General features: G+C 50.2%; 19 protein-coding genes across 19 annotated transcripts in view; 8 read left to right on the forward strand and 11 right to left on the reverse strand.

The window, feature by feature from the left end:
• Positions 1 to 2,549: 2,549 nt before the first annotated feature.
• On the reverse strand, positions 2,550 to 4,288 carry F5J12DRAFT_855031 (uncharacterized protein). The gene is made up of 6 exons (XM_051746664.1): positions 4,249 to 4,288; positions 3,521 to 4,193; positions 3,288 to 3,463; positions 2,848 to 3,192; positions 2,696 to 2,774; positions 2,550 to 2,605 (listed from the first exon to the last, which is right to left on the reverse strand). Exons 2-5 carry the CDS (start codon positions 3,993 to 3,995, stop codon positions 2,751 to 2,753), a joined length of 1,020 nt encoding a protein of 339 aa, XP_051596429.1. The 5' UTR covers positions 3,996 to 4,193; positions 4,249 to 4,288; the 3' UTR covers positions 2,550 to 2,605; positions 2,696 to 2,750.
• An 864-nt stretch (positions 4,289 to 5,152) lies between these two features.
• F5J12DRAFT_855032 (uncharacterized protein) lies at positions 5,153 to 6,391 on the reverse strand (the record flags this gene model as incomplete). Its single annotated transcript, XM_051746665.1, has 7 exons — positions 5,153 to 5,425; positions 5,473 to 5,589; positions 5,643 to 5,734; positions 5,789 to 5,826; positions 5,856 to 5,905; positions 5,961 to 5,992; positions 6,062 to 6,391. Coding segments are annotated over 7 exons (723 nt in total), but the record flags the coding sequence as incomplete, so codon positions are not given.
• Positions 6,392 to 6,723: 332 nt separating this feature from the next.
• Positions 6,724 to 10,273, forward strand: F5J12DRAFT_855037 (P-loop containing nucleoside triphosphate hydrolase protein). Its single transcript, XM_051746666.1, has 6 exons — positions 6,724 to 7,053; positions 7,105 to 7,609; positions 7,678 to 9,224; positions 9,278 to 9,477; positions 9,529 to 9,657; positions 9,723 to 10,273. The coding sequence occupies exons 1-6, from the start codon at positions 6,741 to 6,743 to the stop codon at positions 9,816 to 9,818; spliced, it is 2,790 nt and encodes a 929-aa protein (XP_051596431.1). The 5' UTR covers positions 6,724 to 6,740; the 3' UTR covers positions 9,819 to 10,273.
• A 285-nt stretch (positions 10,274 to 10,558) lies between these two features.
• F5J12DRAFT_367572 (uncharacterized protein) lies at positions 10,559 to 11,601 on the reverse strand. The gene is made up of 2 exons (XM_051739072.1): positions 11,107 to 11,601; positions 10,559 to 11,043 (listed from the first exon to the last, which is right to left on the reverse strand). The coding sequence occupies exons 1-2, from the start codon at positions 11,423 to 11,425 to the stop codon at positions 10,664 to 10,666; spliced, it is 699 nt and encodes a 232-aa protein (XP_051596432.1). The 5' UTR covers positions 11,426 to 11,601; the 3' UTR covers positions 10,559 to 10,663.
• Positions 11,602 to 13,826: 2,225 nt separating this feature from the next.
• F5J12DRAFT_855051 (uncharacterized protein) lies at positions 13,827 to 17,025 on the forward strand. Its single transcript, XM_051746667.1, has 11 exons — positions 13,827 to 14,399; positions 14,458 to 14,865; positions 14,912 to 14,955; positions 15,004 to 15,163; positions 15,223 to 15,460; positions 15,515 to 15,718; positions 15,772 to 15,897; positions 15,945 to 16,097; positions 16,149 to 16,268; positions 16,324 to 16,459; positions 16,511 to 17,025. The coding sequence occupies exons 1-11, from the start codon at positions 13,976 to 13,978 to the stop codon at positions 16,727 to 16,729; spliced, it is 2,232 nt and encodes a 743-aa protein (XP_051596433.1). The 5' UTR covers positions 13,827 to 13,975; the 3' UTR covers positions 16,730 to 17,025.
• Positions 17,026 to 17,034: 9 nt separating this feature from the next.
• On the forward strand, positions 17,035 to 21,623 carry F5J12DRAFT_855077 (glycosyl transferase family 41-domain-containing protein). Its single transcript, XM_051746668.1, has 15 exons — positions 17,035 to 17,224; positions 17,275 to 18,019; positions 18,084 to 18,270; positions 18,330 to 18,408; positions 18,462 to 18,582; positions 18,634 to 19,052; positions 19,101 to 19,270; positions 19,323 to 19,531; positions 19,585 to 19,692; positions 19,747 to 19,925; positions 20,061 to 20,209; positions 20,262 to 20,316; positions 20,481 to 20,699; positions 20,762 to 20,787; positions 20,850 to 21,623. Exons 1-15 carry the CDS (start codon positions 17,126 to 17,128, stop codon positions 21,322 to 21,324), a joined length of 3,240 nt encoding a protein of 1,079 aa, XP_051596434.1. The 5' UTR covers positions 17,035 to 17,125; the 3' UTR covers positions 21,325 to 21,623.
• A 1,954-nt stretch (positions 21,624 to 23,577) lies between these two features.
• F5J12DRAFT_725979 (Maf1 regulator-domain-containing protein) lies at positions 23,578 to 24,882 on the reverse strand (the record flags this gene model as incomplete). The annotated part of the gene is made up of 3 exons (XM_051741683.1): positions 23,578 to 23,653; positions 23,717 to 24,002; positions 24,066 to 24,882. The coding sequence occupies 3 exons, from the start codon at positions 24,880 to 24,882 to the stop codon at positions 23,578 to 23,580; spliced, it is 1,179 nt and encodes a 392-aa protein (XP_051596435.1).
• Positions 24,883 to 25,391: 509 nt separating this feature from the next.
• Positions 25,392 to 26,111, forward strand: F5J12DRAFT_907150 (SCP2 sterol-binding domain-containing protein; the record flags this gene model as incomplete). The annotated part of the gene is made up of 5 exons (XM_051748883.1): positions 25,392 to 25,421; positions 25,485 to 25,562; positions 25,632 to 25,804; positions 25,919 to 26,006; positions 26,085 to 26,111. The coding sequence occupies 5 exons, from the start codon at positions 25,392 to 25,394 to the stop codon at positions 26,109 to 26,111; spliced, it is 396 nt and encodes a 131-aa protein (XP_051596436.1).
• A 5,387-nt stretch (positions 26,112 to 31,498) lies between these two features.
• Positions 31,499 to 35,404, reverse strand: F5J12DRAFT_785577 (uncharacterized protein; the record flags this gene model as incomplete). Its single annotated transcript, XM_051743266.1, has 15 exons — positions 31,499 to 31,598; positions 31,647 to 31,939; positions 32,011 to 32,161; positions 32,327 to 32,529; positions 32,617 to 32,636; positions 32,665 to 32,899; positions 32,992 to 33,304; positions 33,342 to 33,521; positions 33,568 to 33,908; positions 33,958 to 34,111; positions 34,178 to 34,278; positions 34,331 to 34,396; positions 34,784 to 34,794; positions 34,892 to 35,117; positions 35,273 to 35,404. 15 exons carry the CDS (start codon positions 35,402 to 35,404, stop codon positions 31,499 to 31,501), a joined length of 2,526 nt encoding a protein of 841 aa, XP_051596437.1.
• A 676-nt stretch (positions 35,405 to 36,080) lies between these two features.
• Positions 36,081 to 39,493, forward strand: F5J12DRAFT_785578 (uncharacterized protein; the record flags this gene model as incomplete). Its single annotated transcript, XM_051743267.1, has 9 exons — positions 36,081 to 36,185; positions 36,517 to 36,546; positions 36,615 to 36,998; positions 37,052 to 37,326; positions 37,355 to 38,252; positions 38,306 to 38,742; positions 38,783 to 39,036; positions 39,165 to 39,197; positions 39,393 to 39,493. 9 exons carry the CDS (start codon positions 36,081 to 36,083, stop codon positions 39,491 to 39,493), a joined length of 2,517 nt encoding a protein of 838 aa, XP_051596438.1.
• Positions 39,494 to 39,815: 322 nt separating this feature from the next.
• Positions 39,816 to 41,976, reverse strand: F5J12DRAFT_855150 (endoplasmic reticulum vesicle transporter-domain-containing protein). The gene is made up of 9 exons (XM_051746669.1): positions 41,942 to 41,976; positions 41,588 to 41,890; positions 41,464 to 41,534; positions 41,373 to 41,407; positions 41,145 to 41,317; positions 41,027 to 41,089; positions 40,865 to 40,963; positions 40,590 to 40,806; positions 39,816 to 40,530 (listed from the first exon to the last, which is right to left on the reverse strand). The coding sequence occupies exons 2-9, from the start codon at positions 41,835 to 41,837 to the stop codon at positions 39,936 to 39,938; spliced, it is 1,503 nt and encodes a 500-aa protein (XP_051596439.1). The 5' UTR covers positions 41,838 to 41,890; positions 41,942 to 41,976; the 3' UTR covers positions 39,816 to 39,935.
• A 176-nt stretch (positions 41,977 to 42,152) lies between these two features.
• On the forward strand, positions 42,153 to 42,482 carry F5J12DRAFT_701987 (uncharacterized protein; the record flags this gene model as incomplete). Its single annotated transcript, XM_051740515.1, has 2 exons — positions 42,153 to 42,343; positions 42,392 to 42,482. Coding segments are annotated over 2 exons (282 nt in total), but the record flags the coding sequence as incomplete, so codon positions are not given.
• A 1,191-nt stretch (positions 42,483 to 43,673) lies between these two features.
• Positions 43,674 to 44,730, reverse strand: F5J12DRAFT_855158 (uncharacterized protein). The gene is made up of 4 exons (XM_051746670.1): positions 44,642 to 44,730; positions 44,500 to 44,595; positions 44,347 to 44,470; positions 43,674 to 44,285 (listed from the first exon to the last, which is right to left on the reverse strand). The coding sequence occupies exons 2-4, from the start codon at positions 44,584 to 44,586 to the stop codon at positions 44,155 to 44,157; spliced, it is 342 nt and encodes a 113-aa protein (XP_051596441.1). The 5' UTR covers positions 44,587 to 44,595; positions 44,642 to 44,730; the 3' UTR covers positions 43,674 to 44,154.
• Positions 44,731 to 48,846: 4,116 nt separating this feature from the next.
• On the forward strand, positions 48,847 to 50,537 carry F5J12DRAFT_368258 (uncharacterized protein). The gene is made up of 4 exons (XM_051739074.1): positions 48,847 to 49,522; positions 49,575 to 49,687; positions 49,755 to 49,822; positions 49,949 to 50,537. Exons 1-4 carry the CDS (start codon positions 49,079 to 49,081, stop codon positions 50,419 to 50,421), a joined length of 1,098 nt encoding a protein of 365 aa, XP_051596442.1. The 5' UTR covers positions 48,847 to 49,078; the 3' UTR covers positions 50,422 to 50,537.
• Positions 50,538 to 51,375: 838 nt separating this feature from the next.
• Positions 51,376 to 52,623, forward strand: F5J12DRAFT_785583 (uncharacterized protein; the record flags this gene model as incomplete). Its single annotated transcript, XM_051743268.1, has 5 exons — positions 51,376 to 51,819; positions 51,842 to 51,984; positions 52,036 to 52,103; positions 52,222 to 52,373; positions 52,483 to 52,623. 5 exons carry the CDS (start codon positions 51,376 to 51,378, stop codon positions 52,621 to 52,623), a joined length of 948 nt encoding a protein of 315 aa, XP_051596443.1.
• Positions 52,624 to 54,026: 1,403 nt separating this feature from the next.
• On the reverse strand, positions 54,027 to 56,709 carry F5J12DRAFT_772921 (glycoside hydrolase family 79 protein; the record flags this gene model as incomplete). The annotated part of the gene is made up of 10 exons (XM_051742275.1): positions 56,337 to 56,709; positions 56,264 to 56,276; positions 56,045 to 56,210; positions 55,846 to 55,933; positions 55,676 to 55,782; positions 55,076 to 55,618; positions 54,994 to 55,003; positions 54,628 to 54,943; positions 54,504 to 54,558; positions 54,027 to 54,425 (listed from the first exon to the last, which is right to left on the reverse strand). The coding sequence occupies exons 1-10, from the start codon at positions 56,647 to 56,649 to the stop codon at positions 54,027 to 54,029; spliced, it is 2,010 nt and encodes a 669-aa protein (XP_051596444.1). The 5' UTR covers positions 56,650 to 56,709.
• Positions 56,710 to 57,592: 883 nt separating this feature from the next.
• On the reverse strand, positions 57,593 to 58,096 carry F5J12DRAFT_855199 (uncharacterized protein). The gene is made up of 3 exons (XM_051746671.1): positions 57,960 to 58,096; positions 57,829 to 57,890; positions 57,593 to 57,766 (listed from the first exon to the last, which is right to left on the reverse strand). The coding sequence occupies exons 1-3, from the start codon at positions 58,020 to 58,022 to the stop codon at positions 57,646 to 57,648; spliced, it is 246 nt and encodes an 81-aa protein (XP_051596445.1). The 5' UTR covers positions 58,023 to 58,096; the 3' UTR covers positions 57,593 to 57,645.
• A 786-nt stretch (positions 58,097 to 58,882) lies between these two features.
• F5J12DRAFT_855210 (uncharacterized protein) lies at positions 58,883 to 60,893 on the reverse strand. Its single transcript, XM_051746672.1, has 2 exons — positions 58,951 to 60,893; positions 58,883 to 58,905 (listed from the first exon to the last, which is right to left on the reverse strand). The coding sequence occupies exon 1, from the start codon at positions 60,608 to 60,610 to the stop codon at positions 59,153 to 59,155; it is 1,458 nt and encodes a 485-aa protein (XP_051596446.1). The 5' UTR covers positions 60,611 to 60,893; the 3' UTR covers positions 58,883 to 58,905; positions 58,951 to 59,152.
• Positions 60,894 to 61,559: 666 nt separating this feature from the next.
• Positions 61,560 to 63,966, reverse strand: part of F5J12DRAFT_855215 (uncharacterized protein) — a 4,810-nt gene continuing 2,403 nt past the window's right edge. Inside the window, 9 exon segments of the mRNA XM_051746673.1 lie at positions 61,560 to 61,921; positions 61,941 to 62,060; positions 62,130 to 62,263; positions 62,311 to 62,396; positions 62,445 to 62,541; positions 62,592 to 62,606; positions 62,638 to 62,754; positions 62,783 to 63,837; positions 63,860 to 63,966. The exon segment at positions 63,860 to 63,966 is cut by the window's right edge and continues 266 nt beyond it. Of these exon segments, the coding sequence (XP_051596447.1) occupies positions 61,795 to 61,921; positions 61,941 to 62,060; positions 62,130 to 62,263; positions 62,311 to 62,396; positions 62,445 to 62,541; positions 62,592 to 62,606; positions 62,638 to 62,754; positions 62,783 to 63,837; positions 63,860 to 63,966 (1,858 nt within the window). The 3' untranslated portion in view covers positions 61,560 to 61,794.

A 63,966-nucleotide genomic window follows, 5' to 3' on the forward strand; every position in this document is an offset into this window, starting at 1 on the left:
GTGCGCAAATCCTTTCCAATCCTGGAAGGTAGGATCATGTGGCTGAGCACTACAAGCGAGTGTGGGAATGGTTTCAGTGTCTGCAGAATTGGTGGAGATACATCGAAAACCGGAATGCCATACATGGGTGCTTAAGAACTTTATTGGCGCTTAACCTGCCTCCTCCTTTTTCTTTGCTATTGACAACTTGTTCTTGTGCGAGGGATGACTGCCGACATTGCTGGCTGTCCTTCTTTGCATGAGGGCTATGGTCTTCACCTCCATTCATCAGCTACATCCATGTCCACCTCACTAAACACCTTTGGTGTGTGACAATGCCTGACATTAAATTCCCTACCTCCATTGGGTGGGCAGCAATCATATGTGTCATCAAGGTTGGCTGGGGCCTTACCCTTACTGGACCCTCCAAGGGGGACCTCTGGGGGAATTACCTTTCCAAAGTTCCTTTGATACCATTCACATAATGCTGAGTCCATAGGCATTCCTGCTGGAAAGGGATCACCACTTCTGGCATGCATCACTTTGCATAGTTCTTCTGCCATGGCGAGCCATTGATCTTCCAGCCTTTGTCTCAGCTCCTCTTCTGAGAAGGTCCTTGTAGGCATCTCAGGAGCAGACTCTCCATGACCAATTGTCATGGACATAGGGGGTGATTTGTGAGCTTCCTGTTCTTCTTTGAGGACTGATCTGAACAAAGTGTCAGACTTCTGATCGTCTTCTTCTTCCAAACTAAGCGTGACTTCTGAATCCCTAAACCAGGATAGGTAAGATAAATGGGGATTGGTGGTGGTGTTCAAGGGACCTAGTCTTCCAAAGGGGATGGGCGGTAAAGGTGGGTTCCTTCTGAGCCCAAGAGGGTTTGGTTGAGGAGGGACTGGTGGTCTCGACTTCTGAGGTTTAGACACTTTAACGAAAAGTGATAACGAAGACTGAGAGGGGATTTATTTCTCGAAAGAAACTTGTCAGTGTAGAGAGGGTGGTGTGCGAGTCGCTTTACACGTAGGGAGACACAAGTGCTGGCTCTAGGGAGGCAATCTATTAAAGCCTAGTGGCTGCCTGTAGAGCGGTGGATTTGATTGAGGGTAGAGGGGTGCTTCTCAATTTTGTTATGCTTGTTTTAAGCAGTTGAGGAGCGGAGTACGGGCAAGTTAGGCTTTACTCTGAGGGAGACTAACAAGCCTTTATGGTGATAGATGGCTTGGTTTGTTGAAGTTCAGTAACCAGGGACGAGTAGACTTTCACAAAGAGGTCGACAAGTCCCGAAAGCTGTGCTGAGTTTTTCAATTTTATTATGCCCAAGTGCAGTGACTTCTTCAAATGGAATAGGCATGGAGCACACAAGGGGGTGTCTACAGGCTGAACTTGTCATAACCCCTATGGCTCAGTTATCCCGAAGGTCTGACAAGGGTTCTGTCTGCTGGCAAGTCCCTTAGGTTGTTCACGTGGAGAAAGAACAAGGACAAGCAAGAAGGAAGTTAGCTGAGTTGCAAGCTATCAAAAAACTGAGGATACAAGGTAGAGTACGTGGGTCTATATACCTCTAAGTACGAGTACTGTACCAGTTGCAATGCATATCTGCAGCAGTCAACAGAACAATCAGTCAAATAAGTAAGAGTCATACAGTGTCAAAGACAGGGGTGGTCAAAGAAGCAAAGGCTATACCAGCTGGCACAATCAATGCACAGTGAGGAGCCAGACACTGGAGCTATAGTACAACATGCAAGCAATATAAACAAGTCAGTCGCGAGTCATCAGAGTAAGACAGGAACAAGTCATCCATCAGAGAGGGTGGTGGGACACCAGATCAAAAGGGAGACATGGTCTCAACAGGTATTGGAAATACCATGACAGCAGGAGATCCAAGTGACCCATGCAGCATACGAACCCCTAGGATGGCAATGATTATGAGAGATGCAACGAGGCACATGATGCACATGACCATACAGAGTCAAAAAAGGAAGGACCCCTGACAGAAGTGTAACACTTGGATGACATCCAAGTGACAGCTCAACCAACACTGCAGTTCTCAAGGAAGAAGGGGTGGGACGTTTCTAAAGGCAACCTAATACAAGTCATATGTGGTCCTGCTGTAGATGTCAAAGGGGTCATTTGCAGCATCAACTTGTTTTGAAGGATGCTGTAGGTATCCTCAGTAGTGCAACAAGCTACTGATGTATTAGACCAACCTGTAGGTATCTACAGGATATCAGTAAGTATAATACTGGTAGTGAAAGTGAGCTTACCCTCAGTAGTGCAACAAGCTACTGAGGGAACAGTGAATAAACTACTGTAAAATGTGCGCTCTAAGGTGATTATGTAAGCACCCAAACATCGCACCAAAGTGAGCAGAACACAGGGGAGAATATATCTCCAACAACTTGATCACTGCAACCCTTACACTTGGTGTGGCAGTGGTGGGGTGGATAATAGCCATCATACCAATCGCTCCCCAGACGAAGAGGGCAGAAATTGCAGGCGCTCCCCTGAAGCTTCGGTGCTATTGGGATATTCACCATTGTTTGCTATCACATTACTAAGTTCTATGGTTAAGCTGGACTGCTCAAAACCGATCGCCGCATGGCTATGCCACAAGATGTAATGTACGGTACGCTCCGTCTCTTAAAGTGTATATCTCCTCGTATTAACAAGTTTGCAACCTCATCTCATCCGCACACATGTCAATGTGTTTGTCAAGACCCGAACATCATCATCCTTGGTAAGCTTCAGATCTGTGCTGTGTCGTCCAGCAGTTAGGTCAATGTTAAGCGGACCTTCTGGGTAAGATACCTCCCCCTGTTTTCCACCAAAGTCAAAGTCGACCAACATTGCCCTATTTCCATCGCAGACGACGATGTTCGGGCACCGCAAGTCCCCATGAACAAGGTTTTCGGCATGGAAAGAATTAACAAGCTCCCACAGCTCTTTAGCCCATTGACTGTGTTTTTCAACATGTCGAAATAACAAAATCGGTGTAGCGGTCTTCAGATACTCCATTGCGATGCCGAAATAGCCTCCAGGAAGCCTCTGGAAGCCCAAAAGAGCGGGCGCATGTTTACGATCCGCACAAAACTTGTGCAATTCATACGAGTAACGGCGTGTAAATTTGACCAAGATTTGCTGGCCCTCAGTTGTCTCTGCGACGTACAGGTGGCAGTCAGGAACCCGGTCGTAAAAAAAATCGACAATTTTGGACTCGATTTGGGAGCCGGAGTCAGGATTGCGCAGGCTAGTAATGGGAGGTAGTTTGCGGCGGCTTTCTTCAATCGCAGGGGGGGATTGTCAATCACCTGCATGGCCTCTTGGCTGATGCGAACAAGGAGGACAGAGGCCGCTGTGAATGCGTTGTAGAGTGCGATCCGGTCGTCACCGTCACTCGAAGCCCAAAGGCACGACAGTCCCGGCGTCAGGTTAACCACCCGCCATCGACCGAGGAAAATCATAGCATAAAACGTGACAGTGTAACCTGGTGCAATGCATGATTTCAGCTGTGGATGAAATGCAAACATAAGATACAACATACCGATAATGGTTAGCCCAAGACATGGTAAACCCCAACCACTCATCACTAACGGAGAAAGACCATTCTCCACTGCTGTCTTGATTGTCTGAGCGAAATAGCCAGCCATTTCTACGCTCGGGATAGCTGAGACACTGGCCTCATTTTTGAACTCGGTGATGCAGTACCCTGCTCCGTGTGGTCCGAGGATACATGCACCTGAGTGGCTGTTCTTGTCAACGTTGGTGGCCATTAACGTAAAAGAGAAACCATCGGTACGCGCAGAAAATATCTTATTCAAAGCAAGTAAGCCTTCCTCCATTCTGGCTTGTTCATCCTCGTAGACAAGCGACATGAACTCCGCGAATTTGTCGACAGCCGATCGTAACTTTTGGGATGACACGCTCTCCGTGCCCAGAACACCCTTGTACCCACGGAAGATGTCAAGGAAGCAACCGAATCCTTTATACTGAAATGAGATCGGAGGGGAGTCGTCCATGAAGTGAGAAAGCTCGCGATCAAGAGGTTCCTTGGAGTTATAGACACGACGGTGTTCGATGGCGCATTCCTCCGGGTCTTTGTTCAAGGATCTGTAATATTTTGGGTCTGCCAGCTGCGATGGTGACACCTGCGTGATTTTGGCACGCTTCACGGCATCCACTATGTTATCTTCAGCATGAGTACGTTTTTCCCCTTTCAAGTCATCAGTCGAGGAAGAGGGCGTTAGCAGGGAAAGAGTGAAGCTGACCTTTGGGCGCAGGAAAAGTCCATTCTATGGCTAACTTGACCAAGCTCTCATCAAGAGAAATGTATGAGTCAGCTGATTCGCCGGTGTCTAACACCATTTCAGCGATATCCTCCAGGCGAACACTGGGGGGCAAAATCGTGCGTGGTCGAGGCTCGCGAAGCTGCAGTGTGAATGCGTGAGCCTTCGCGGGCCAGTATCCGAGACTAAGCTAACCTTCCAAAAATTAACGCTACTTGGCGTGATTGATCTGGTGAGTAATGTCGACAGGCGGGCAGTGATTGAGACCGAGAGCTCCTCCAAACAACTGGCAGATTGAACCTGTTCGTCATTCGGGATGAACGTACATTTCAGCTGTGTATTATTATGATAAAAAAACCAAATCTTGGGGAGAGGACCCATTGGTGTACCAGGGAGCATGCTGGATCACATCGAAATTCGTCGCTCCTATTTCGACGTCTGCAATCATCCCTAAAACTTCACCAATACAATGTCCGATTTAAAGATGGGGTCGTCGGGGACGACGGGCACCTTGTTTACGGATGCAACGTAGATCCCCATTTGGCGTCGTTGTCGCCGAGGCACGATACAGATCTAGACAGACCAACAGCATCATCACTTGATAGACTCCGTAACTAATCATCTCAACTACATACGTTGGGCCCATGGGGGAACACTGGGAAACAAGGGACTGGAGTCTAGAGAAGAACCTCTTATTATACTCCGGCCGCTCGACAACCCTAGCTGTCGTATAAGCCCCTCGTGAGACTGACCTTGGCCGCCTAAAATCCTGGATTTTCCGTGGTATCGTCGCCGAGAACAGCAAGGTCTGCCGTTGATGCTGTGAAAGAAAGGGTTCTGGTGATGTACTTACTCGACAAGGAGCCGAACGCTCTCACCTTGAAGAAGCTCATGATGTTCCGCGCGTCGTCTTCGAATCCCAGGTCAATCATACAGTCAGCCTCGTCCATGCACAGCAATTTGCAGTTATTGAATGTAAACCGTTTCTTTTCCAGCATATCAATCAACCGACCTAGGGTAGCAACGACGATATGTAGACTCTTATTGAGGACATGACTTTGATCGCCCATGGATATACCGCCGATACAAAGCAACGCATTCAGTCGGAGATATTTGCCATCCTTTGCAAGCGCGGCTGTCCAGGCAAGCACATTTTCATACGTCTGCGTTGCGAGTTCCCGAGAGGGACATAGAACAACACCTACAGGACCCTCGCCGTGGGTGAATGACTTCCTCTTCCAAGGTCATCATAATAAGTGGCAAACAAAATGCATGCGTTTTCCCAGAAGCCCTGAATGGGATTCCTATCATGTCACGTCCTAAAAACCTTGAGCGGGTGTCAGTATGGAGTCACGATGGAAAAGGACTGGCAGTGCTAACGCTGTGGGTATACCCTGCAACTGGATTGGAGTGGGAGTAAATATCTTTTTGGACCTTAGAAAATGTAGCATTCGCTGCGGTGTTTTCATATCCTGGACTGGCATGAGCATGCAAAGGTTTCTCCCAAAAATAAAGATAGAGCATACTTCGAAGTGCTCGATTAGGGGTGGAATGTCTTCTCCGTCTACAATAATATGATACTTCTCCGAAGACGCCGGTGCTGCTCCTCTGTCCAGTCACGTATATACTGTGGAGGTCGCCAACTGTGCTTGTTGGCCGAAATCAGCCTGTAGAAACACTGTGTAACTGGGAACTTACGAAGTCTTCAGTGACTCGGAATAAGAGATACCCTTTGCAAGTTAGAGATCTGATGCTAATCTCCGTCTGCTAGCGATAGCAGCAAGAATCTCTGCATCAACCTCCTCCGCTTTTTCAATTTCTGTCTTCTTGACATCCTCGCCAGCCTTGCGAGAGTGCATTTCTTGTGCCTCCAGGAGAAGTGTCCTCTCTTTCCAAGCTCTTTCCCTCCAACTATCTTCCTCCTGCTCAGCACCTTCCTTTGCCAATAGCTCCTCCAATTGCATCTTGGCCTTCTCCCGTGCAGAACTGCTGGTCAACGAGGAAAGCATTGATGCGCGGCTTTGGGCAACAGGGACGCAATGTTCATACGAGTCGTCTTCATTATCGAGTTTATACGTTGGGGATGGCGAGCGTTGAATGCGACGTCGCTTTAGAGGGGCTTCGCTTGTCTTTATATTGGCAAGGCGTAGTGATGATGACGGAGCGATGATTGAAAGTGGCAGTCTGACACCACGCTGGACCGCAGGCAGACCTCACGAACCGAACTTGCTGGTCCCCTAATTTCGAAAGCTCGCTGCCGTGCAATTGGGACCTGCTCAAGTTACTACGACTCAATACGAAAATGGGTTTCGATCAACCAACCCCCAACATGTCATGTGACATTGCCGGCGGCATTTTTTTCCAAGTCGCTCACATTTCCATGTAGGGAAGCCGCCGGTATGTCACGTGATGTGTCGGGGGCTGGTTGAGCTGAGTTTGCTCTCGCTCTGAGTGTATTATTATTATTGGTAGGTCGACATGTACGCTCCGGTGCGACGCCGTCTCCTGTCGCCAAGAAAGACCATCGCATATCGCCTCACGTCGGCGCCAGCCCAACCCGCTCGCCGCGCAGCGCACAGACACTATGGAACGTTGTTCACATCTTCGACGGGCACGGTTCGCTTCCGACATAGAATTGCGTCCTCGGCTGCCGCTGCGTTCCGGAATCTACATGTTCGCGCATTGTCATACTCGTCTATACCCAAGTTTGTCGCCAGGGCGTTGAGGGTGCCCGCCGCAGGTGTTGCTATGGGGGCCGGTGGGCTTGGTTATGCAAATTATAAGTTCGAAGGTGTGTCCTTTCTCTCGATTATGGATGTGGAGTTTCACTTATGCCGTGCAGAGATACGCCAGAAGACGAATGGATGGATAACAACGTTCCAAGATACAGCAGCAGATTTGTTCGACTCTGCATCGGACGGACTCAAATCGGTCCAAGCCCGCCTTGCCGAAGTCGAACTACCAGATATCGATACACCACAATTCCTCAAGGATTTCTTCTCGGATGGCAGTGGCAGCGGTGGGGCGGATAATAGCCGTCACACCAATAGCTCAGACGAAGAAGGCAAAAATCGGAAGCGCTCCCCTGAAGAAGAAGCTTTGATAGCCTCGCTTGTCGCCACAACTATGTCGGCGCCGTCAGATTCTTCGAACAGTAACGACGGTTTAGATGCGCGCCAGAATGGCCTTATGAATTTGACGAAGAAACTGATCGAGATCAGGAGCATGCTTCTTAGCATCGACCAGAGCGACTCCTTGAAATTGCCTAGCATCGTCGTAATTGGGAGCCAAAGTTCAGGAAAAAGCTCCGTGCTGGAGGCTATCGTCGGCCACGAATTTCTTCCGAAGTAGGTCTTCCTTTCATTGGTCGAACAAACTTGTATAACTATGCTATCCAATATACTGCCGTACCCAGGGGCAATAATATGGTAACACGCCGCCCAATCGAACTGACTCTCATACACACACCTCCAACAGCCGACGCACCCACCCCCACCGAGTACGGCGAATTCCCTTCCCTGGGCCTTGGCAAGATCACCAACTTCTCTTCCATTCAAAAAATCTTGACCGACCTCAACCTCGCCGTGCCTAGTACCGAAGCTGTCTCTTCAGAACCCATAGATCTCCGGATTTACAGCCCACACATACCCGACCTCACACTAATCGATCTGCCTGGATACGTCCAGATCTCATCTATGGATCAGCCAGAAGAGCTCCGCGAGAAGATCTCCTCTTTGTGTGATAAATATATTCGCGAACCGAATATTATTCTTGCAGTATGCGCAGCGGACGTCGATCTCGCCAACTCTCCCGCGTTGAGAGCGAGTAGGAAAGTCGATCCGCTGGGCCTGAGAACCATTGGCGTAGTAACAAAGATGGATCTGGTAACACCCGACGAAGGTGTGGGTATATTGACGAACAATCGATACCCACTGCATCTAGGCTACGTGGGCGTCGTGGCCAAATCTGGAGGGAAACAGACTTCGTCTTTGTCGGAGAGGGCAGTTTCCAAGCAGACTGAAGAAGATTACTTCAACGTGCATAAAGCGCTCTTCGGTCCTTCCTCGTCTTTGTCAGGCATCATGGTCGGGACAGATACCTTACGCCGGCGTCTGATGGAGGTCCTCGAATCCTCGATGGCTTCATCCTTACACAGCATAACCAACGCCGTACAGCTCGAGCTCGAAGAAGCAACCTACCAATTCAAAGTCCAGTACAACGACCGACGTATCTCGTCCGAATCATACGTTGCCGAAACTGTCGATGCTCTCAAAGCCCGATTCAGAGAGTATGCGACACAGTTCCGGAAACCTGCGGTGAGGCAACGACTGAAGGAGATGCTAGACGAGCGGGTGATGGATATCCTTGAGCAGCTGTATTGGATGGACAAGCGAGTCGAGGAGCTCGGTGTGTCGGGTGCGGATACGAAAGTGAAGACAGCGAGGGACGTCGATGCATACTGGAGGCACAAGCTCGACGCAGCATCGTCGTTGTTGACGAAGTCGGGTGTCGGGAGAGACGCGACGGTGCTCGTCGCGGATGGTTTGCGGACTTTGATTGATTCGATTGCGAGCGGAGAACCGTTTAACCATCATCCACGTGCCGCGGAGAGACTCGTGCAGTTCTCCCATATCATATTGAGGGACCGGATAGGAATGACATCAGATCAGGTCGAGAATTGTATCAAACCTTACAAGTACGAAGTCGATGTGGACAAGGGAGAGTGGGAGATCGGACGGCAACGGGCAGTGGAGTTATTCGAGAAGGAGGCGGCGATGTGTGAAGGGAAGTTGAGCGAGATACGGAAGAAGATAGGAGGAAGGAGGCGGCTGAACGGGTTAATTGGTTATGTGAAAGAATTGGAAGAGAAGGAGAGGGAACGGAAGGCCAGAAGGTTGAAGGGGGAGGACGTCGAAGAGGACGTCGAAGAGTACAAGTACCCCCAGGCACAGGTTTTGGACGGTGAGCGGACGTTGGACCTTTGGCCTCACTTTTCTGACTGCTGTGGTTTGTAGCGCGCCACGCTGTGCTGTACAATGACAGACTCGCGATACTGAAGCTGCGCCTCGCAGCGCTCAAGTCGAAGCGGTGCAAAACTGGTCCGGAGAATGACGTTTTCTGCCCAGAAGTTTTCCTCAACGTTGTGGCCGACAAGCTCGCGCACACATCAACGATGTTCATCAACATCGAGCTCCTAGACCATTTCTTCTATCAGGTAAGTCAGATATATCATCGCAGTCCATATCATATCTAATTCCACGTAAAGTTCCCCCGCGAAATTGACTCTCGGCTGATATATGATCTCGACCGCAAAGAGATCGTGGAGTTTGCGAGGGAGAATCCGAGCATACGACGACATCTTGACCTTCAGGAGCGAAAGGACAAGCTCGAAGAGGTAAATTACCAACGCTCCCTTGGTCAACGTTGTCTGACAGGATGTGTCAACATTTATTTTTATAGGTGATGAAGCAGCTCAACAGCTTGTCAACGCTTCGTGCAGACACCGCTCCCACCCCACGACGACAGAGAGGGCTCTTTGGCGGGAGCATCTTTTGATCCTTTACCCTCGACGCTTCGTTTGTTGTGTCATGCATACAGTTTCCACACATTTGAGATCGTCGTATCACCCAGCAACACTCCCACCTTCGTTTTTTTATATGTTGATTTACGTGTTGACCTCACTCATGAAGTGATCCCAAATTCATGTCTATTGGTGGTAACTGAATGCGAGTAAATTACTATCGCTCACATTTCAAGTACAGCAATGCTTGAGCCGTACTGCTTCTTGTACCGTCTGGATACCTCCAATCGGGGAGCACCACTTGGTCCATGGAACCATCTGCAAGCCAGTTCAAGACTTTGATGGTCGATCGGCGTCTGGGGGAGATGTTATCCAACACAGATGTGCAAACTCGCCAAGTACTCATGTCGCCCATACAATGGTCGGCTAATTATGTATGTCTTTATGTGTTACTTCGGAGGAAACGATGTGTAGTTGCGGGGCACAAACAGATGGTATATTATTTTCTGAATTCTGTGATGCGAATGTGTTTCTTCGGTACCGAAATCGGAGCTGTGTCTCTCAGGCACTCGCCCGATGATCACGAATTCTGTAACCACGTACGCGTGTGCGTACCCTTTCACTCACGGATAGGTGCTTCGTTCTTCCTTGATCGCCCAGATTACAATTGAGACTCTTTGGTGAAGGTGCATCTAGTTGATCCCCGTCTTAACAAGTGGCGGTATACACATGACATGGGCTTGGAAAGGGTTTGTAGTGTAAACCGTGTCATCGCTAACGGAATAGTCTACCACCAACCAAGTGCGACCTCACATGATGTGGGGCATGTAGGCACTTTCCGCTGACTTTGCGTTGAGATACTACGTCAATCCGGAGGAGATCAGTTTGACATTTCCTCAAACGCATATGCGAGAAAGACTACCTCAACGCAACCCTTCATATGCGCTTTGAGATCCCCTCGCCTTTTGTACGTTTTTCCGCAATATTCGCATTCCATCTTCACGCCAAGATGACTTTCTATAATGTGACGAGCGACGTTGCCCCAACGCGATACCTTGGAACATCCAGGCCACGGGCAAGGAGCACGGTCCCGATGCTTGTAGTTATGACCGTGTAGGGGAAGATGAGTGTAGAGCGACTTCGTCGTCGCCTCCAGGGGGAACGTGCATCCAGTTCCCAATGGACATGTGTATGTCACCGACAGGTTAACGGCAGGTAAGGCAGGTGAGGCTGAATGGAACGTGTTTTCGGTCGCGTTGCCTGCGGGTACAAAGTGTTGCTGTTAAGTATTCAAGAATTAACAATACAGCTCTGAACGTGCACCTTGATCGCAGATGTGCAGCACACCACAGGTACACGAGCCAATCATGTGGGGGGTCTGGTATGTAGTCTGAGCAGGCTGCGTCAAAAGGCCATCATTCAACACGGAAGGGAGAGGAGCGTCGCTGTTAACGAGGTAGGGGTTAAAATCGCTTCCTTGCGGTCTGAACATGATTCGCAAAACACTGCAGAATGACAGCGTCCTCGAATAATATTTATACAGGTCATACCAATCCGACGCGAGTTGGCCTCCTTGATGCAAAATGCGGGTACGCAGGATTAGAGGCAGTACGTGACCAAGCAAGTCAGGGGCCGGAAACATAATCACGGCTCGGAAGCAGTAGTGACTCCGAGGTTGTCGTTGCTCCGTCACAATCAGTACTTGCTGTTCCGATGAAAATTCTTCAGCCCATATACGGATCCATTCCCAAGGTATATTGGGACGAGGAATCCGCGAAGGTTGCTCGTCGACTGCAGGAGCAGGTATGGATGTTACGCGAACCTGTAATATCACCGCCTTTACCACCTTTATCGGGGTAAGCTGGTGAGTGCGAATATTAAAAATCGTTCGAACGGGAAGGGCTTGGAATGCGGGTGGGAGCGGTCGTTCAGAGCAGTATCCGCATGTGTATGGTAACAACCATGGCAACAACGGACCTGCGGTGAATACAGTAATCAAGGGGGCAGTGTGTCAAGGAGTGAAATTTTCATCCTGTACCAACTTATAGGTCCGGTCATCCTGAAAACTGCACGGAAGCAACCATAACGAGTGATACACATACCCACAGCACTCCAACCCCTTGGAAGCACTGAAGTGACCAGATTCAGCGAGCTGTGGAATGATGGATACGCTTCGCAAGACAACCTGTAATTAAAACGCTCAGGAACGCTTAGGGTGGCTATTCTACAGTGCCAGAACAACTCTCACATGTAATTGGAAGCAAAGATAGCTAGTGAAGACCATCCTTGAGGGTCGTGATTTCCGGACGTTGGAGCTAGGGTATTAGAAAAACACCTTGTCCGCCAATCGTTTAGACTTGGAGTCTTGTGCTAATGTTACGCACGATCTGCATGATCATCGTCTCTTTCGCTCGCGGAGAAAGCGCAGGGTGATACGAATCTAAGATAGTTCTGGTTTACTATCTTCTGAGTTCATCACGAATACGCAGTAGAGACGAACCAAACTCGGAGCCAAGTCGGAGTAGGAGACAGCCAAGTGCTAGGTTGTTCTCCCAAGAAGGCTTTTTTAGGCACCGGCGCGTATAATTTATTTATGTACAGCACTCCCCCTGTCAACCTGCAATGTGGTCCGAAGGTAACATCAATTTTCTGAAAGTTTTTTGGGCACTGGCGTATCTATTTTGTTAATGTCCTTATCAACCTGCAACATAATCTGAAGGTCACTTACTAACATCTATTTTCTTAGGACCTTTTTGGGCACTAGCGTACGTATTATGAGTGCAGCAATGATCATGCCAGCCCGCAACATATGCATGTAGTTGCGGTGAACAGCGGTGCTGCGAGAATGAAACCTGTGTTTCTGGGATCTACCGGAAGCCTGTACATGGTGGTGAGGCAACTTGAAACAATGCTCGAGTTTGGTCGATCGGAAAGACAGCGTTATTTTTACTCATACTTGTGGTCGCTGCGCATTGAAAGAAGGAAACCCCGCGCATGGGTCGCGGAGAAGGGACTGAGTGATGCAAGCTTGCAAGGGGCCCAAGGGTTGAAGCGCCGCCGATGGGTTAGTGTCCTTCGCATCCGGCGGCGGTGGAATGATTTTGCCCTCACATCGTATCTATCTACTATAAGGGAGAGCGAATAAGACGACTGTTCCGTATTATGGCATGAGCACCGTTGGAGGTTCTCGTTCTCCCAGTTCGGTGCATGTGTTCGGGGTCGTACCAGTGGGCAATACATTGCTGACATCGACCCCCATGAGGCCCCCCGTGTAACAGGGCTTCTCAGATGTAGCGGAAGAGGCTTTAGGCCGCCAAGTCAAAGCAAGTTGATGTCTTCTCTTCTTTCCTGTCCATCACCATGGTGTTGTTGTACATAACGCACCTACGCTAGAATGACACGAGTGGTCGATGATCTTCGGACGGCACAACGTTACATAACTGGAAACAACGTCGAAGAAATTGGGTCGAGTCGTGCCATGGCGAAGAACAAGCGAGGTACCAATCGAGAAGTTCCTTCACGCCTTACCTTGTAATCACCCTGCACGAACTCATGTTACTTCTTCACGTACACCCGCATCTTATCAGCAACACCGTGTGTGAAATAATTACACTCGACTCGACTCGAAGATCGGAAGTACGCCGCCCAGTAAGTGGGAGTACACACGAGTCTCTGAAGCTGGGTCATTATGATATCGGGGGGGCTGTTGTCGGGGGAGGAGACTGGAAAATGCAGCGTGAGAAGATATTACATAAAGTTGGCTTTTCCCCTGGCGGTCTGTTATGGTCAAGAGACAAGCATGTAAGTGACGAGCATGCCACTGTGGAAGAGGCTTCTAAGAGACTGACTTCGGGTAGAGATGTTAATTTAGTAGCTAGCATAGCGTTTCCTTTGATCTTCAGTTTGCTGGTCATGAATGCCTTTTCGCCATCGAACTGGGTTTCGGATTAGTACGACGACAGCACGACAGGTGAAGTGGGTGAAAAAAACACAAAGGGATACGTTAGAAGGAAAGACTAAGCAGGGAACAAAACGGACCGCACCTTCCCATCAGACGACGTTCTTTTGCTTCGCCTTCAGTGTACTCCCTTTGATTTCTCGCGGCCGAGTTCTGTCTTAGGGGGGATCGTTCGTCGCTTAGTAATCAACGAGCTTTCCTTCTCGTCACGGCCGTACCTGCACTGCGCCAATAATGGCCTCCACACCACCGCCCGCTGGGGCATTCGTTGTCCCCGCAGTCCCGCGCTTACCATCGACCACACGGAACCGGAGCTCGATCGGCTCGTCTTTTTCCCTAGGCCCACAACCCATAGTGAGCTCTCTTACTGGCGAAATGAGCAATGCCTATCCATATGCCTTGGACCCGAATTGCTCTATGCTTCATAACTCTCCGAGATCGTCCCCGAGGCGTCATCGGCGTGCCCAACCCAGTATCAGTCGTCATCCACTCGCAAACCACACGGCGGATGTTTTTCAGGACTCAGAATTAGGAGGAGAATCTGAGGATGGCGAGTGGGGAGTGGTCGACAGGATGAGGCTGTGGAGGCACGACGCGTTGATGCAACATCTATACGAGACAGCTTCGTTCTGGGGCGACAAGATCCTCTCGTGGACGAGTACGTCAAATCCAATCTTTTCCTGCTTGTTTTTTTTTTTGTCTAATCCGAAATGCAGACGATCCGAACGATGCATTCTGGCTAGCCCAGACCTACTTCATGACTCACCAGTACTCTCGCGCAGAAAGATTGCTGACGCGTCCGTTCCCCGCTGTCGTACCCTCGCAACCAGGAGAAACTAACGGCGCTGTTCACCCAATGAGTGGTGTGTCGGGAATAGGGAGTGTTTTCTTCGACCCAAAGGGCAAGGGCAAGGAAATCGAGGCACAGGCAGGATCAACGCCACGACTACCCATGGGTCCTGCGGCCCTCGTTAAACTTCCCGAAAAGCTTCAAACAAGGGTATCCAGGCTTGTAGATATGAGCGTTGCTTGTCGATACCTCGCCGCTCAATGCCAGGTAAGGCAAGGAAACTGGTCTGATGCATTGGAGATTCTTGGAGAGGCGAATCCTTTCCGTCATTCGGGTTTGTTTTTTCTTGGTCTCAGGTTGCCGAGGTGACACATGCACAGAACGAAGTGGTGCCGCTGTTCCCAACGTCGATGGCGGTATCAAGGTCAGCTCCATGAACAGAACTCCACAGAACGAATTCTCATTTGGATAGGTTGAGGCATCCATGTGTCATCTGCGAGGCATACTTATGCTGAAGCTTAATCGTGGAGAACAAGCGAAGTTGTGCTTCATGGAAGCCCTCACCCTCGACGTCAAGTGCTATGACGCATTCAGTCAGCTCATTGGCGGAGAAATGATGACCCCTGACGAAGGTGCGTTGTCTTGAAACGTGTAGGTGGGCTATCATAACCTTCAATGACCGTCTTATTAGAGTGGGAGTTCGTTCAGGGTCTTGCCTACAAGCAACAAACGCCAGATGACGCCGATTTCATTCAATTAATGTATACATCCCGTTTGCGCAAATACAAACACGCAGAAGAGCACGCTCTCACCCGTCAACGATTAGTGGAGGATTACAGGCTTTCCGACAACCCCGATGTGTTGTATACCTTCGCAGATGCGCTGTATACGCAGCGTCGCTGGGCAGATTGCTACGCCATCACCTCAAGGTCATTCCCTGTTCTCCACGAGTTATCTCCAGTCTCATTCCTGTTCGTTCCTAGGATTCTTGAGCTCGTGACATTCCACGATGCCGCATTGCCATTGCATATCGCATGCATGTATCACCTTTCCCATTTGCGATCAAAACTTTTTGTTTTGGCGCACGAGCTTGTGGACAGAGAACCAGAAAACCCCATTAGTTGGTACGCTGTTGGGGTATGGTATCTCAGTGCCGACAAGTGGTCGCAAGCTAGGCAATACTTTAGGTATAACGTCTTCTCATCTACAGGTTGACTTGGTGTGCTGAGTTGCAAATAAGCAAAACTTCTCTGATGGACCCTCGCTTTGCACCTGCCTGGATAGCATTTGCTCATACGTTTGCAATGGAAGGAGAACACGACCATGCCGTAACCGCTTACTCGACCTGCGCGCGAATGTTTTTGGGGTATGTTCTCTTGGGCTACGGATGACTTATGTTGCTAATAAACATAGCTCACACTTGCCTTTGCTTTTCATCGGCATGGAGCAGATAGTGCTCTCGAATCACCAGTTAGCCGACGAGGCTTTACATGCCGCGCACGCTGCGTGTGACAGCGACCCTCTATTGATTAACGAGTTGGGAGTGATGGCTTTCACTCGTGGAGAGTATGTCTCACCTGTGACTCAAGTTGCTGAGGTACTGAACCGCCTACAAAGATACCAAAAAGCGGCTCAACTATTTGAGCGCTCGCTCGAGCTCGCACAAATCACTCAGAGTTCGGAACGATCGTGGACAGCGACGTATTTGAATCTTGGAACATGCTTCCGGAAGCTCAAGTAGGTTGCAAAGCGAGAAGTCATGGATAGTCACCCTAATTTTATCCTGGTGTAGAGATTACGAGAAAGCCAAAAAGAATTACCAACGGGTTTTGGAGATAGAACCTCAACATCGACAAGGTCTAGGCTTCCTTGGAATGGTGTACCATTTCCAGGACGAAGTAGATAGAGCGATCGTCAAGTACCACGAAGTAAGTGGGTTGCCTGTGTTGACGGAAAGTCCGTTAATTGGATGATCGCAGGCGCTGAGCATTGATCCTATAAATAATCATATAATCGAGTTGCTAAATCTTGCACTAGAATCAAATATTGCGTGTGGTTCGTGGGAGAGAGTATATCCGGGTGGGGAGGAGGCGTTCAGGGACATGATGGCTTCGTTGAAAAACAAGTTTACCAAAAAGGGGGTTGAGGCTAGGCCGGGCGATGGCAACCGCTCGGAGGAAGCTATGAATGTTGGTTAAGCACCGCGATGTGGAGGGGTACAGCTCTGGGACGTAGGTTGCACTAACTTCCAAAAACCACCCAAGTTCCAAAATGGCTGTATTTCCACCTATGCCAGTCGAAGTATGCCATGACGCATGGAGTGGAGTAAAAAGAGGGTAGCCGAGTTCACGGGGTGCCTCATTTATCTTTCGGGGTGCGCCCTCCCGTCTGTCTGCCGAGATGCCGAGGCTACGTTCTCCACAATATCTCACCTTGTCGTCCATACATGTCCCCACCCGACTAATCAAATACACCAGTTGGGCTCCGAGCTTACGGAACAACCACTGGTTTCATCTCATGTCAGTGCTACCCTTTTTTGACAGGTTTGTTGTTCGCCCTTGACGCCCGGCTGGCTTGTACTTCAAAATCGTGCTATGTCTCTTCCTTGTTTTCCAACCGTTATGTACTCTCTTGGGGAGTTGACTGACAATCTTCAGTCCTCAGCGCGTGGATGCCCGGACTGGGATCTTCTTGTAGGTGTCTCTCTGTCGCAGCACGTTTCAAATGGCTTACGTTGACCTAGGACAACATACTCGGCGTGCTGTTGGTGTCTCCGTCGCTGCCCGAGAAGACCATGGATGTGTGCCGCCACACCTGCAGCCAACTTATCTCTGGCGACGGTCGGTTGTCTTCACCGGTAAATCCTCAAACCGTCCATCGCTTGTTCAATGTCCTTGTGAACATCGCGAACCTTATGCATAGAATTGACAACACTATGCCGGCGACCACTGAGTGTTACATGCGCGCCATCGAAGTAGTGATCCAATCGCCGCAATCGCCCTGCTCTACCTCCAAAGTGACCTACCAGGACTTCGTTCTAGCGGCGTGGACCATAGGACTTGCCTTGTCCTTTGTCCGAGAGTCTCGTGTGCCACCTTACATAGCCAGCACCCTCAAGTCAGGTGGTCATGTTAGTATTCTTACACGTGTAGGTAACCTGGACTTCGACGTCATGCAAGCTGTCCATGATGCTGGTGACGACCTGGCGCGAGCCTTGGTCGACCCAGCGACGGGGACCCTACCCAACCTCATCCTATTCCCGGAGCAGATCTTCCACCTGTCTGCTTTGCTGTTCTCGTCCCGGAAAGGTAACTCTCCCAACATCCTCACTACGTGCCTCGCCAACTCCGCAAATGACCAATACTCGACGAACATCAAGACCGCAACCGCTTCTGTACTTCTAAGTCTCGCCCGACGCTATCAATCTACGGACTGTACTATGCTTCTAGGTCAACGCAAGAAATCTTATTTCACGAACGGACAGCATCGTCCTATTGCTACACTATATCGCTGCTTCTTTGCTCCCTAATGCTTGCATATATAACGACATAGGCGTCATGCTCTGCGGACTTGGCCCTGGAGAAACTGTTACCGGCCCTCAGGGTCAACCGATGAGCGGACGTGATATCGCACGACTCTATTACGAAAAGGGATTGCAAGTCGATCCGACGCATCCTCATCTATTATCTAACTTGGGCTCTCTGCTCAAGGACGCAGGTCATACTACACATGCAATTGGGTACGTCCTCCACTCACTCGATCTCCCGTCACTTTGCAACTCAGGTTGTGATCTTGGAGAATATTTCACTACACGCTTTCGGTTCACCCGGACTTGGACATTGCTTTGGTAAACATGGCGAATACGCTCAAGGATACGGTAAGACTCGGTTATCGATCTCGACGTTCGAGCAGTGACCCATTTCGTAACAGGGCCAATGCGCGGAAGCCGTACCCTACTATTTACGTGCCGTTTCGGTGAACCCTAATTTCTCTGACGCGTATTGCGGTCTTAGCCATTCCATGAATGCTGTCTGCCAATGGGGAGAGAGAGGTGACGTGGACGTGAGGTTTCATTCCATGCGACGCTGATCTGCTCTGTCAGACGTTTGGATGCGGAAGGCGATAGAAGTCTGTGAGAAGCAATTATCAGATACCCAAGTTACGGGGCTCCTACGCACGAAGCCGTTGGAGGAATGGATGGCTTTGGTGCGACTTGCCTGCGGACGACCACTCTTCCCTGTTGAAGAAAAAGAATGGATACAGCGATTTCAGCTGTTCTTCGCGAACGACTCATCGGTGACGTCAGTCAATCACAATGAAGCAAGTTTCTTGACACGGCTCTTGGAGTGGTGCCTGTCGCGTATGCAGCGCACTTGGTACATCAAGTCATATGGTCAAGCCGTTCGCGCTGATACGCCACAACCTTCGCTGTCACTCGCCAACCGAGTGATCCTTCCTATCTCTGGTGTCCTGTCATCCCTAGGGTATCCGAAGTTGCCCTTCATACTACCATTCCATACCGTAAGTACATGTGACTCAGTTGCAGACGTGGAGCTACATATTTGATAGTTCACGTTACCGCTCACATCTCGAACAATACGTCTCATTGCACACCGGAACGCTATCAATGCGTTCTACACTACCACAACGTATACCAACAAAACTGCTGTCGTATACCCGCCTCCGCCTCCTCCCGTTTGCGGGAAGCTCAACATCGGTTATGTGTCTAGCGACTACAAGTATGCGAGTAGTCTCCCATTACAACACATCTCATTGATCACCCTTCCGCAGTGACCATCCGCTGACCCATCTCATGAAATCTGTATTTTCTCTACATAACGGCCAACAGTTCAACGTTTTTCTTTATGCCACGAGTCCCTCGGACGGCTCTCTTCACAGACAACACTACGAACGCCAGACAGCCTTCCGTTTCACTGACGTTTCGTCATGGTCTGCTAGTGCCATCGTCGACAGAATTGTACAAGACCAGATCCATATCCGTGAGTGTGTTTTCGATTGAATATTACAGTGAGACTCACGCTTTTGCTTTTAGTTGTTAATCTGGGTGGGTACACCAAAGGAGCGAGGAACGAGGTTTTTGCAGCACGTCCTTGCCCGGTGCAGATTTCGCTTATGGGATACGCCGGAACCCTGGCAGCCGGTATGTACCTCGACATCCGCCGATGTGCGGCAGTGATGTCTGAAACGGTCTCAGGTTGGTGCGACTACTTGGTTTGCGACGAGGTGGCTTGTCCTCGGGACCTATTCGCAACGGTTAGCGCGCGCCCGGCACGATGTGCATCAAGAATAAGGGATGACAGTTGTCCCGACGTTGGTGTTCCCGTCAATGAAGGATGTGACCCATCTTCTCCAGCAACAAATTGGATCTTGTACGTCGTCTAGTCGAATGTCTCCACTTGCTGAAACATTCCTCCCCCCAGTACCGAATGCCCTATCTACATGCCCGTGAGCTATCCTGCACTCGCCCATACCAACACTCTTCTAACAATGTTTCCCAACAACTTGTAGCATTCCTTCTTCGTCACAGATCATAAACAATCTTACTGCCATGATGAGCAGGGTTTACCCTCTAACCCCGGATCTCCAACCGACTTATGGTTCGCCGAAATGCGCCGACGCGAAGAAGCGCGAATTGCCATCTTTCCAGATTTGCCGAAGTGAGTGAGCGTGTTATGCGAAGCTATGTACCGTGGATGATTGTGGCCCTAGGGACGTGGTCATATTCGCGAATTTTAACCAGGTATGGGGTACTGCCCCTCTATTCGTGCCCCGGCTGATGAGTTCTTGATACCAGCTCTATAAGGTATCGTTACTTTTCGGCATTGCTCACCAAATGACCGTAATCGACACTGACACTACTGACACAGATTGACCCTGTAAGCCCGCCTCGCTTTCTTTGTGGCTCTCGATCTCAGATGGTTTCGTCAGTTAATATTCTGGACATGGCTCCGCATCCTGTATCGGGTGCCAAGGAGTATCCTCTGGCTGCTCCGTTTCCCCGCGGCAGGCGAAGCTAACCTCATACGAACTGCCACTGCATGGGCTGGGCCTGAAGTCGCATCTCGCATTCGGTTTACGGATGTTGCTGTAAAGGAAGTACATATATATCGATGTAGAGTGGCAGACTTGGTACTGGATACTGTTGAGGTATGTTACGGTTGTCGTATGCAGCTGTCATCGATGAGGCTGACGAATTATGTATCGTACAGTGCAGCGCACACACTGTCGCAACTGAGTGGGTGATCTCGACCCTTCTTTTTGTTCCCTGACTTGATTAAAACTACTAATCATTTTCAGTGTTCTATGGTCTGGTACACCGATCATTGCATGTGCATGGCCAAGTCACAGGCATAAAATGTCGTCTCGTGTAGCAGCCAGTGTCGCGTATGCAACAGATCTAGGCAAGCAAATGGTCGTACACAGTCGGGAGGAGTACGAAGATAGAGCTGTGACGCTTGCCAATTCCCTTCGGCGTCACGGTATTACCATTCAGACCCCCAGCTCGTTCCGCAATATCAAGGCAGGCGGGGGCTCATCCGCTGCAGTTGACTCCGAATTCTTGTATAACGACGATGGCAAAGATTTAGGGGAGCTAATGGAGCTTCGCAAACAGCTATTTCTGACTCGTAGATCGATGCCTCTTTTTGATACGGCGCGGTGGACGCGGAACTTGGAGAAGGGGTACGTCGCTGCGTGGAAACGGTGGGTTGAGGGGAGACAGTTTGAATATGGCGAGGATACGTGTATACGGGTTCGGGACGACGAGGAGTAGACGGAGGTGACTATGGGAGAAGGTGTTTACGGAGTGGCGAGTCGGAAGTGGCGCCGATGCGTCGGTGTCCTTGTTAATGATCCCGAGACGCTGGCGCGTCGGCGTTGGTATTGTATCAGTGAATACGACGTCTAATAATTCACGTATGTTGTTTCTATATCCTGTTTATTCCACGTAGCTCCAAAGGTCGCCTACTATCTAGTCAGACTGGAGGGTGGTTTGTAATGCCCATCAACGACGCCGATGGAAAGGAATCATGCCCGTCCCGCTCCGCTCCGTTCCGTCTCGGATATAGCCGCGCCCTCCATACGGGGACAAATGACTTGGATCGATGATTTGATCGATTCACTCTTTTCAGTTCTTCACAGATGTCACAATCGAATCGTTTTTTTTTTCTCTTTGGTCATCATCTTTCCGATATCAGTGTCTCCTCTCTCCTTTGCTCTTTCTGAGAGGTGCTTGGAGCAAGTCTGAGTTGGCTTGTGATCTTGTGCAAGGATCTCCAACGTATCTGGAATCTTGTAAGTTATCGCAACTCCTTTCTTTTTCTGTGCTTGTACTAGGACTCTGGGGTGGCGATTTGCAGGCTTGCTTACCACGCACAGACACTAAGTTGCAGGCATGACTCTGGAATTGCGATAAAAATGTCGGATCCATCGTGCCAAGTACCAGCCATACCGCCTTACCACCTACTCGAGGGCACTATTTGGGGGTGTACCACTCACGCAGATTTATATGTCCTCGGCCTGGGCCGGCTTCACTTGCTGTTACCCACCTCCGCCATACCTCGATATGATCATATAGCCGGAAGTTCCACCACCACCGCGGACCGAATATGACAAGGAACAAGAATGTCTATTGCACCACTGGGTGCTCTACTACGTGCACGGGTGTCACTCAGTGTTCTCTGGGGGTAGAGTAGTCGCTTCTGCGACATTGGCAAAATCAACCATATACAATGTGCGTTGCGGTGCTTTCTTTCGATGCATACGTGGGACCACCACCTGCGACGAGAACTCGCAGGAATACGACTATACGACGGGCTCCCTTTCCTCAATAACCATGCTACAAAACACGTCATCAAGCACGCACCTAATAAACTCATTAAGTCAAACTATGGATATTAAACAATACGAATGCAACACGGGAACGCGCTACGTAAGTTCCACCCTCGCACCCAATAACGATATCGAGGCCTCCTCTCCACGTTTTATTTATTTCTCCCCGCATTCAAATACGACCAATGTACCCTACATTGTGGGCGGCCGTCAATGATCGTGAACGGCAACTACCCATGACTCGACCTGACACACTCACTGTCGAACGGATCATAGCCACCACGACAATGGACCGTGACCGGCAGTACCTGAATCAGTATGTGCAATTTACAACTGGGGATCTAATAAGCGACGACGATGATATCGGCCCTTGGCTGGGCGCCTTTTTTCGTCATTTTTAATGTGATTTCTCCGCACAATTCATTCCGCAAGATCTACATGTGCGACGCGTATGTACGTACATCCGGCGGCTCTGAAATTTGAAACCTGACAGGGGCATCGGCGACGGGGAATAACCACGCACACAACTGCAGTGTAAAACACACCATTCAACCAAATTCCAGGAAATATTTGAACGTTCAAGAAATCTGGTTCTTATAAATACAAGAGCGTACTCTACCTTCCCCTCCTCTCCCTCTTCACGTAGAAGTGGAACTACTCAGAGAAGACGCGGAAGTTATAGCACGGCCAGTGGACGAATAGGCCCGCCGAAGACAAGGCACTATCAAGAGAACTGGGAATCGCAGGGCAAAATAACGAGTCGAAACGAATCAGTCTTGGCAACTCGATGGAACGAACCGACACAACGAGAAAAAAAGTGTAGAAAGGGGTAATGGCGATTTGGGGTGAAAGTCTCGGTTGAAGAGGTGCGCATATATATACATATTACGAGGGATGGCATACTGAAGAGGGAATCGAATCGGGACATGGAAATGATTGGGGGAAAAGGGAAAAGGAAACGCGGAGGAATGAAAAATATATTCGCCCAGACGCATTCAAGCCGGGTCCTCCCAAAGGATTCAACGAGATACAAAAGAGACATCGTACTACTCATCGTAGTACATGCGTGAAACGACGGTCAACGTCATCTTCCAGTTGTGGATTCGCAAAAGAAAACTCACGTCAAGAAGTCATCTGCTGGTCATCGCTCAAGGAAGAGGGAAAGGAGTGAACGAAAGCTTGGTTCGGAATGCGTTCAGACCAACGCACTCAACCCCAAGGCCCTCGCGCCTGCCCCGACGCCTCCTTCCCATCCGAAAAACCTTTCCCCGCTCTTCTCACCGTACCCTCCATACTCGTTGCCATATCCAAAACCGAAGCCCTTCCTTCCGTACCCGTATCCCCCATGCCTTGTATACGAGGCGTCTGATTCTCCAATAAGCCCTTCATCCGCCTCATCTTCCCATCCCCGTTTAGTATGTGCCCACACGGAGATGAACAGGATACGTTTCAATTTCGGGTTGAGGAAGAACCAGTGGGAGGACCACAAAAGTGCTCCTACACGTCGCTTAAGGCGGACGCGACGGTGGAAAGGGGGAGAGTAAGTGTAGGGACGTGTATCAGGGGAAGTGTCGGGGGAGTTGGACTTGGGCATTGACATGGCCAGTGAAGATGAAGTAACTGGAGAGGATGTGCCCCTGCTACTAACATCGCTGCTGTTTTTGCGGGAGTGTATGCGGGGACGACGCGAGTTCCTGCGGGAGGACAGCGAATTCGAGGGGGCGACCAAATCCCGGTCGTCCGCATCGAACTCGAACGTAGCGTCTCCATCGTCGAAGTCAGGGTCATCAGAAGAGTACTCGTCGGCGACAGACACCACGTCGTCTTCGTCGTCGGAGTAGTCGTTGGCGTGGGGGTCCGAGTCAGGGTCCGGGGTGTAGGAAAAGACCTGACAATCTCCGAGTCCGATGACGTCGTCCAACGTTCGGTACAGGGTAGGATGTGTGCCGGATACGATGGGAGGCGGGGCATACGGGCTCCGTATGATCTGAGAGCGGGGTGAGGTTGACGATGCAGTGGGTACTGAGGAAGGGAAGGCGTTGGGAGATATAGGTGGGTAAGACGAGTATGTTCTGGGTGCGGGCATACTCCCTGTACGGGCGTGAGCGTGTGGAGAGAGCAAAGTGGTACTGAGTGCATTCAACACGCTTGCACCACTCTTCTCTTTGTTGAAATGGGATGGCTTGACGTCTGAGAACTCGTGGTCCGGGAATGCGATGTTGAGTGTCGCAATGAGGAGATAGAGCGTCTTTCTCGACGCCGCCTTGTCCATTGGACCGAACGGCGTTTCTTCCGGCTCACGTTCCAGCCACGACGGTAGAGGTGGCGAGCAAGCGACTTCGTCTGTGTATGCATGTTCGAGAGACTTGAAGAGTTTCTTGTCGCGTTTGATGTTCTTGCACGAGTAGGCTTCGATTCGAGTGTGGACCGAACATTCTGGACCTTCGTGTGTCAGTGCCTGTGCGAGGCGCGATAGCTGCGGGAATTCAATGTACTTCATCCTGGTCGTCGTCGTCGTTGGCAGGCGACGGCGAGCTGGAGCCTGGCTGGGCGTTGGTCAGTTGGTGTGAGGACGGCGCAATTGATGGGATTGCCTTTTATGTTGGAGTGACACTCTGAGACACGTGCAGGCGAACGTGCACAGCGGGTGCACTACTATTAGCACTTGAATGCATGGGGTCTCCCATCTTATGTAGAACCTTCGCAGCCAGTCTCAAGCAGTAACCAACAACCACCTGGCATCCGTTTGAAGAAACAGAGATTGGTGCATTCATATTGTTTTACATAATTCTCCCCTATCATATGTATTGCATGGTGCAGAAAATACTATACATGCCGAGGCTAGCTAGAGTGTGTAAGGTTCTTCTATTAGGTTGTTGTTGTGGAGTTGATATCCAGTTTATCACATGATTCAGGCAAGGACCCCCATTATATGGCCTCGAGACACCTCTTTTTCTCGTTCTTCCCACCGCGTCGCTCTCGGTTCACCAGCAGTAGAGCCACACTGCCATGTCCGACATCAAAGTTGAAGGATTCAAGGCAAGTCTGCATCGAGCCAGGGGCGTCAGCGGGCTTTTCAACATTAATTGGCATTATGAACAGGCTTCTGAGATCTTGTCGAGACTCGGCACTGCATTCGAAGGCTTCACAGATGCAGAGCGGAAGGCCCAAATCAAAAAGGTGGCGTGTCTTATCATTACACCCCACTGCACGCGACACTGACACATTCCCGCCCTGTCATGGGCGCAGGCAAATGGTATCTTCGAACTCCGTATCACCAACGGAAACAAACAAGAAGCTGTATGGACTATTGACATGAAAGAGAAGGGCACAGTGTACAAGGGACCGGCCGAGTCTAAGCCCGGTGTCGTGCTATCGATGAGTGACGACACCTTTGCACAGCTTGCTAATGGAAAGGTTCGGTCCGATTGTTCCCTGCTCAGTCTTCCCCTCTAGCGTGTTCCCTCATATTTTATATATATATTAAAAACAACCCTTTACCTGTTCTCTGTCGTTGAACTAATCCAAAAACCCAGCTCGACAGGCCAAAAGGCATTCATGACCGGTAAACTGAAGACCAAAGGCAACGCTATGCTAGCTACCAAATTAACTCCTATACTCGAGGTCAGTCTCTAGCCTCTTCCTCAGCGGCACGCTCGTCGCTTACATTCCTGCCTCTTCACTTGCTGCTTTGCATAACAGACCGCCAAAGGAAAAGCCAAGCTTTAATCTCCTCCCACGCTGCCGCTCCCCCCCCAGTGACATAATACGATGCCAGCTTTCCCGATATCGTAATGACCCAGCTTCATAGATTCGTATGTGCTCACACTTACTTGGTGATGTACTTCTTCGAGTCAAGTTGGGTGTAATTATTTTGAGGTGTTGCTGATAAGATGCGGGTGTGCGATGCGAGTGCGACGTGACGAAGTAACACGAGGTCGTGCAGGGTGATTACAAGATAAGGGGCAAAAGAACTTCTCGAGTGGTATCTCGCTTGCTCTTCGCCACTACACGGCTCGACTCTATTTCCAGTTAACGCCGTGCCCTCTAAGGACCATTGACCACTGATCTCATTCTAGCACGCGCTATATACGCCAACATCATGATGAGCGGCGGATACATGGAGTGAGAATACAACAGCAAGTGCAGTCTGCGGCACTGGATAGTCCACACAACAGCAATGCAATGGCCTATTGTAGACTGACGTACCCGCACGGGTTCGGTGTAGTTTATGGCAGTGAATGAGTGAACTGTGTAACGATAAACCCATGCGTTATTTTGTTGTATTTCCCAGTGCCTTGCATCATCTCCAATACCTATATTACTCAGGTTAAGCACCCTCGTGGCTATACATACAGCTTCATTAACCTTGACATAGCGACCAGGGCAGCGGATACATGGATGAGAATACAACAGCAAGTGCAGTCTGCAGCACTGGATAGTCCACACAACAGCAATGCAATGGCCTATTGGAAAACAAAGAGCGCAGAAGAAGGCCTGAGTAATATAGGTATTGGAGGTGATGCAAGGCACTGGGAAATACAACAAAATAACGCATGGGATTATCGTTACGCAGTTCACTCATTCACTGCCATAAACTACACCCGACCCGCGCGGGTACGTCAGTCTACAAGCTGACTTGCGCGGAGAAGGGGAAAGGGTATGCCATTATTAGCCACGTAGGATGGCCGGCATCGACAATTAAGTCCACAAGGTGAGTCGTCAATGTGGAAGGGCCATTGCCCAGACAGAAAGGTGCCCGTCAAGGACGGTAAAATGGGCGTCTGCCGGAGCCTGTCAAGCAGCAGTTTGTGAAGTTTCCTTTCATAAGACGGCGTTTGACTAACTCGGGATCCAGCTAGAAGACAGCAGCATCACCTCATTATACGAGTTGCGCAGACTTGATGAAGCAATTGACTCGGCGAGGCTTGCTTGCGCGGACCGTAGCTGAACGACTTTCGGTGCAGAGTATGGCGACGTGGAGAATATGCCGGGGGAGGGGGCTGGATGACCAGTCTGGACCAGGGGGATGCATCTGTGTACAGTGGAAGTGGAAGTGGAAGTGTGCTACGACGCAAGAAGAGCGCGGCGCGTAGAATCGTCCAGATGAAACCAACAACTGAAACTGTAAGCGGGATCGTGTGAGAAGGTAGATGGTGTGGATAATGGGGGGAGGGCAAACATACTGAAGACTCCAATCACAATAAATGTTGTTGCCCAACTCGGGAGTGTGTTGGATGCATCGTATGACAGGCGTGTCATACGATGCATCCAACAACGTTGAGTTGTTCGTTGAGTCCATGGCGTGTGGGGTGGACACTGTGCAGAATAGTCTGCGCCACCCTGACTGGAGGACTAAGTTTTATACATCCTCGGCAAGGAAGGGGCGAGGAGGGGAACAACCTTGGGGAAGTGGCTGTACGGATGACATCCGCGCCCGACGTTGATTGGCGCGCTTCTGAAACCAATACGAGATCGTCCAGCTTGAGAGGACCAGGATAATACTCGAAGCACGCTGGGGAATGGGGCATGTATCATATACTACTCGGTGGGTAGGAACATGCCGAGACACTCACTTATGCCTAAGATGATACCTATTATCGTCTTCGGCTGTATCTCTCCAGCTCCACTAGCGGATTGCAGTGTCGTGTTAATATGATATTCAATCGTGGTGGTGTTGGATGCATCGTACACGCCTGTTGAGTTGTTCGTTGAGTCCATGGCGTGTGGGGTGGACACTGTGCAGAATAGTCTGCGTCACCCTGACTGGAGGACTAAGTTTTATACATCCTCGGCACCCCCTGGCTTGTATAAGGAAGGGGCGAGGCAGCCAGTCTGCCCTCCGACTCGGACTCCGAGGCTGCGGTCCTACCCCTCACGCTAGTCTTTCTGAAAAGAAACATTTCGAGTGGGGTAGTTGCGTAATCGTCCAATGTACTAAGTACTTTTCGACATAACCGGTAGATATAGTGAAGACGTAGAGAAACCTGATAGTAGTGCAAACGAAGGAGAAACCATGCTGGGATATAACAATGAGCACTACCACGTAACCGGGGCAGCTCAGCGAACGTGTGATGCCGCTTCGCCCCATCGCTAATCCCGCGGACTGTTGTAATACAAGTGAAAGGTGGGGGCTCCGGATGTGGTGGAAGCGCTCAGGGCGGACAAGACCTAACCACGGTCTGCGTCCTCTGTGCGCTATCGGATCAAACGACTTGGCAACCCGACGAGAATGACGTCAGGCCATCCAGCTCACAAAAACGACTGGACACTCTACTCAAAACGTCGGAACAAATGTGCAATATAACTTGGACTGGCTTAGTACCATGCATATGATTGTGCTCTCAGTCGCTCAGTGCATGCCTTCAGCCCCGCTGGTATGCTGCGCACCACTAGCGTCAGGTTGTGTGGGTCCAACCGTGCCAGCCATAGTCAGCAGCATGCTGCGGGAGCGTGGAGAATGGTTCATGAAGTTGGCATGTCAGCTCGCCCAAGTCTCCTGATCCGAAGTGTCTGCCACCCGTCTCGGCCAGTGCGTGTGGTTCAGAGTTCCACAGAGAATTCCCCTGCAGGACAGATTCAGGGTAGCCCTATAACAACGATCTCCCTAATTCGGGTTTAGCAGTGCCGCCCGCGGAATGTATCCGCCTCTAGAGTGCGATCCTTCAACGGTGTCCATGCTATATAGGTGGGTAGCGTGCATCTACTATGTGAGGGCAAAAACGATAGTTCATCGCCAGATGCGAAGAGCCCTAATCATCGGCGCCATCAGTAGACCACTTTGTGAGCTGGTAGTCCTAGGGAATCTGTCCAGTGCTGGACAGCTCTGGACAGCTCTGGCCAGCAAAAGTGATTTACTGATGGCTTCAGCCCTTGGGCCTCTTGCATCACTTCATCTCCTCTCCGTGGACCATGGGCGGGGTTTTCCAAGTTATGACCAAGACTCGTGGGTAAGAATAACGTTGTCTTTCCGATCGACCAAGTTTGAACGTTGCGTCAAGTTGTTCTACCGCCTTCTACCACTCGTGTTTCTCACAGGCTTACGGTAGATACTAGATACCCATTTCATCTGCTGCAGGACTGCGGTAGGTCGCAGGAAGACGGAGGGTGTTATACGCGACACAACATTATGCGCGTTCCTTGGCTCCAAGTACTGTCCCCCTGTCACTTCGCCCAAATTTGGAGTCATTGCTCTGGTTTTCCCTTTGCGGGCCTTCCCATATCTCCGCGCAACTGATCGTGGGCTCCGCAGTGGAAATGGGCCTGAGATGGGCGCTGCGGATTACATTTTTCTTCTGGGAAACTCCGCTGCGGGGAGTGTCACACAGGGGTCGACGTCAACATTACCCGCCAGTACGACCCAAACACAAGCACCGAACTCGGAGAGTGCAAACCTTCAAAGGTCCCCATGCCATGTAGATGGGTAGCGTGTATCCACTATGTGAGGGCAGACGCGACAGACCACTGCAAGATGGGGGCCATCGGCGCTTCAGCCCTTGGTCCCCTTGCATCACTCCGTCTCCTCTTTGCGGATCATGGGCGGGGTTTTTCAATGCACGGTGACCACAAGATGATGACTTAGACTCGTGGGTAAGAATAACGTCGTCTTTCCGATCGACTAAGTTTGGTGGTTGCTTCAAGTTGTTCTACCGCCTTCTACCTCGTGTTTCTCACAGGCTTATGGTAGGTATTGGATATACCCGTTTCACCTGTTGCAGGACCGCGGTTTTCCGTACTCAGCAGGAAACAGCCTATAGGTCGCAGGAAGATGGATGGTGTTGTACGTGACTTGCTATTACGTGAGTACCTTGGAGTGCTGTCTCCCCTGCCACCCCCGTTTGAATCTGGAGTCGTTTCTCCGTCAACTACCTGCCTAGCATGTGTCCTGGCGTCCGACCGCGAGCACTAATGGGATTCCACGCCAGGTGGAAATGGGCGTTACCTCCGGATTAATTGCGTGTCAAGAGGAACATTGCTGCATACAGGCAAAATTTTCATACGCACGCCAGTGCCGTCGGAAACCTTGCTTAAATCGACTTATTTCCGAGATAAACTGACTTACTACGAGATACTAACCAAAACTTTGATCTCAAGAGGTCTATGTCCGGGGTCCTGTCCTGTCCCTATGCGAGTGTGTATCAACACAGACAGAACCCGACTTCATTTCTCTGCGTTTTCCATTAGGAAGGCTAGCTGGATGGTGATATCCATGACTGATATATACCTCGAAAACGGTGCATTTCTACAATCTGGTGCTAGCCATGTCCTGGTTGAAAGGAGGCAACTTCTACCTCGTTAGCGATACTGCTCTCCCCTCCATGACGGATAATGATCATACAACACAGCCCGCCCAAAGTTGTATACCGGCTGTCGCACTGCGATTGGTTCGTATGTCACGGTAGCCCTACCCACCTACAATCAACGTGCGCATCCAGAGTTGCAGCGTCGAGTCTCAGTGAGAGGGCATGCCTAACCTCCAATACTTCTTCAGCAGTGAATGACACAACTGCACACGGGATTTATTTAGTCTTGCCTGGCGCCAACTCATCGGTAACGCATACCTGCCTATTGGGGGACGGATGCACATTCCCTCTGGAGGGGACAACCACCTCCATCTATTCTCACCTCCGCCACCACGGTCTCAACTACAAGCATCGTGACCGTGCTCCTTGCCCATGGCCTGAGTGTTCTAAGGCGATGCGCTGGGGAAACGTTGCTCGACACATTCTAGAGTGCCATCTACATGTGAGGCTGCAATGCACGCATTGTGGAAAGACGTACACAAGAAGTGAAGGCCTTGGTGCTCACAGAAGGGTTTGCATTGCGGTGAGCATCCTTGCGTATCCGAAACGCACAACAGTTAACTAGTCTCTGTCAAGGCGACGTATGTTGGCATGGAGGTAGCAGAGAATTCTCATATCATGCAGTGAAGCGGCATTGGTATATACCTGTCAGTGAATATGTCGGCCCGGATTGTAAATCAGATAACATATATGCGATCACATGTTATGACCACACACCTAGTGTTGGCCCGGGGCGAACTAGATGAGCTGAAAGTGAAGAGCGCTAATCTGCGATCGGTGTAAGATGACACCCCAGGAGTGTGCCTTCGCAATTCAGGTCGATAAGAATGCTTGACTGAGTTCTCCACGCAAACCCTCAGTCGCGAGGTGGAAAGGAGGAAGACTTGACCAGAACGGCGACGCTTTGAAGGAGCTAGGTTGATCACATCAATACTAATTCACGAGCCCATGATGTTATCACCTCCCGGCTAGTCTCCACTCCGTCCGCTTGGCGCTCGTTTCCTCATATAACGATCGTTCCCTACGTTGACTGCGAACGCGAAAATACAGTACAAGTACGTGCTCATAAGTGTGTGTCATCATGTAATCTATTACTTCCTGATAAGGTAGCAGTCTAGTGCTGTTTGTGTTGCGTTCTTCATCGCCTCGTGCGGTGAGTACGGTGATTTCCGACAGGCAGTCTGGGCTCGTTCGACGTGTTAAAAGAGAAAGAGGGTGGGAGTGAGTTGAGCATTGTGCGGTGTTGAATGTGATCTTCAGCAATATCGTATGCCCCCCAATTAGATTTATACCATGGCACTTCACTCGGCACTTTGTCTTCCCACCTGTCTGGCTCCAGCATGGCAACCCGGTGGGTGATCGATGATCGTCCACTTCGCCGTATCTTCCCCCGCGCGGCGCGACGAGGTGAGCAGATCCTTCTTCACCCATTCAAACTTCTCCCCAGGATGCCCGGCGGTGAAACAAGAACACGTGCTTGGAAAAAAATTGAATGAATGAACAAACATAGTACTTACATATATATTACAATTATGATTTGTGATATCCGTGTAGACATAATTTACGAAGGTATCCCTCGAACAAGACACTACTTTCACTTGACCTTCTTCTCACTCGTTCTTGACGGGAATTTCGCTTTACTAGTCTGCCGCCAGCAGGGCAAGTTGGTGGGTGATCGTCCATCCCTCCATATCTTTCCCCTTCTTGCGCAATGACGTGATCAAGTCCTCCTTAGCCATTTCGAACCTCTCCCCAAGGAGCCCAGCGTGAATGTTCGCAAGCCGACAAAGGATCGTCGCATAGTGCCACGCTCCCAGCGGTGTAGATACTATCCAGTCGTTCAACTAGCCTTTCAAAGAGATAAACAATCTGATGATTGGTAAAGAGTCGAGTAGGTAGCTATGTGGCATTTCGTTGAGCGTGCCACGTACATTGTCGTCACCTCGTAGGACTGCCGTAGGTAGGGACACAATTAGGACCATCGGCCTCAACCCCATATACAGGAAAGTTCGTGATTCCGATGGTCTGCAAGAACTTGACCGACGCAGTGAGGTGCATCCTGAGCTGGTTCATTGTTTTCGCTAGATGATCCGATTTCTTCTTGTGCTCCACCGCGACAATAGGTAGATCTAAAAGCGTAGCGTCCGGCCCAATCTGTAAACGTTCTATTCGAGAAGTCATCGGCTCCACGGTGTCTTCTGCAGTCCCATCAGCCTGTCGAGTGGAAGAAAGTGATGCTAAGGTAACTAGTGTATCGTGTTTCCTTAGTGTCGGAGGGACCTGGAGGTTTCAGCGAGCTGCAGGACCTCGACGTTATGTTTAGGCTTCGATCCCCGTCCAGGGGATCGATTGGGGCACCGTCGTTGTGCCCAGGATTCCCTGGTTGCATCGCCACGTTTGGAAGCTCGAGTCGCATCATTCCGCATTGATGCCTTGGTTGCATCATTAGACCCAACCTCGTCCGTCGGTGGAGTGCGATGGATGAATGGGAACTGACCAAGATCTTCAACTGATACGTTTGGGAGCTTGACCCAAAGACACCCCAACGCATCACATTTTCCAGTCCTTGGGAACATTCCAAAGTCCTGTGATAGTCTCTGATTCTTTCTCTTTCCTCCTCTGTATTACCCAGGCCGAAAACCGAGAATAGACGTACAAAGCACTCTCTATTTCTCTATCTGCTGCGGCGGTTGCAGCAGGGGCATTGCCACGTGAATTGAGCCACCGTCTGGTAGCTGTGCGATCAAATATTAGCAGACGATCCATTGAAGTTTCAAATTCCTCTGGAATAGGTTGTAAGAAATCGCTCTCGGGAAAACAGAGGGTAGTTTCGAGACTGGACAGCTGTCAGAACTGATCCATTATGTCAAACAATAACGTACGTTAGGTGAACTTGTGGGTCTTCAAAATGTGCGATGGACTTATCGCCACCCAAGAGAGTTCCAGTATTGGTCTGAACAAGACGTATGAAGAAGTCGAACAGAAGATGATCGTGGTCATGACGCCACGATACTTCATACTCGTCGCCGATAGCCTTCTTTTCGCGGGAACGGCGGGACCCTTGGAAGATCGCAGAGGAACTCTGTTCAAGGATTCGCAGATCGACTGGGAATTCATCCGGATGCAGAAGTTTCACTGCATTTTGGGACTTCAGAGGGGCAACACTAGCAAGTAATTCTTGAATGCATGACTCAAGTGCAGCATCAACGGGTGGTAGATCGTCCTGTAGGTAGAGATGAGTAAATGGAAATACACAACATACAACGACGCACTCTGACGTTCCACGTCATCGGCCAAATGAAGCCCGTCATTGCAACGTATTCACGAGAGAACTCCGGATCAGATGCGAGAGACTTTGGCGCTACTCTTCGATCCAATAGCCAACTGAATATCCTGCTATCATTGGCCACCGGGGTGTCCGCAAAGCTGCCCAATGAAATGTTCATAAAAAATGTTCATCAAGAAAGAAAGATGGCGCCTGAAAATACATACCGAGAGCAAGACATTTGTGAAAGGAAAGTTAGAATGGTGTCAGACATTTCACTGGCAGGTGGGCCTTCCGTGTCACTGACTTCTTCAGGTGTAACGATTTCCTTGCGGGTGGCCAATGAATACAAAAGGACACCACTATGAGATAACACTCACGGGACAGACGGACGTTCTGACCCGGGTGGAACTGCAGCGGGCTTGCGGGTCCGTGGTGACATGTCCCTAATAGACTGTTAGAGAGGGGGAGGAAGAAAGCGAGAGAACAAGCTCTGAATATTCCTGACTCTCCTGTTACTTTATAATCCTATCTCGAATGATTCTTCATCTTTGAAGGGAAAACAGCGTCTTCTTCCTGAACGTCCGAATCGATCCGCCAAAGACGGGCCAGTGTGGGTTTGGGTCTCAGCAGCAACTGGTGCCAACAACATTCCCAATTCTGTCACGAAGACCACATATAGGTGATTCTAGACTCATGAGCAGTCGCGAGACGGCAAGAGATACGAGCGGCGATGATAAATCCAGGGTAACAGACAGTCTCTATGCTTCCGAGAAGCACGCGTGGCTAATACGAGGTTAGTTTTGGGGGTCGGAGGAATGCTAGATACTCACGAGGATACGGTCTGGAGAGGCGTCGTGGCCATCCAACGTACAGACGGATGATCGTGTCATATTTTGAGAATTCTATTCCAATCAACGGGTCGTCGATGTGTCACACACGTCGCTGATAGAGTAGACTAGTCATCACCACCGGAAGATACTTCTCGGTGGCCATGCAGAGCACAGGTATGTGACACGTGGATGGCAGAGGGGCAGATGGAGGATATGCGAGGAAGTGGGCCTCGAAGTGTGGGCCATTTGACAGCCACCTGAATCCTGGCGCAGTCGGAGAGGGCGGTGGCGAAGGCGAGGTGGAGTCGTCGTTGCGAGTTGTCGTCGACTGTATCTATATCTTCCCAGAGGTGGCGAGACGACGCGTCGTCTATCGCCCGTAGTTGGTCAAGCAGATGGAAGGCCCACTTGTCCGTATGCGGGGGCAGTTCCTTTGGAAGTGGGCCTAAGGTAAATAGTTCGGAATTGAACTGACTATGATATACTTACTGATTTCAACGCCGAAGGCACCTTGAACGCGTCGCGTATAGACTGGGCGAGCTGGACGGCAGCAAAGGGCCACGTAAAGATGTCATCGCTGCGCAAGACATCTTGATTGATCAAGTTCACATACAACGCCATGCGCGCTGTCGGACTGAGGAATGTTAGTCGATTAACGGTACTGGCTTGTTTTAAAGCCACGGCAAGCTCAGACAAGTCAGTTACCACGTGGAATTGAACCCGAAGAACGAATTATTTGCGATCGAACCACGTTAGTCCAAATCCTCCATCAAAGTCGACTTTGCACGCTGGTCACGACCGTTGACGCCTCGGAATAAAGCCACATAGTGCAATAAAGTGGATCGGTGGCCATGGGACGACAATCGCAGGTGCTGTTATCGACTTGGGTATGGTACGTCCATATCTTAGTATCTAGGTATCCTCCGTGACTCTCACACATCTTTCAGGCAAGTTTGACTCGACTCGCAGTGGGGGATTCTCGTTGTTCACTGAACCGTCCGAGAGTTATCATGGCCTCGTTTTCAATGAAACCTACGGGTCGTCTGCGTTCGCCGTAAAATTGCGAGTCGATCTCATGCGTGACATCGGCTCCACACAACCCCTTCGGCGTCTTCCTACTAATCCAAGGCCTTGAGACGCTGGGCTTGCGTGCGTGAAGACACTCGAACTTTGCGTTGGCTTTGGTGACGTGTGAATCTCTGCCAACTCGTCTCAGTGTTTGACAGCGCATTTTTCAACAGTTGGCTATCAAATCACCCCAAGGTTCTTTGGGTCTCATATCTCGGTCTCCCGAACCATGAATACCATGAGCGTACCAAGGAACTCTCAAGACGGTGGTGTGCTGAGCTTTGGTGTTCAGTGCGACATCCGCGTGGCCGGTCAACTATCGACAACTTCACCAGTAATCTTACAAACGTTGGCGACGCCAAGACACCCGTCGTCCATCCTGCCACAACTACGCACCAGCAGTTGACGATTGACGAGTAATTGGCCACCGGCGTGACCCCCGACCTGATCCGCGTATGCAGGGCATCGTTTTCGTTGGGTTTTGGCTGACCTACATTGCGTTGTAGATATCTGTCGGAATGAAGAAATCAATGATATCATAGCGGATTTTGGATTAGGCATTGAAGAACATGCCTTGAAGGAATCCCTGTGTTTTGTGTAAAGAGAGACCCAGCCACGGTGTCAGTCCAGAACAAAAATATTTATTACTTCCGTTGCGAACGCAGCAAGGCAAGGCGGCAAACCTCAGAAAAAAAGTGAGTGGAGCAGGGATTTGCCAATGGATGATCACATGACATATCACATACGTCACCCAATGCTGCAGTATATTGCGAGCCCAAAGCTGGCAACTGGAACCCGTCTGAGCATTTTCCCTTTCCCATTACCTACGACCATGAGTTCCTTTCATGAATGTCTATCCAATGAAGCAACTCCGGCAGCCAATGTTAGTGGAACACCTATCACGACCCAAGTCCGCAACACGTGTTACAACTGCGAGCCACCCCCTTTACAGAATAAAATCAAGTCGACGCTTGCATATGAAATGAAGGACAGATTTGTCGGTCCGCTAGGAGCTGAGCAGTTCTTGATGGACTATTTACCTTGCTCTGCCTCCATGCCACCTGCTCCTCGTCTCAGCGAGGAGGAGCTCGAGACTCTCAAAATGGTCGCTGCGGCAACATCAGAAATTGATATGTATTCATTATTTGTATTTATTCTCTTACTGTCGTCGAGGTTTTCTTTGACTTAAATTTTATGTAGAAAATGGCGCTGAAGAGATGCACGCGTGGTATGGCGTTTGCGGATATGGGCAGCAAAATGGTGAAGGACAGTTTCCCGTTCAGACCGTCCCCCTTTTGCCTTTATGAAGAGGCAGTTACAACTTCCGGAGAGACAGCTTTTTCCACAACGGAGATGTGCATTGACGCCAAACCCTCCTTTTCATACGACCCTTTCGAGGACCCCGACGCGAAGTCCAATAATCCATTTGAAAAAGACACCGTAGAAGCCAACGACATGCGGGGGGACATCTCTATGTCCGTTGTCGCACAGTTTAACTCCCAGTTTCGAATCTTCGCATTCTCCGTCATCGTGGTCGAAGATCACGCCCTGCTTTGTGCGATGGGACCGCGCCGGTGCAATTGTCAGCACCTGCTTCAATTATTTGGAGAGGTCTGACCTTCTGGCCAACTTTTTCTGGAGGTTTTCTCACTTATCGCATGAGGAGAGAGGCTATGACTCTTCTGTGTTTCCATCGGCACTTTCTGAGCATGAAGCACAAAAAGTCCGAAAAACCTTGGATTTAAAGGCAGGCACTCCACTTTCCGCTTTTACAGTAACGTACAAGGACAGTGACAAATTGTTCTATGGTCCTCGTCTTCCCCTCCCTGTTTGCTCTCTCATTGGCCAGTCGACTCGCATGATTCCCGTCTGTGGCTTTGTCAATGGGGAACCTGGTCAGAAGGTATTTCTAAAGGAGTACTGGCGACCAGCGGGAATGCGGGGTGAAGCCGAGGTTTACGAGCATTTGATAAAGCATGATATTCCGCACATCACACCACTGCTGTGTGGAGGAGACGTGCCTCGTAATGAAACAAGAACACATTGCCGTGCAAAGAAGGCCAATTCGTGCTTGATTGGTCATCGGTATCTCCATAGGCTGGTGCTCGGGTTTGTGGGGCGTCGCCTCACTCAATTCAATTCCACAAGGGAACTGACTCAGGCTGTCTATCATGCCATGGAAGGTCAACAACTTTCGTTTGATTTATGGGCTATTATTCCAGCTCACTCGTTGTCTCTGCGTACAGCCCATTGGAAAGCATTTCAAAAAGCAGGGGTCCTGCATCGCGATGTCAGTGTAAACAATATCCTTATCGATGAGAATGGCAACGGTGTTCTGATCGATTGGGAACTCGCCGTACTTAATGATGACAAAAGTGACTTTGAAGTGCAAGATCGTGTCGTGAGTGACTTGTGCAGTGATCATATTCGAAATCATCCTGACGTGCCCAAAAGGGAACGTGGCAGTTTATCTCCGCTGCATTACTCAAAGATCCTGGACAGACACATCACCTCGTGGATGACATAGAATCGTTTGTCCATGTCCTCGGATGGATCGTCATGTGTTATGTCCCCAACACTATGGACAGAAATATATGCAAGGACTTGGTGTCGTTGCTGTACGATCACGGCTTCAAGCTTTCGACCGGCAGGGAAGTGGGTGGACTCTGCAAGGCAACCTATTTGGCATCGAGGAATTATCCTCCCGCAGAGTTCAAGCTCAAAACGCATTCACCAATTCTTGCCCTTATACGGACTCTCGCCTCACCTTTCTACGCACGCTACGGCATTCCATCAACTGAAGAAGAGAAACAAGCTTTCGAGCGTATCAAAGCTGGCGTCTCTGAAGGTCTGGTCGATGAGGAGTTACCTAGTACCCCATCAGTACACCGGTATTTGTGTGCTGAAGAGCGCATGAAAAGTTCGGAATAGGTTCCTCAAAACTATTGAGGATGCTCTTGCGCGTCCGGATTGGCCAAAGGAGGGAAGAGGTGATTCTGCCCTCTTATCAGACGCCGAAGGAACTTCCGAACAACGGCTTACTGAAAAATTCACTGAGACTCAAGCTCAACTAGTGTCTGTGCCTTCATATCCATTGAAGCGGTTGACTACTCTGCCTCTGCCAGACCCTCCGGACAAACGTGCTCGCTTGAATAACAACCATAGTAGTGGCGAGGAGAAAATGTGTACGTCGTAGCACAGTATTAAGACACTGCCATCTTTCCCAATTTTCCGCGTGCTCTGTGTTTGCATTCGCACTGAATGAGCATTCTCCCAAGAGGATGTTAGTGACACTATACGACGCAAGCTTTAGCTGTCTGGCAACGCCGTGAAGGGACAAGCTCTTGTAAGTAGCGTTCACCTAGCTGGCGTTGACATCGAAGGGCCAGCACCGAATCTTGACCTAATACGGGCTCCTTCCTTGTCTTCCCGTGCACGCCATGGTGAAGCACCCGCTGAAGAAGAGAAGCAAAGATTCGAGCATTTCAAAGCTGGTGTCTCGAGGGGAAACTCGATGAGAAGTTACTTGATACCCAACCAGTACTAGTGTACCGGTACGTGCATGCTGAAGAACGCTCGTCGCCGGACCTAGACGAGAAACTTCTTCGCGTGGACGACAACCCTGGCAAGGGCATCACATAGGCCAGTTGGCAAACTGTACACCTTAAATAGGTCGTATGGTATCACTGACGACGATGCAGGTTCTCTACTTTTCCGTGGTTCGAATGACAGTATGTAGGTCATATCCACATGCACACAGGCTGTGTCTTCTGTTTGCTTACTTACATACCGCTGACTTTGGGCTCTGGCTTTGATAAATGTCGAGCAAATCCATTAATGGTGCCCCAAGGACTCATGCCCCACGAAAACTGGATATTGCTAGCTTAGCATGTGAACTTCAACATTTACAACTTTGCTATGCAATTTACGACTTTGATTTCGCATATATTGTGTCTGCTGGTGTGGTCAATGCACTCAATGTTGTTTTCTACCGCAATACACAAGTGCAGAGCGGGATAGTCCCGCTTTCCATTACGGATGAAGAAAGGACAGGCGGGTGGTAAACATCAGACTAACTATATCCTCAATCGTCCTTCTTCCCCCCCAGCAAGGCTGGCCCCTTTCCCGGCACCGGCCCCACTAGAGGCGACGACGATGGAGATACACCTCTTCCCGGGGTCGGTGACTCGGCACTCACACTCCTCCCCATAACGGGCCCGCTGATCGAGTTCGCATGCACGTGTCCACGCGCGCGAGGAGGTCCCAGCGTCGACGGCCCGAAACTATGTCCCACACTCGTGTTCGGGGTCGGAGGAACGGATAATGCTCCCGGCCCTCCCTGCTGCGGAGAAGCCTGCGCGCTCAAATACGGGGAGTACGGGTAGGAGGCTTGCTGCGTTGCAAATCCAGCCGATACAGGCGTCGTGGAGTAATTCGCTGCGTAAGATGACGATGGTAATGGCGTGATACCCCCACTGCTTTCGGCGATCCAGCTGTTCCGACTGCTAGAAGTTCTTGCGCGGAGGTTACCTCCCGTCCAGCGCTTGCGGATACCGGTAGCTTCGGCGGCTACGATTCCGGAGGTATTGTTTGTCCCGGAAACAGCTTCGACGGCTCGGACTGTTACTCGGAGGAAGTAGGATGCACATGTAAATACACCTCCAATGACACCGATGCATCTGATTTGTCGTGTGATGTGTCAGTCCCATATTCGTCCTGTAATCGTATGCAAACTGACCTTATCATCAAATGTGTCAGGGACGTGGTGCGTTGGTGTATCGAGATGACCATGGGATCAAGTTCGAGCTTGAAGAATATGCCGGGGGTACCGGCTCCGTGTGCGAATGTGCGTGTGTAATGAGTGACACTGTACTGGTTGGTGTGGAGGGGCGGACTCCGTGGAGTGATGTAGGTCGTAGGTACGACATGTAGGAAGTAGGTGTAGGCTACGAACGCTGCGGGGATATGCATGGTGTGGGCACGACAGAGGCAAATGCGGAATGCGGAACTTACGTTCGTTGGCAATTTCGAGGGAATAATCAAGAGGTTGGACGATATCAGGGAAGTAAGGCCCGAACGAAAACTCGGTGATGGCATGGGACAAGTTCATCTCTAGCCCCCCCGGATTGCGCGTCAAGGTAAACCTTATCCAGGTTGAACTGAACGAACACTTACTGTCATGCTCAACGTGCACGCTGCTGGAGTAACCATGGCCGAGGGTAGTGATATGTAGATTGGCTGTATCGCACAACGGTTGGAGCTGCAACTCATATCCAACGGGAGAAACGCTTACCAGTAACCTTTCTGACGCTAAGAGATCCATAAATCCTGCACGCAGTTCCATCCTTCTGATGGTTATATGTAGGCCTAAATTCCTGCTGCTTCCGTCTGAACAAAGATAGCAGTCCCCTCGATTTTCTCGACTGAGCTACGGCCTGTCGCGCAGAGAGGGCTTTCTGGTGTTCTCTGTAACGAACTTCTTGGTTTGTGAAGAGAGGATTGGGGAAACAGGATGACTCACTTTAAGGTCGTCGCTTGACCGACATCGAAGACGGTCTGCATATATTAGGCAGGGTAAGTGTATGAGGATAGGAGGAGGGCATGAAATTTACGCCGTCGAGATGGAATCCTTTGCTAAGGAACAAGCGATCGCCGAGGGCGTCTCGAAGGTCTACGCTGAGGACTGCAGCAGAGTAAGTGCGACTAGGAAATGGGCGGAACCAGCGCTGCACGGACATTGGCAAGGCATATTTACGACCATATCGACGTTGACATCCATGAAGCTGTCCGACATGGTGTCGACGCTAAACTCATAATCTGGCCATCCCCAGATATACTCTCCGAGGTCGTTGAGGATGAGCAGGAAGGCAATGAGGGCGACGAGAAGGGTGAACAGACCGCGCGACTCTGAACGAGACTTGTAGGTGGAAGGAAGTTTGGGGAAGGCGTCGAACTGGATGAGCTGGTCGGGCAACGACGCCGACATCGTCGTTGTCGCAGACGTGGGTGTACAACTTGGGGACTGACAGTGACGTGTCACTACTTGGTATTATGATTACTATGTATTAGTAAACCTATTAGTTCTGATACCGTGTCCGAAGCACCAGAGAGGACCCCTCCACTGCCCGTTCCCTTGGCCAACAGACCACTCCGTCAAAGCCGTACAGCGTCGCCCACAGCAGGGCCAAGTTCGAGTGCGAGCGGGAGAAAACGGCAGAGAATGGAGAGCGCCCAGGAGACGGTGCCCGTCGACAACACAGCAGAGGCCGCAGAGTCAGACTGTCCGCCTGTCCCCTCCGCATCTGCATCTGCACCCGCACACTCCCCAGAACCCCTCTCAGCGTACACATGCCCAATATGCTTTTCTCCACCTACTAACGCAACCCTCACACCCTGTGGCCACATCTGCTGCGGGCCCTGTCTATTCACGGCCATCAAGGCGACTGTACAACGCAACATGCTCATAGCGATGGACGGAGCACCAGTGCCCAGGTAGGTTGTCTGGTGTGATTAACGTGTCTCCTGATCGCGGACACGCAGGTGCCCTGTCTGTCGTGCCGAGATTCCTGGGTGGGACGGGCGAGGTGGTGGTGTCATCGGATTGAAACTTCACGTCGTGTACTCGCTCTGACCCTTCCAGAGGAATGCTACGTTACGGTGGTGTTTGCGCTGACTCAACCGGAAAGACGTCCATCGAATACGTGGGGAAAGATGGTGGCTGGACGTAGCCATGTACTCGTCCAATCATACATAGTTGTAACGTTGAACGCCGCCAAAAACAACCTCCCGCCAGTACGAGCTACGGTACTGCCTGTTGCATGCTGTCAACGGCCGTCCTATTCCCTGTTGTTCCCTATGCAACTGGCTTAGGGCTCACGACGACTCCTTGAATATTCAAAGTCTTCTCTTTCTCTTGGGACGTAGATTCCCTATGGCAACCACAGGATGTCATACGCTAGTCCCCTCTGCCCGGTACGTGTTCGCTAAGTTCCAAAACACCTATTGGGGGCTTGCTAGATCTCGAACTCAAAGTATATCATCTGCAAGTGTACGTCGCCTGTTCCGTGAACCGATTGCAACTTACTAATGATTCTCGGTCGCCCATTTCCCTCGATTTTTTTCCCCACCCATCAGTATACTGTGGACGCGGTGCTTCAACTGTTGTACCTTCTATATGCGCTTCATTTCATATCTCGCAAGTCGGGGTCGAAGTCGCCCAAGTCAGATCCTTCACACGCCCAATGGGTAGACGGCTCCAACGCCCGCTCCTTCCATGCTAATTCCAAAGCACTACCTTCAGGAGTCTTTTTGGCAGTACCAATGATGGCATTTGCTCTACTCACCCTCTATGACTCGCATGCAGGATACTGATACACGCATCGTTCCACCCGCAATTTTCTGTCACCTGCTCCAATTCTGTTGCTCATTTACGCCTAAATTATCTGTGGCGTGGGGCAGCTCTTTGGCCTCATAACCGTTGCTCGGCGTGATCTCTTAGTTGACACACCGGAAGCATTGTAGCGTTAGACTTCATTCGATTGCTTTTACACATATGAGTGGGGTGCCACAGAACATCCTCATTCCATCAATGAAGAGGAATAGACATTAACTGCTTAAACCTAGGTTTTGCCATCCACTCTAAGTGGTTCACTCCGTTTTTCAGCAGGTGTACCCACATCCCAACCGATCAGGAACGCACAACCTTGCTCTGTGGAGTGGATGTTACCAGGACAAATATTGTGGTGTAGATGCCCGGCTGTCTGGTATGCATGGCCGGTCCCTTGCAACGAAAATTAGCCAGCGCGATTAGTTGAGTTCGGATATCGATATTACTTACCGCACACAACCTCTAACATACCCTGTGTCATTTCTTTGGCAGATCCAAAGCTAGTTAGAGGCTGTCCGGCAGGGCCAAGCAAGATTTTGTAGCCAGCTTCGCCCTCCCGATCATCCCGTTTTCCTGCCGTCCCCTTCGAACCTGCCTTAGCTTCGCACTCTCCAAAAATTCCATCGTATCTCCAATTCCGCCCACGCAACTCGACGGGTTGCGGGCACTCGAATCTTCCGCGGACCTGGTTTCCATCCAGTTTTCTTGCTTCCACTCTTCGGCGAAGAGCTTGCAGATCTGGGACACAAGATGCCTCCTCGTCGGGCGACACGCGAGTCGCACGACCGAGTTTTCTCGACAATGTGCACAACTTCAAACCACGAATCGATGTCTCGTGGCCCTGTTCCCCACGCGATAGATGTGTGAATCGCCAGAAGAACTTGGCCAGAAGCTTAGAATGGTCCACGTAATTAAATCAGCTGGTGACAACTGCGCCTGCGCGGTCCCATCGGATAAGGCGCGCCTCGTCTTTGAGGATGAGAACTGAGAACGCGAACGCGCGGGAATGAGTCTCGAGTTGAGCGAAAGCGTTAGAGGTGAATTTGGCTCTTCGTCTGGCTGCCCCTTGTGGAATAATCTCTTACGAATGGTGGTGAGGGAGGAACACTGCCTTTTGAGTTGCTCGTTGGCGTTGCAGTTGAATGGGGATCCTCGAACGGGTCATAGGCTGTGCTGGGTCTGAACATGACGCATAGTCCCAGCGGGGAAAAGTCAACATCTGTTTCTGGTTTCTCGCTGTACAAGCAAACGTCGGAGAGACTACATTGCAGTCTCCGGTCCCGGCTCTAATTTCGCTGTCTCTATCGTCGGCCTCTTCGAATGTCATGCCAGGAGTACATTCTTGCATTACCGATATCTACATGGATGATTAGTAGAAAATTTGGGAGAAGGGGTGGACTTGCCGTTCGCGAAGACTTACGAAGGGCCCAAAGAGGTCACTGTTCGACTCGACCTCCGTGATATTTCCAAGTTTCTTGACGTCGACTATGGTGGTATCTGGAAGTCGTTCGTGGCAAGGCAAGAACGCAGTGGTATCTGGAAGTCGTTCGTGGCAAGGCAAGAACGCATCGAGGAAGCCTCGGACGGGAAATGGGCCGATATATTTACCCTCCGGTGCTTTGGGTTTCATCTAGTCTAGGACTGCACTCGATGTTTCGGGTGTCTACGGGTTAGTGTGCAGTTGAGGGGGGCGTTGAAAGGGGGACGGACATCCTTGAACACACGAAGAGGAGTGGCTGACTTGCCAGATCAGTGCGCAATCAAAGGGGATAAGTTTGAGTGGGTGCGTACACATGTTAATGGACGCAATCTACTTGAGTCAGTGTTACTTACATATGTCTGCAGTGAAATTGCTTCTTTATTATGTATCCTAGATTTGGCGGCGGACGACATTCGAGACAACTTGAATCCTCTGCTTAGTGCAGCGGAAAGGTAGAAAGCTACCATTCGTGGCTAAACCGAAGTTGGGTTATTGTCCAATGTTCGCCATCATGGAGCGTGTTGACCTGAGCGTTTCACATACAGGCGACGACATATGCTGGGTCAACGTAGCGTCGTGCCTCCCTGATCAGCGACTGCAGGCTCTCTCCTTTGACTCTAGAACGAATCCACATCCGCCTCGCGTCACAATAGCCACGTCATCTGAACAGGCCCATCGCCTTGCATGCTCAAAAAAGTTCTCTCAACCGGCAGACGCGTGTTGCTGTTGCTGACAGGTTCATTCCCGGATCTGGGTTATTTCTACGTTCGTGTCTGCTGCTTTAGATAGGAACCCTGTGATAGAGCAAAACGTCTTGAACGACATTGAATCGTTTGTACATATGCTCCGATCGATCCTTCTTCCGTTACACGTCCTTCATCCCTCGAAGCTACTCATAAATTCTCTTCCATTCAAACAGAAAGCATCACCGGCGAGTGAAACTTTACATCCCCTGGAATACGAAGAAAGCCTGTGATGCCCACGGTTAAGGTAGCTAGCTCAAATCAGCCAGGGGCAACTACCGACGGTCGACTGGTTCAATCGGAACCCGATGCATGGGCCTGTGTGTTATCCATGCTGAATTGGCAAGTGTTGCAGTACGTTAATTGTGCCAGTAGACCATCTGCCTCGTGCAATTACTACTTTTTGTTTTATTGCAGTGGTGGCATCACAAGTGGACAATCTTTGCTTCAGAATTTCCCGAGTTATGCGCCGGGACCTACGAATTGCATCGCCCTCCATTCTAATCCATACCATCTTGGTGAGTCAACGATTCAACGATTGATCTTTACCAATGAACACTTCGTGGTGGAGATGGGTAAGGGGAGAAACATTCAGCGCGTTTGTAGCCATAGCCTGTATATCAATTGCAGGCCGAGGGCCGAAGGTACAACTGGAACACATCCGATGGGAGGGCGCTGGCGGCCGATGGAGACGCGGTATGAAATCGACGTTTTACGAGGATTTGATAAAACATGGCGTCCCGGAGATGTGTTTCGTGGTGGAAAAAGAACATATGAGCTCGTAAAGACGGATTCTTTCCCAGCCCCACAAGCTGATGCTTTCTGGTTTATGGACCGTTGTCTGAGTGAGTTCAGGTCCACTGGGGAACTCACTCAGGCCATGTTTGATGCCGCGGAAGGTCAGCAACTTTTTTAATACGGCTACTACCATCCTAGTTGACTTCACGTTTTTCCATACAACCCATCGAAAAACTTTCGCAAAGGCAGGAGTCCTGCATAGTGAGTGTAAACGAAACCCTTATCGACGAGAATGGAGTAGGCATTCTGATTGATTGGGACCAGCTATATTTCATGATGGCAACAGTGATTCTAACGTACTAAGGGAGACATAGTCACACCGGAAGTGATTTGTGTTGCGATTATCCCCGAAATGTTCCTCACGTGCCAGAAAGGGAACATGTCCACTGCGTTACTTAGAAATCTCGGAGGGGAACATCGACTCGTGGATGACACCGAGCCTCCTGTGACACGCCAGGAAGATGGCGGACGTAGCACGGCCTATTGGGGGGAGTCCCCCCCCCTGAGAGGTTCAAGCTCACGTAATACTCCCCAATTCTTGAGCTGATACAGATCCTCGTCTCCACCTTCCAAGCACGCTACAGCGAATAACCCACTGAAAAGGCCACGATTCTATGGGCATGCAAAAGCCTGAGTCAAGAATGGGGAAGTCGATCAGGAGCCATTTGAAACGCTACTAGCGCACAGGTACTTGCTAGGTATGGAGCTGCCGAAGAACTCTCCGCACCATCCAGGGTGCTCTCAAATGTCCAGGTCCGTGAGACAAGGATGGAGCCGGTGATGAGCTCTCAACAACCACCAAAGGAACCTGCGGGTAAAGGCCCACAGCGTGCTGTGATCGATGCTAAATGGCTCTGCGTCTTTGCATCCATCGGTGTCACTAAAGCGGTTCACCACTCCACCACCGCTAGCGCTCAGGAAAAATGTTTTCACTTGGACAACAACTCTGATAAGAGCACGTACAGTCGAGGATAGATTAGTTGTGAACTGTATATGATACTGTGTGCAGTATCACTATGACGACAATGTCAAGTTTTCCTTGTGTTTCGGACCCGGAACGCCGAAGAATACCATGATATGAGCAGTTATACAGGCTCTTCTCATAGTCGGCTCATGGATGCTTCGTGACCGTGTTTCATCCACAATTTCATTCTGACGGCTGGCTGAGTCAGTTTAGATGAAATTGACAACAGTCTGTGCATATCAACCATTTACGAAGTCGGAAGTCAACGGCGGCAACGCGAAAGGGGGAACAAAGATGCTATCACCTGGACTTATCTGGTTGATGAGGTTTCCTTCACAGTATGTGTATGTACATCACTGGTCGTTTCAGTCCATTTCGGGTTTAGGAGCGTGGCTAGCACAGCCACGAAACGTGGGGGACACACCGTAGAACTGCTTCATTCCTAGCTTCTTGTTGGACATTTCCGATACATCGACCCCTCATTGATTGTCAGCATGAGGCACCGCAAGCGTACAGGGTGCATCGAATGGATGGGCATATGCTAGCACGACTTCTGCAGCGGAAACATGGTGGCCAACATAAACCCATTGCGGTACGATGCTGAGGTGTATGAAACATCAGTCCCACTGCACACAGTTGGCAAGAGTACATCTGGGATCAAAACTGAAGGAATAAAAGATCACCTACATCTTAAGACGTAATTCTCGTGCGTATCGTCAGTGGCATTCCAATCAAAGCCACCGGAGCATGAATGGCGCCAAGTGTGTGGTAAAATATAGACCTGTGATTTACTCAGAGGGGGGAATGCTTCAGCTGAAAAAATGTGCCAGCTAGAGATCCACATACTCGAGAGAGAGAGAGAGAGAGAGAGAGGTTGAGAAGAGGAAGTACCTGAACTCAGTCCGGTGTACACTTTCATACCCGACGGAATCAGGTAGATAATCAGTTTAAAAGAGTAATCGAGACTTCGGGATGGGATCGCAGACGGGCTATGGGATGAATCTGAGGCAGGCACAATCGACAGACCCCTTCCCATAGATTGAAACTAAAATAAAAGCACCTGCCACCAGGACACTGCAAGCCGTGACGGTACTGGTCTTTTGCATAGATTCAAATACGAAGGGCGGTGCTGAATTCTGAGACTCCTACACCGTGGCTTGGCTGATCGTCCGAGGAACTTTCATTGCGTAACGGTGACTAAGTGCGAGGATTAGTCAGCTTTGGGAAGCATTATCCACCATGCCAAGCGGAGACAATACGTCTAGACACCAGGATGGGTCCTATGGGAATTATCAAAGGTTCTGAGAAACTTTGTAGGTAATTGCAAAATCCACAGAGAATCTATCGACCTTGGGAACCTGGTGGGCATTCAGACTAATTAGATAAGGGGCAATCAACTACTTCCGACTGTTTCAGCCTCCCCATCAACGCTAAAACGCAGATGGTTGGTAAGTACACTCTGATTCGTCTTCTATCTGAGTGCCATCATCCAAGCTGATGGCTTTCCTATCTGCTAGGCTGTGGCATGATGGACCTTTGCTACTGACGCCCGCTATCATTAACCCCGAAATCGGCTGCATTACTCAGGATTCCATGTGATATTTCTCCGCACATGTCCCTTTAAGATCATATTCATTAGGTTCGAAGAAGTCTTCTCCAATATCGTGATGAACACAGGCGCGCCGAAGGTACACACAGCCTCAGCTGAGTTTGTCATAAATCCTCCGTTCTGTTCTCTTCGGACCTTACTGGCCGTGTTTCCCCCGCTTATTGAGACCTCGATCATTTTTTATAATTCACTGCTAGACCCCATCCACCCCCACAGGATCCTGGGGACCAGGTCAGCGACGCAAGGATGTCTGAATCTTCCGATATTCAACCCATCATAAATGGATTCATCGATGACGTTCGACCTCAGTACATTCTCGTAGTCGCCATCGCACCGTTCTGCGGTTGTCTGTTGACGCTACTGGTCATCTTATTCGCCTTCTCGACGCCCGCGTCACGGAGTCTTCTAGTCTTCAAGCTCAATGTGGTCGCTATCCTGGTTGCACTCGTGACAAGTATCCTAAATGGCTACATAAACGCGCGAGGACTCTTAGATCCTTTCGCACCCGAAATCGCCTTCAGTATATGTTTCACTTTCGCGCTCTTTGCCCTTGGCTCTCCCTTATTCTATGATTCGATTCTCCTCCTGCGCGTCTTGGCATTCTATCCCATCCGCTCGACGCCGCCGCTCATGTTGGCAAAAGTGTTGACCGTCCCTATACTTGTCAAGTGTGGGCGACTCGTGTGTTTGGTACGTCCACCATCCTATTTAGGAATTTACAAATGTGCCAACGCAGACCCAGTCGTTGTTCCTTCATGACTACTACGTCAAGTCCGCGATATATGGGCCTGCTACCGATTGGTTTCGGAATCCGTATGTCACAAGCGAGTGGGTATTGCAAGTTATCGATAATATGTAAGTGCCCCCCCTCACTTGTAGACCATGCAGGTTTGAGAAATCTTAACATTCAACAATTCAATAGGTACTCATGTGGTTTCTTTCTGTACGAGCTGTACGCCCGTGGTTCCATGATATCCAAGTTTAGATCAGGTATGCCATCCACACTCACGTTCACTGTTCGCCCCTCCTCCTGACCTTATTCTGACTGCCACGTTTGCTCGCTCACGCTTTCCATGTTTGGACCCGGTCACCTTCCACGTTGTAACGAACTACAAGGAACCACCATGATCCGTCTGATCCGTAACATCTTCCTCATCTCCTGTGCCAACTTCGTCTTCCCCGTGATCTTCAACATTGCCCAAATTATTTGCATTACTACAGCTCGATCATACCTCGCCACTACGCTTCTGCTGCTCATCAATGGACATGTGAGTGTGATCGGGGTGCTAGGGGCAACAATATGGGCACGTGCCCAGAGCTATACAAAGGCAAACCAAGGAGAGTCGCAAAGCGTTGGAGGGGGGAAACCGCGGTCGGGATGCAATTGCGAATCAACATTTTCTCAAACTGTTCCAGGATTACTTACCATCACATCATGTGGGCCTTATCTGTCTGCTCACCAGGAGACTTTGGAATATGAAAAGGGAGCCGCGTACGACGTCATCGTCCGTACTGACAGGTTTTCTCGGGGTCGAGCGAGTCCTAGTTCTAGTGATATAATACACGAAGATGTCTTCCACGTCGCTTAGAAATTGAATCTGCCTTGTTCGAAGCCACATCGAGAAATAATCTGCTTAGAGGTGACGTCTTATACATATACCATGTGGACTTGTCGAAGTGTAACTCAGTCGTGATTTGTGTACAGGTTTGCTGTCACGATTACTAGATACAGCCAAATTCAGGAGTGCTGTGAATTTCTAGGCAAGAAAGGCATCCAAGCTTTGGTTTGAAAAGGCCGTCGCGGAAGCAGAGCAGATGTGAATTGGAGCTCTTCAATAAAATGATTATCCATGGATGTCGGAAAAAAGGTGCAGGATGATTTTTTCCATACCTGGATACGAAGTGGCCAAAATTGGGGCAAAGGCTATGCCAGGAACAACGGGATGTGAGTAGTATTCAAGGATGGGTAAATATTTGTATGATCTCCGACTCTTAGAACTTCCATCACCTTGACCACAGGCTTGACCCTCTGCTCTTCCTCGTTTCCTCGCAGCCTACGTGTCCCGCAATAAATGGTAAATGTTGATTGATTCCGCTGAAGGCTGAGCCACGCAGCTTGGTATGAAGATAAAACAACACCATTTTGAGCTCAATTTCCTCGGCACGAGTCAGCACCAGTCTTCGGTTCCATTCACGGCTCACTGATTCGGTGTGGGACACAAGAGATTTGTGTAGGAAGGGTGCCCTCAAGAGTACCGGGCCAAGAAGATCAACGTTGAAGGCAGTGGTCTCACTGATCAGAAAATGTTCCTATCATGATGAACACAAGGCGCATGGCCAAGGCATGCACAGCCCAATGGTCAAATTCGAGCGAGGCTCGAGTTCTTTGTAGGTCCTCCGCCCTGATCTAATTGGATCTAGCCAGCCGTGTTTTCCCCGCTTATTGCAACCTCGATCGTTTTTTCATTAAAAGTCAGCAGGGGGTTACTGCTAGACACTATCCACCCTCGCAGGATCCTGGGGACGAGGTCAGCGACGCAACGATGTCTGAACCGTCCGATATTCAGGCCATCATAACCGGTTTCATCGACGCAGTTCGACCTCAGTACATTCTCGTAGTCGCCACTGCACCATTCTGCGGCTGTCTGTTGACGCTACTAGTCATTCTGTTCGCCTTCTCGACGCCTGAGTCACGGAGCTTTCTGGTCTTCAAGTTGAATGTCATCGCCATTCTGGTCGCACTCGTGACAAGTATCTTAAATAGCTACCTAAACATGCTAGGATTCTTAGAACCTTTCGCACCCGATATCGCCCTCAGTACATGTTTCACATTTGCGCTCTTTGCCCTTGGCTCTCCCTTATTCTATGATTCGATTCTCCTCCTGCGCGTCCTGGCATTCTATCCCATCCGCTCGACGCCACTGCTTATGTTGGCAAAAGTATTAACCGTCCCTATACTTGTCAAATGCGGGCGACTTGTGTGTTTGGTATGTCCACCATCTCGCACAGGAATTTACGGATGTGTCAACGCAGACCCAGTCGTTGTTCCTTCATGACTACTACGTCGAGTTTGCGACGTACGGCCCTGTTACCGATTGGTTTCGGAATCCGTATGTCACGAGCGAATGGGGGTTGCAAGTCATCGATAATATGTAAGAGCCCCCCTCTAGACTGTGCAGGTTGAGACCCTCAACAATCAACAGATACTCGTGTGGTTTCTTCCTGTACAAGCTGTATATCCATGACTCCAAGATATCCAAGTTTAGATCAGGTATGTCGCGCTCACTGTTCCCTCTCCTCCTACTTTACTTCGATTTCCATGTTTGCTCACTCACTCACGCTCCGTATGTTCGGGCCTGGTCATCTTCCATGCTATAACGAATGCCAAGGCTCCAACATGATCCATCTGATCCGGAACGTCTTCCTCGTCTCCTGTGCCAACTTTGTCTTCCCCGTCATCTTCAACATTGCCCAAATGATTTGTATCACAACAAATCGTTCATACTCCACCACTACAGTCCTGCTACTCGGCAACGGGTACGTGAGTGTCATTGGTGTGTTGGGCGCAACGCTATGGGGACGTGCCCAGAGCTATGCACCAGCAAGTCAGCAGGGACACGCACGCCCACCATTGATATATCAACGCCAAGGCCATCCCCCCATATCAGCTCCGCAGCCATTGGGAATTGGGCTGGGGGAGCCGTGATGATGCAATTGCGAATCAGGCTGTTCTTGGGTTACTATCACATCATGTGGGCCTTGACTCTGCTCACCAGGAGCCATTGAACTGAGAAGGGGGTTCCAGATGTCCATAGTATGTTCCGGTGGGTTTTCAAGCATGACCTAGTAATATAACGTATGGAGAGATCTTCCGCAACGAATCATGTATCCTCGCATCATGCCGTCTCGTTCCGTGCCGAAAAATATTCTGCTTATTGATGAGTCTTGGGTTCTATATATGTAGGCGACCAATCGGACTTAGTATATAGAGTACCGTAACTTCTCTGCGGACGTGTCCAGTGTAGATAGTCAGTATATGCAATCGGGCTCAGAAGCAGGATCACTGTGGATTTAAGTTGAAGAGGCACCAGCAGTTGGTTGAGACATTTTACCCATACATTTTTACCTTGGATACGAGGTGGTCAGAGCTTACACTGGAATCAATCGTGATGGCAAGTCTGAGCGACCAGCATGCAGAGAACGTGTTTATAGTCGCAATATCAAATTGCAGATTCATTGCCTCCTCCTCTTCGTTGGCAAAAACACAAAGCATACCAATCACGAGCAAGATGTCTAAGACAAATGACCACCTTTGTTGTGGCTGATGCTATTGCGGGTTACCCGTTTCGTGTCCCTAGTGAACCTGATCATCTCAGTCGATTGTTTCACGCTGCAGGCTATTGGTATACCCACTCACCAAAGGGTCCTGCAGGATCCGGACGCCTTGGGGATCCAGAAGACGTCATGACGCTACGACAAAGAATAAGAACGGTCGAACTGTGGGGTACTCTAATCGTCTATGAAAAATTTTCTGATTTGTCGAGAGGGAACATAAGGGAACCCTGGTAGTTACCCCTCTGCCCCACTGCTTGGAACCTTGCAAAGCAACACGCACATTGGGGAGGGCAACATAGAGTACTTCGTGCATGTACTCGGACAGACCATTCTTCGTTCCGTTCCCGGTGCCATGGTTGAGAGTGACGGCAAGTTGTGTTTGGGCGTTCTCTATGACTGCTTGTATATCGCAGGGCAATTGGCATCCCCAAGAATGGATGATCAAGACTCTCCACAGCGCTCTCGAAAGTGAATATTAGGACTGCTGGCTAGTGGACGGTAAGGTGAATACTGGCGTCCTACATACCACCACCCGAAGGAAGTTCATGATAACAGCTTGTACAAGCTGTCATAAATCGTGCTAGGACTCGAGGGTAAAAGGTCCCCGCATATTTTGTCCCTGGTGAGCGTACGGGGTAACCGCCGAAGCCGCTCGGAGAACGTCAACAATAAACTTACGGGGAAATAGATGTGATGGGTCGACGCCCATTGCTATTTGATCATGTCTCGTGGTGCATAATACAAAAACCCAGAAACACTAAAACAACTGTAAAATATCATCGAAAACGTCAAAGTTCTAGGTCAAAATCGTGGCCATGTCCAAGGGTCGGAGTCCAGAATTATGTAATCAATATATGCATCACCACGTCCCCGCTCCCCCCATCCATGCTCCCACGCCCAACCCTACCAGTCCCAGTCCCAGCCCCACCCCTATCCCAGTCCCCATCGAAGCCGCCCCATTCTCCCTACTTGTACTCGCCAACTGATCTCTCTCTTTCCCCGACATCCCATTGCTTGTCGCCAGTACCGTCGGATTGATTGTCGCTGTATTCCAAGTCTGCGTGAGCGCCGTCGTTGCGAACGTGACGGTCGAAGAGGGATTACTTTCGGCGTAGGCTGAAGATGTGAGAAAGATTAGTGCGATGCAGGGTGCGGGGAGCGGGACCGTGCAGGTGTTGGAAGAGGGAGAACAAGAAATGGTTGTGATAGAGGGCGAGCCTTGGAAACGCCCGTCAGATTCAAAGGTCGAGCCAAAAGTCTGATACGTGTGTGGATGGAGTGGTGGGGTCAGAAATGAGTTGATGGAACCATCGAGGGCAGGTGAAACGACGCTTACCTGACCCGCCCAGGTAATATTATTCTTGTCCGAAACGGATGGTGCAAGCAAGTACCTGTTTACAGGGCCAACGGAGAAACAAGATCAGTCCCACCATCAGTACCCCAGATCATTAATTACGCACTTGACCTGCACACTTCCAGGTACATTCCCTCCTCCAAGCCCAAATGCAAATTGCACGGTACTCGACCCACTCGTATCCGTCACGAAATTAAACACGACCAACCGCGCAGGTGCACCATTCTCATATATTGCATACACAGGCGTGTATATCGATGTCGCGGGTGGTGTCGTTGTGTCGGAGGGTGATGTTAGTGCGTTGGTGAGATCAACGAGTCGGGCCGTCCCGCTCGACCCAAGGGCTTCGGCGATGAAGAGGGACGAGTAGAATACGGAACCGACTGTCCATTGGTGGTAGGATGATTGGTTCGTTGGAGGTGCTAGACAAAGAGATGAACGACCACAAGATATGTGCAGACGAGAAACTCACGCGTAAACGGCTATCCCAAATTCACATTCCCATCAGGATCAACGTCGCATCACAGAATTGGGCTGGCGAGATGGGCACTTACATTATAATAATCGTCCTGTCCACCGACGTGTAACATCGCTCCCCAGAATCCCACCGCTCCCATTTGCAATGCAAAGTCCACCGCCCACACCGCCGCTCCAAAACTGTCACTTATCCCAGGAAACCCACCACAACTCGCTGTGTTCGTTTCCATCATCACGAATGGCTTACCAACACTAGCAGCGTATGACGATGCATTGAGGTAGGGTGCTACAAGAGAAGTGGCTGAGGTGTGATTGAGATAATCCGGAAATACTGTTTGCGGGTCGACTGGGGATCCAATACCGTACTGGGCATAACAGTTATCGGTGGGGTAATGTTCGACGGCTAGGTATCCCAGCGAATTGTCATACGAGGTAACGATACCAGTATTGAAAACGTCTTCGGGCGTCCACGTCCCAGAAACGGAGGGTACGACAAGGTTATTCTTGACGGGTATAGAATTGTCATTGTTCACGGCATCGACGAGGATTCCAACTTCGCCGAAATAGTCGTACGGACTATATGTTGATGGACGGACACCGTGCGCGGCATATAAGTCAGGCTGAGAATGCGAGCGTGGTGAGATCGCATAGAATATGAATTCGATATATGTACGTACCTCGTTTCCGACTTGGAATCCCAGGAGGTATCCGCCCGAGTCTAAAACTGCTTCTCCTACCTCTGCGATCTGCAGGCGGAGGTTGGTAGTATCATTGAATGGTATACCTGATATTTGAGTGAACGATGATCTCACGGATTGCGTGTCCAACATGTTGTGACTGGACGTACCAAGGAACCACTTGACATCCACCAGCGAAGAAATATTTCCTAACATATAAAGCGCATCGGCGGTATAACGTAGCGCAGGTGTGGACGTCTATGCACGCGATGCCACATGAGGGTGGGTGTACAGCAAAAACATAAGCGATGAGCGCCCAGGTCCATGACGTCGACATGCGAAAGTGATGCACGGGTAGATTAAACGTACCGGATCGTTAAGATTGCTAGGTTCCTTTAAAGCCATGTCACCGTTTGGGAGTGAATCTACGAGAGAGGCTGTTTCTTGCGTGTTTCCGCCGACGCGGATGCGTACTTCGCCTGCGCGTTGGCGGAGGTTGGACATGAGGTTTAAGAAGGGAACTTGGATGAAAGACCTGAGCCAGCAGGTCAGTTATCTTGTAACCGGGCCAACATGCGGAAAACGTACGAGTTTTTCCCGACTGGGCCAGATATGTGAGAATGGGTGGATCACAAAACGGGGAGAGCAGACGGAGACGTACAAACTTGGGATATGACACTGAATTCAATGGAGAAACCCAGGAAGGAGCCTTTGAGAGGTTGACTAAGGGACACATTGTCCGAGGTCGCAGGGACAGAAAGGGATATCTGCGTGGAAAAGCTTGGAGGCACGGGTGGTGGGTTGAGGACGGTCGGGTCGTAAGCAGCGGGTGCAGTGTAAGTAGCAGCGGAAGCAGATTGGGTTGCCTGTCCGAGTGGTATCTGGCTGTATACGGTGACGCTAGCAAGACTGTAGGGTATGGCGACGAAAAGCAAGACAAATGAACGAAGCTCCATAGCGCCCATCACGGGCATACCAGGCGCGGTGAAAAGTCAACGCTGGTCTATTTCATCGACACCCAAACCGAATAGAAGTTTCGATCGCTTCCTTTTCCTTTTTAGTTGACGCGTATCTCTTACAATACTACCAACCATTCACTGTTACTAGCGGCGCCACGGCCTCGTGCATCACACCGCTGCCCCTCTCCGTCATTATAGTACGCAGATCCATCCGGGTTACTGTAGTAGTAACTCCGGTCCCTAACATCGAAACGTCAGACACACCAAGATGACCAACCACAGACTGGAGAAACCCGATTCCTGCTGGTATGAATAGTTGTACCCCGTACCGGTAGTACCATAGTCACGAGCATACCAGTGGTTGCCCTGTCAGAAACAAATTCTTTCTTTCTCAGATACAACGGACACTTCTGTTCAATTGCAGAGCAATGGGGTCCCTAAATGTCGCAGTTGCCTGTTGGGCTGTAAAGAACCCGTCAGTTGCTGACCACGATCATTTGATAACCAGAGTAACGTCCCTTCTGCGTTCAGAGGCATGCATGGATACCTAAAGTACTTCGGCCCTCTTGTTAGGCAATCACCATAACTGCACCGGAGACCACTGGACCGGGTATCCTCGAGCCAAGTTGTCAATCATGCTTGGAATTGTCCAACATGTACGACGAAGGGATGCGGTCAGTCCAAGGAGAATGATTCATAAGATAGCAGTGTCACAGAAATATTCCACCCTATACATAAGTCAGGCATCCTTGGAATATTAGACTGTATCAATAATTATAGGCTGGTGGTTGGTAAATTTCCACTGGATTCTGAAAGATACTTTCTTGCCAAAAATGGTTGACCGAGTCCATTCACATCTTCAACTGGATTGAAGCTGTCATATCAGACAACCCGATGCTTCCCTAGATCCATTACATAATTCATACTTATCTTCAACACTTCACGCGGGGCTGATAGAGGTCAACGTTATCTTATCATTTGCTGCATGTAGTACTATGTACATAATTATCCTTACTTGGAGGAACCAGGAGACTCGTACACATCACCGCTGGGGGAAGTGTACTTGGAGTAGTCATCTCCGCTATTGAAGTAGGTGGATCCATTAGGGTTGCTGTAGTAGTAACTACTATCGCTGTGATTCAGGCGACATCAAACTCGCTCGTTTAACATAGACAGAATTAACGGGACGCCTACCTGTTGGAGTAGTGGTACCCCGTACCAGAAGTACCATAATCACGAGAGCACCAGTGGTTTCCCTGTCGGAATCCAAACAGCATGAGCATCACACGTCGATAATGGCATCGCAGACGCAGTTGTACGCTTACACTACTATTGGTGCCACTCCCGGTGTAGGAGTAATCAGGACTTTGGCTGCCTTTATGAGGCATCGTGCAAGACAAGATAGCAAGTAAATCGGCAGAGTCAAGAGAGGGAGTTAAGTTAGAACGGCCAGAGACGTCGCTTTTAAGCACAACTAAGATGTACAAACAAAGCTAAATACCTCGGTTAAAAATACAGTATTAGAAATTCAAATAAATCAAACCTGCAGCCTATCAGAACCGTTTGATAGGCCTCGCATCAACGGGTGATAACCACAAGCAAATATTGGCATATTCAACTTCACTACTGGCACGGAAACCTGGCACGGTCCGGGGCGCCCTATGGAGGACTTCCCATTGGCGCGTGGTTTGTCAATTGTCTTGAAGTGACTCCTTAGGACTTCGTCCGCAGACACCATACGCATCAGACTTTGGTTGGAAGATTCACCTCGGTATGGTCTGCGACAGTCCAACATAATCTTGGCTTCGAGGCGGGTTACCGAAGGGCCAAGGGAGTGGTCACATTTTCTACGTGGAAGGAGCCCTTCTCAATCCTCCTGGTGATTGGCTCGTTGGTTCCTTTCTCAAGGCAACCAAACAGAAAAGTGGTAGCAGCTTGCGTACGACGGCTTCAACATCAAGGCCATCGTTTGGGGTCATGAGCCACAGGACATTAAGTTCAACACGGTACTATGATGAAATATGGACGTTGGCACTCTCGCCTTCAAGGAGTGAGTCCACCACCCCGCCGGGCGGCAACCGGCTCAAGTCAGTAGTAGTTGGTTTCCGGTGCGATTCAAGTTTCCTGACAGCCTATCGAAAGACAAAGATATCATCCCGAGAACATCCCGAGAGGCTATTCTAACAGCTACATTCGACATGCCATAAAAACCCCTAACTTAAGAAGACCTCGATTGGATGATTATCTGAGCGTCCAGGAGTTGTGCGTTATGTGCGTATAAATATTTTGAAGTCTTGCCCATAGTCACAACGTCAGATGCTGATGCATGTTGCTATCACTCACTCCGGGTTCCGAACTTCAAATGCTAGGAAACGATAGTATGGACACAAAACAAATAAAATAACAAGACCGAAGTCATCGTACACTGTCACCCGGACAAACATATAGGTATAGGGTATGCGTGCATATTTCTCTTATTATCACTCCCGCTCAGTTGAATGTAAAGTCCCAAGAAGTATTACATAGCCGTCGAATCCCAATCGACCACAGATCCTTCGACAAGCACCGTCGGAGGATGATGTCCTCTGTCCCATTCATCCCTTATCCACTCACGAACCATGCGCAGCATCTCTGGTTTCGCGGACCGGAGCATGAGCGAGCGCAGCCGGTGCCAACAGGGATAAGATGCACGGGGGTCATAAATACGCTCATAGGTGTAAGGATACGCGTTATAAACTCGCGCACGTAGGACCTGTGGGAAGAACCCGACATCGACGCCGCCGAGCGTGACATGCGATGCATATGGAAAAGCGTGGATGAATGAAGTTGCGGTACTCGAGTTAGAAGCGTTGTGGAGCACGACCGTGCTAACGAGCGGGAACCGGGGCTTCCTCGTCTTTGCGTCGAAAAGGAGCTCGACGACGTTCTGACCTGACATTTTGGAATCTGGGAAGACGAGTTCAAAATGACGCAATGAGGGAGCGTGGATGCTCGAGATCGTTTGTTGTAGGTATCGCGGTTTCAGAACTCCGGGATGAAGAATGAGATTCTGGAGGTGCGGCATCGATACGACGGTGGATTCACCGTCAACAGGGGCCCCGATTCGAAATCGGAGGGGTTGCCCGTGCAGAACCAGCGTCGTCAACCCTGGTGTAGAGTTCAGCAGGGTACGGAAAACGGTGGAATCGATCATGGTGCGCAACAACCTAGTGTCGTTGCTGTACCGTCTGAGTGTCAGACTAGTCAACTTCGAAAACACTTGAAGCATCTTCGATCGATTTCCCGTTAAGTCTCCAGAAAGCGAGAAATTCTCAGCGTCAAAAGTTTTTAGGGCAGGACAGTCGTCGTTGGCCGAAAATAGACCGATGCACGTCTGGCCCGGACGTAATGCACGGAACGAGAAGTGACGAAGTACGGGAAAGGAACTCTTCTTGAGCTTGTTGGCCAGATGCTGAATTTTCGTGTCGCACATAGATGAAATGGAAAGGCTTCGCCAGCGTTCAATGGATGGAAGAATAAACTCTAGAGCTGCATCAAAACGCTGGAAGTCTTTCCTTTCTCGCCAATTGAAAAAGTGGACGTCAAGGTAACGAGATGCTGACGCTCTGGCAACATACGCCTCCAGGAGATGGAGCTTGATGCTAGGCATGACCCAGATATGCCTCCATAATCGCGGAGAGCTGATCGCAACCTCTCTCCACCGGTGGCAGACATGAGAAATGTCAATTGGGACCCACATTTCTTTCTCGGGTGGACTCGACACGGCCTCCTCAAAGATTGCCAGTAGCATCTCGTTCGGAAGACGTGAAACTGGTGCAAGCAGGTTCTGTAAGGTAGTAGCCTTTATCCTCTTTTCTGACAGAGACGCCTGTGTTTCTTCAAGCAGCACTTGTAGTTGCTTGATGTTTGATTGCAATAAATCTTCCCGCCTCTCCAGTTGGCGGATCTCTTGCTTCAGAGGGTCCAGAACTGGCATGGAGGAAGCCCGATATGTTCTTGGGTAGTAGAGAGTCTGGAGATGTGACTGGTCATGCTGTAGTGATACGTCAGCGTGAACGCATCGAGAGAGCAGTTAGGGCTTCGCAAAGCAGAAAACGATTCTTTACTTACGATGATGGGTGGATGATGCCTCGTTACAGGATAATTCGGGTACACTGTCCTCGGGATCATGCTTCCAAGCAAGCGGCTAGCATAAAGACGACGGGTAGAGGAATACCACCTATTAGTAGGCCGGTAGCGAACGTCTATGGACGGCTACGTACCACAAGGTAGCCACATGCCACACAGCACGGCTGTTAGTCGTATAATGAGCCGGCAGCATTCAACCACAGCATCAAGATGATGACCCCGCACACCCCGTAACTGAATATTCGGCGCCCTTTTGGCCGAGGAGCATGCAGTGCCAGTTGGAGACGCTGCAGTTCGGACTTGGACGATCTTACGCGTGCTGTGATCATGATCAAGACCTGTGTTACGTATGATCACCGGACACCTCCCGTCTTATATTCGCACTGTTGGGAAGACGTACAATGTAGCTGACCTACCGTGTTCGTTGGGACACTCCGAGACCCACGTGGCAAATGGCACGCTATCCACTCGCGACGCCATGAACGTTTGAAGGACCCCGGATCTCAAGGTAGCTACGCGTGTGCGTACTATACTGCGACCGTGGTATGCGCTTCGGGATACGGGTGTGAGTGAGCGCGATGTCGAGTAACAGGTTGCCTGCTGTTCGCTCGGTACGAGTTCAACGTCCACGTTCAATGCTAGCGTTCCGCACCGGTAAATTTGGCCTTGGATTCGTTACATTCATGGCAGCGAAAGCAACTTCCTGAGGGAGCGCAATGGCTCAGCGCATAGCAGCTGATCAGTTGATCCAAGGAGAAATCGAATTAAGAAGGGATATGTAAATATAAGTTCTGGACTCATTGGCGGCCTAAGTTGTATGGTTTCACGAGAGTCATGCGGCGCAAATTTTCGAGAGGTCTTATTCCTGAAGTTCTGATTACAGAAAGAACATTCCCAGTCTTCCTCGCTGGTTGCCGCAGAGTTCCGAACTATGTACATCCTGTTCGCTAACCTCAAGACCAGGAGTACCATAGCCATGGCATTAACCATACGATAGTAGGAGGCCCAGCTTCCCGGATCCTGGGGGGGACCCTAACCGTTGACATCCATGGCTGCCACCCAACAGAAGTGGCCGCACCCTACTGCACAGGGATGACCAGCTAAGTGCCGTTCCCCTTTACCATTCCCCTGTACAGTACCATCTACATCGGTAGTCACTCTGAGCCGTCCCGCGTGACACTGTGGGAGAAGGTAATGAGTCCATCGGTCGTTCCATGTAATACCTTCGGTAACATTCTTGATGACCACCATGGGTGCATACAGAGCACTGGAAAAGGAGTGTGCGCACTGGCAGATGACTACAAGCAACCGTCAAAGTCAACCAAGTAAAACACAGATTGAATCCTAATAGCCATGAGGGTACATACCATATCGCACATCGTACCACGGGGACTCTGCATGAGGAACAGAATGCATATGCCCCACGCGATATGGGAACAACACGAGCTCCAAGAATTGGTTTGCGGCAACGCCCACAGGCAGTGTATATTATGGTTTCGAGCTGCATGAAACATGAGCAGAAGTTGACCTGCGGAGGGACGCACATACTCCTGTAGTTTTTCGGATGTCTTCTATCTGAAGGTGTTTTCGGATATACGCTGCAGCGTGGTGCAACTGATATCTCATCAATGTATCTGCAATTCAATCTGTAAAGAAGAAATACATCATCTCCTGAAACGCACCGATATAGGCCTCAATAAACTGAACTGTCCTCATCAAATCTATTCTTAATTCTCTGGCAGCAAAAATGGCCAGCATCGCACACATCTGGATGTCACCCTACACCAGCGGTTACTTACTTTATATTTGAGGCGAGGTTGAGCTCATACCTGATCAGCATACTCCTCGAGGGCATCTCTCACTTGCCTGCCATACGGTGCCGTGAAGGCTCGCTTCTTCCTCTATTACGGCTTTCTTCTCTCGGTCACCCATTTCATTCCACCGCTCTAGCACGAGGGAATCTACACCGGGTAGGCTTGTCCCCATGTCTGGCTCGCGTTCCCTTCAGCGAAGGAGCAACAACAGTTTGTATGCTGCTCTGGCTCGTCCGCCTCGTGAGTTCCTTCTCCTTCTTGTGGTTCTGCTCGAAGTGGGCCGACAATGGTGTATTCACAGCACTTCCAACTGGCGACAACACTGCTACAGGAGATACGGAGTGCACGGGTGCAACGAGGGATGCAACCGTCGAGCTCCGACTGCGACCAGATCGCACGCGTGAAGTCTTCCTCGGAAGTATCTTCACCATCGATCCAGTTCTTGCTCTCCGAGTGTGATGCTTCGTTCCGTCACATTCCTCGTCACTACAGCGGCGCGCACCTTCAGAGTCCGTGGAAAATGGCGAGGGGCTTCCGTCTTCGTCTGAATCAGTATGGGCCTTCGCTTCCGTACAGGGGTCGGGCCACGCTTGCTGAACCGCTAGGCGCGACAATGGACTTCGATGTATGGGACCCCCCCTATTTAAACTAAGGCTCCGAGTTGCTGCGCTTAGTGGGCGGACAGACTGGTTCTCGGCCGACGCTGCGTCCTCGCCAGCTCCAGCTAGGTCAAAGTTTTGATTTTTCTCTACAACAGTCGTTCCCGTCCCTACCGCCACCCCCTCTTCCCCCTCACGTCCTTCGTCTGACGAATCCGAATCGTCGAGTGCGCCTTCACCGACATGCCGCAAATTCCCACCACTCGTCACGCTTGGGCTTTCACTATGAGTACTCGGAACTGTTGATGAACGACTAAACACAGAAGGGCGACGTCCGTGCATCGGATGGGTATGTGTATGGACGTGCGCTGGGGCGTGAGCGAGTGGCGGTGCTGGTCCCAACACCGATGGACGGCGAGGGGTCATTGTGAGCATCGGGCTGGGTGCCATCTTCTGAGCTGGCAGGGAAGCAGGCGGAATCGAGGTCACCGTTGCTGACGAGGAGTGTGAAATCGCAGGTGTAGGTCCGAGGGGCACGGCGTGGTGCCGTGGAGATGAAGTCGTTGACGAAGCAGGGGTGTGGCTACGAGAGTTTGGAGGGGCTTTGGTAGGATGCGACGGGTCAAGAAGTGGCTGGTGCTTACTCACGGAGCTACGGACCGCTGTTGGAAGCGGGAGTAGAACCGGACGCGCCAGCGCCACTGGTAAATAGGGTACGTTGCTGCCCTTGCGTATGGCGCATAGGACTACGAGGCTGAGAAACTGACTGCAGAGGAGAGGCAAACTGTGCA

This window comes from Pisolithus orientalis, assembly GCF_024613125.1.
Source record: "Pisolithus orientalis strain OTSU chromosome Unknown F5J12scaffold_39, whole genome shotgun sequence".
In the NCBI taxonomy this organism is placed as follows: Eukaryota; Fungi; Basidiomycota; class Agaricomycetes; order Boletales; family Pisolithaceae; genus Pisolithus; species Pisolithus orientalis.

Coding starts and splice junctions, on each gene's coding strand:
- F5J12DRAFT_855031 (XM_051746664.1), bottom strand. CDS start 3,995: ATGGACGACTCCCCTCCGATCTCATTTCAGTATAAAGGATTCGGTTGC. Junction 3,193..3,287: donor TCAGCCAAGAGGCCATGCAG/GTGATTGACAAT, acceptor TCCCAAATCGAG/TCCAAAATTGTCGATTTTTT. Junction 2,775..2,847: donor TGCGGTGCCCGAACATCGTC/GTCTGCGATGGA, acceptor TATCTTACCCAG/AAGGTCCGCTTAACATTGAC.
- F5J12DRAFT_855037 (XM_051746666.1), top strand. CDS start 6,741: ATGTACGCTCCGGTGCGACGCCGTCTCCTGTCGCCAAGAAAGACCATC. Junction 9,225..9,277: donor CCAGGCACAGGTTTTGGACG/GTGAGCGGACGT, acceptor TGTGGTTTGTAG/CGCGCCACGCTGTGCTGTAC. Junction 9,658..9,722: donor GAAAGGACAAGCTCGAAGAG/GTAAATTACCAA, acceptor TTATTTTTATAG/GTGATGAAGCAGCTCAACAG.
- F5J12DRAFT_367572 (XM_051739072.1), bottom strand. CDS start 11,425: ATGTTTCCGGCCCCTGACTTGCTTGGTCACGTACTGCCTCTAATCCTG. Junction 11,044..11,106: donor GCTGCACATCTGCGATCAAG/GTGCACGTTCAG, acceptor TTGTACCCGCAG/GCAACGCGACCGAAAACACG.
- F5J12DRAFT_855051 (XM_051746667.1), top strand. CDS start 13,976: ATGGCCTCCACACCACCGCCCGCTGGGGCATTCGTTGTCCCCGCAGTC. Junction 14,956..15,003: donor ACGTCGATGGCGGTATCAAG/GTCAGCTCCATG, acceptor TCATTTGGATAG/GTTGAGGCATCCATGTGTCA. Junction 16,098..16,148: donor ATGGCTTTCACTCGTGGAGA/GTATGTCTCACC, acceptor CCGCCTACAAAG/ATACCAAAAAGCGGCTCAAC.
- F5J12DRAFT_855077 (XM_051746668.1), top strand. CDS start 17,126: ATGTCTCTTCCTTGTTTTCCAACCGTTATGTACTCTCTTGGGGAGTTG. Junction 18,409..18,461: donor CGAATACGCTCAAGGATACG/GTAAGACTCGGT, acceptor ATTTCGTAACAG/GGCCAATGCGCGGAAGCCGT. Junction 19,693..19,746: donor CGCCGGAACCCTGGCAGCCG/GTATGTACCTCG, acceptor AAACGGTCTCAG/GTTGGTGCGACTACTTGGTT.
- F5J12DRAFT_855150 (XM_051746669.1), bottom strand. CDS start 41,837: ATGTCGGCGTCGTTGCCCGACCAGCTCATCCAGTTCGACGCCTTCCCC. Junction 40,807..40,864: donor CCTCGAAATTGCCAACGAAC/GTAAGTTCCGCA, acceptor ATATCCCCGCAG/CGTTCGTAGCCTACACCTAC. Junction 40,531..40,589: donor CTGACACATTTGATGATAAG/GTCAGTTTGCAT, acceptor ACGACAAATCAG/ATGCATCGGTGTCATTGGAG.
- F5J12DRAFT_855158 (XM_051746670.1), bottom strand. CDS start 44,586: ATGCAAGAATGTACTCCTGGCATGACATTCGAAGAGGCCGACGATAGA. Junction 44,471..44,499: donor GGACCGGAGACTGCAATGTA/GTCTCTCCGACG, acceptor TTGTACAGCGAG/AAACCAGAAACAGATGTTGA. Junction 44,286..44,346: donor AACGAGCAACTCAAAAGGCA/GTGTTCCTCCCT, acceptor CCAGACGAAGAG/CCAAATTCACCTCTAACGCT.
- F5J12DRAFT_368258 (XM_051739074.1), top strand. CDS start 49,079: ATGTCTGAATCTTCCGATATTCAACCCATCATAAATGGATTCATCGAT. Junction 49,688..49,754: donor TTGCAAGTTATCGATAATAT/GTAAGTGCCCCC, acceptor ACAATTCAATAG/GTACTCATGTGGTTTCTTTC. Junction 49,823..49,948: donor GATATCCAAGTTTAGATCAG/GTATGCCATCCA, acceptor ACGAACTACAAG/GAACCACCATGATCCGTCTG.
- F5J12DRAFT_855199 (XM_051746671.1), bottom strand. CDS start 58,022: ATGCCTCATAAAGGCAGCCAAAGTCCTGATTACTCCTACACCGGGAGT. Junction 57,891..57,959: donor GGAGTGGCACCAATAGTAGT/GTAAGCGTACAA, acceptor GGATTCCGACAG/GGAAACCACTGGTGCTCTCG. Junction 57,767..57,828: donor GGGTACCACTACTCCAACAG/GTAGGCGTCCCG, acceptor CCTGAATCACAG/CGATAGTAGTTACTACTACA.
- F5J12DRAFT_855210 (XM_051746672.1), bottom strand. CDS start 60,610: ATGCCAGTTCTGGACCCTCTGAAGCAAGAGATCCGCCAACTGGAGAGG.